The following is a 72,089-nucleotide window of genomic DNA, read 5'->3' as shown; positions in this document are numbered from 1 at the left end:
GCGTGAAAGTCATTACAACGTTGGCACTTAACCTTTGACACCTCAAGCACATGCCCCTAGACCCCGGCCTCGAGCCCCCCCCCCTCTTCCACCACCTCCCCCCCCCATACCACCTCCCCACATCCCATCCGCAACTCAGAGAGGTTGCATTCAGCCTGCGGCCGGACACAATGCGAACAGCTCCCAACGCAGTTTAAACGCGTGGGCTTCGAAACGTAGCTTCTCGGACACGTCCCGAGAAGCCGCTGCTGCTGCTGCTGCTACTGCTGCCGGGCCAGTGGCTGTCGCGCGTGCGCCAGCCGACGTGGTCACGCTGCGTGTCCACGGGCCGGCCACGTTGAGCCGCAGCCCGCTGACTTCCTGAAGGCGACCGCGATGTCTCGGCTCCGAGTCGCAGTGGCGGCGGCGGCGGTGGCAATAGCGTAGCGGTTACACAGAGAGTCATAGAGTTACATAGAGACACGTAGCGGTTACACAGAGACACATAGAGTTACATAGAGACACGTACAGAGTTACATTGAGACACATAGAGTTACATAGAGACACGTAGCGGTTACACAGAGACACATAGAGTTACATAGAGACACGTAGCGGTTACACAGAGAGTCATAGAGTTACATAGAGACACGTAGCGGTTACACGGAGACACATAGAGTTACATAGAGACACGTAGCGGTTACACAGAGACACATAGAGTTACATAGAGACACGTACAGAGTTACATAGAGACACATAGAGACACGTACAGAACTACATAGAGACACGTACAGAGTTACATTGAGACGCATAGAGTTACATAGAGACACGTACAGAACTGCATAGAGACACGTGCAGAGTTACATAGAGACACGTACAGAGTTACACAGAGACGCATGGAGTTACACAGAGACGCGCGGAGTTGTACAGAGACACGCAGAGTTGCACAGAGACACATAGAGTTACATAGAGACACGTACAGAGTTACATAGAGACACATAGAGACACAGAGTTACATAGAGACACATAGAGACACGTACAGAGTTACATAGAGATACATAGAGTTACATAGAGATACATAGAGTTACATAGAGATGCATAGAGACACAGAGTTACATAGAGATACATAGAGATACATAGAGACACATAGAGACACAGAGTTACATAGAGACGCATAGATTTACATAGAGACACATAGAGACAGAGTTACATAGAGACACATAGAGACACGTATAGAGTTACATATAGATACATAGAGTTACATAGAGATACATAGAGACACAGAGTTACATAGAGATACGTAGAGTTACATAGAGACACGTAGATAAACATAGAGACGCAGAGTTACATAGAGATACATAGAGTTACATAGAGATACATAAAGACAGAGTTACATAGAGACACATAGAGTTACATAGAGACACGTACAGAGTTACATAGAGACGCATAGAGTTACATAGAGACACATAGAGTTACATAGAGACACATAGAGTTACATAGATACACATAGAGTTACATAGAGACACATAGAGTTACATAGAGACACATAGAGTTACATAGATACACATAGAGTTACATAGAGACACGTACAGAACTACATAGAGGCACGTACAGAGTTACATAGAGACACGTACAGAGTTACATAGAGACACATAGAGTTACATAGATACCCACAGAGTTACATAGAGATCCGTCGAGATGCATAGAGACTCGTAGATTCATATTTACATACAGACGCATCGAGTTAAATAGAGTTTCACTGAGTTACAGAGATCCGTAGAGATTGATAGATTCATAGAGTTAAACAGAGACTCAAAGACCACATCCTAAGGTGGTCGTCAGCTTCAGGACATCTTAGTTGCAGGTCATCTCAGTGCTGAGCCGGTGATGGATATTCCACATTCCCATGGCGCGCGACGGACAAGGTCTATCTGTTGATATCCCCCCCACCACAAAGTGGTACCAATTTTACGCGATGGTGATGATGATGACGACGACGACGACAACGGGCTAAACCCGTGACCCCACCGCCCCCAACCAGGGTGTGAACTCGGACTCCTTCCCGTTGGGAGCCGCTCGCTCCACCGCTGACCCTGTTAGTCAATCCAGTGCTGGATGAAGACGCCGGCATCAACCACTTCAGGGCCGTCTTGTGAGCTGAGCGAACGTATTAATAATGATTTGCAATAAGTATATTGTTTGGGTCTTTCGGTTCAAAGGAAAGAACAAAAACAAAATAACAAATTCTCTTACGTGACTTTACCGAAAGGCCCGAAGAATATTAATTCCTGCAGTCACGAAAGCTTTTAAGTCATCACTTAAATATGCATCTATCTTTCTGGGGGGAGGGGTTACCGTACACCACCTCGTGTGGCGTGCCGGCCTTCGTAGGTGCTGCTACTCGCTAACAGCACTTGCCCCAACAGTCTGTTAAAGGCTATACGGTGGTGATATTTATCTTTGTCTTTTTATTTTACATATGTGCGTGATGTGTGGGCGTTATGTAACGTAATTGTGTTTTTGTCTAGCGCGGATAACGATGCCCGTTTGTAATGAACGAGAGTGTGTGTGTGTGTGTTTGTGTAGCTGATTTGTGCATCGGTGTCGCTAATGTAATAACCCCTTAATTCCGTGAATAATTCGATCGTTACATCGGCCTGCAAACAAACAGGCAAGGCTCGTAGCGCGTCAAGTGCGTGTCGTGAGTGTGAGTGTCCGCGTGTGTGTGTGTGTGTGTTGGGGGGGGGGAGCGGTGGCGCAGCGGTTAGCGCTACGCTAAGAAACTGGCGTCCCGAGTTCGATTCCCGCTCACGGGCACCAACACCGGTGACGATTATCTGAACCGATCCTGGGCCTCCCCTAGGTCGACGCATCTTTTAAACGAGTACCTGGTTCGGTGCGTAAAAAAACATCGGCCCTTATTCAGAGGGAGAGAGAGGGGGGGGCAGAGCTACCTCCACCGCGTGTGGGAAGCCCACGCGGTCCAGGGATTGCTCGTCACGGATTTACAGGAACGGGGGGAGGAGGAGGGGAGATGCCTGGCCTAGTTACCGTCAGATCACGGTGGAGTAATCCCCACTCGCCCCGTCTCTGGCAATGAACGTTCGCGCGCGACGTTTTATATGTGTCGGAGGACGTCAACTCAACCTTCCGCTGATTGTCATCATCATCATCATAATCGTCATCATCATCATCATCGTCAAAGGCTCTCACTCTCGCGTGCGCGCGTAGATCGCGACGATGGAACGCGCTTCGAAGTTGCTGAGCAACGTGGTCGTGCCAGGCTCGTTAATGAACGAATCAATAGATGCCGACACAGTTGGACGTTTCAGCTCCGCGGCCTTTCTCAGGCCGCTTGTGAACTCACTTCGCAGCGCAAAGTGTGCCTTGTCTGAAACGCGAAGCACAATCATCTACACACGTGAACACACACACACACGTGAACACTCACACCGTCACACGTGAACACACACGTTCACGCCTGAAGACACAGACACGTGGACACTCATGTACACGTGGACACGCAAGTGAACACTAACACACACGTAAACACACACACATGTAAATACTCATACAAGTTAAAATTAACACGTGAACACACGTGAACACTCACACACAAAGACTGTTCTCCGGATTATAAGACTCAGATGTGTGTGTGTGTGTTTGTATGGGATCGGTGACGCAGTGTTTAGCACGCGGCGCTACGAGCCACGGTGAAACATTAACAATGGAGAGACAAAGGCGGCCGGGAGTGGTGTTGCCCAACACCCAACCCCATTGCTGGCTTCGTCGGTGCTGCGACTCGCCAACAGCACTTGCCCCGACGGGCTGTGTGGGCTACACGGGTGTGAGGAGATCTTTGTCTTTGTGTCTTATTGTAAACGTTGTGTGTGTGCATAGAAGGGAGTGGTAGATGGAGGAGGTGGGTAGAGTAGGAGCAGGAGGAGTGGATGTACGAGGAAGAGGTTGAACGAGGTTCCAACTCCTTCTCCCATTTGGGACGTCAGCCTCCTCTTCACCGCTGGCCGCTTGCGTGCCGTGGGGAGCGGTGGCGCAGCGGTTAGCGCGCTCCGCTGCATCCCGGTTCGGCTCCCCGTTCACGGGCCACCAACACGGGCGACGATTTTCTTGAATCAGCCCTGGGTCGAGTCAGCCTCACGAGTGCCTGGCGCGATGTGTAATTATCGACACAAGGAAGACAAAGACGGCCGAGGGTGGTGCTGCCCACACACATGCTCACTCACTCTCGTGTGCCGTGGTAACCTTCATAGGCGCTCGCTAACAGCACTTGCCCCAAGAGTGTGTGAAGGCTAACGGGGGGATCTTTGTCTTTGTGCTGCTCCGTGGCTTGTAACAGCGATCAGAGAATACAAGTCACTCGCTCCGTCACGGATTGCGCTCTAAATCCGTGACTGCCCGTGACCGATCAATGTGTACGTAGGGGGGGAGAGATACAAAGACGGGAAGAGGTATTTTATTTATTTATTTTGTTCTTAACATTCTTCACAGTGGCGCATTGTGTTTGTGTGTGAGCCTGTGGGTCTCTGTGTGAGTCTGTAGGTTTCTGTGTGAGGCTGTGGGTCTCCGTGTGAGTCTGTGGGTCTCTGCGTGAGTCTGTGGGTCTCTGTGTGAGTCTGTGGGTCGCCGTGCGAGTCTGTGGGTCTCTGTGTGAGTCTGTGCGTCTCTGTGTGAGTCTGTGGGTCTCTGTGTGAGTCTGTGGGTCTCTGTGTGAGTCTGTGGGTCTCTGTGTGAGTCTGTGGGTCTCTGTGTGAGCCTGTGGGTCTCTGTTTGAGTATGTGAGTCTCTGTGTGAGTCTGTGCGGCTCCCTGTGAGACTGTAGGTCTCTGTGTGAGGCTGTGGGTCTCTGTGTGAGGCTGTGGGTCTCTGTGTGAGGCTGTGGGTCTCTGTGTGAGCCTGTGGGTCTCTGTGTGAGCCTGTTGGGTCTCTGTGTGAGGCTGTGGGTCTCTGTTTGAGTCTGTGGGTCTCAGTGTGAGTCTGTGGGTCTCTGTGTGAGCCTGTGGGTCTCTGTTTGAGTCTGCCGGTCTCTGTGTGGGTCTGTGCGTCTCTGTGTGAGGCTGTGGGTCTCTGTGTGAGTCTGTGGGTCTCTGTGTGAGGCTGTGGGTCTCTGTTTGAGTCTGCCGGTCTCTGTGTGGGTCTGTGCGTCTCTGTGTGAGTCTGTGGGTCTCTGTGTGAGTCTGTGGTTCTCTGTGTGAGGCTGTGGGTCTCTGTGTGAGGCTGTGGGTCTCTGTGTGAGTCTGTGGGTCTCTGTGTGAGGCTGTGGGTCTCTGTGTGAGTCTGTGGGACTCCGTGTGTGTCTGTGGTTCTCTGTGTGAGTCTGTGGGTCTCCTTGTGAGTCTGTGGGTCTCCTTGTGAGTCTGTGGGTCTCCTTGTGCGACTGTGAGGAGTCTATGCTTATTCCGAAAGAGTTTCATGTCCAACTAGAGAACCCGCGTCTAAAAGAGATGACCCTTGCTTGCAAACATCTGGCGGTTCAGCAGCATTGATTCAGGCAAAGCCTGACCCTGCTGATGAGACGCCGAATGTCGAAACAGGTTCGGAACGTTGCTTGCGTTATACTGAACTCAGTGCTTTCTGCTTAGACCCCCCCCCCCCGCCAGCCCCCCTTAAGAAATCACGCGTGGCTGGTGGGATGGGTAAAAATGCGCGACTTTTATTCTACAATGCGGAGGGACAAATACGGGAAGGATGCATTCTTCGATTGTACGTAGAGACCGCCGTCTCTGGGGTATGGACGAATTTGGGCGACGCGCCCCGGGCCCCGTCCTTTGGGGGGGGGGTGGTGGCGCGCTTCAACGTCACGGCATCAGATGTCAAACTTCCCGTTTAGTTTGAGGGGGGGGGGGTGTCCACACGGAGGGTGAGCTGCCCCGGGTCCCGCAACCACCACCCCCCCCCCCTACGAACGGAGGGGTGGGGGGAGATGCGGGGGTGGGGGGTTGACAATTGAGGGGGGTGGGGGGAGAAGGAGCGGGGAGGTTGCAGTGGGGGGGTGGAGAGATTTCCATAACCGGTTCGACCTCCAATTTGGAGTTCGCGTGGGGAGTTTCGATTGCGCGGTCGTGCAAGCGGCGAGCGCGCTCCTCGGTCAACCCGGCGGCCCGAGCTCGATTCGGGCTCAAGGCCACGACCGGTGACGATTATCTCCGATTATTATCACGATTATCTCCGATTATTATCACGATTATCTCCGATTATTATCACGATTATCTCCGATTATTATTACGGTCGGCTGCGTACGGCGCGAAAGAAGATCAACGTGCGTGTTTGAACCCAGCCTTCGACTCCCCTAGGTCGACTCAGCCTCGAATGAGTAGCCTGGTGCCGTGTGCAAACATAGCGACTCGGGAGAAAAAGGCGGTCGGGCGTGGTGCTGGCCACCCACTCCCTCGTGTGCCGAAGTGTCGGCCTTCATAGGCGCTGCTCGTTAACAGCACTTGCCCCAACACTCTGCTAAAGCTATACGATGGATCTTTGGCTTTGTTTGGTCTTCTTATTGTTATTGGAATTCGTTCTTGTTATCGTCCTTGACTCTCTGCTCACAATCATTAAAGGGCCTTCATGATGATGGGCAGGCCTGGGTAAATCTGCGTGGCTGGGAGTCGGAGCCATTCCCTGTTCACCTAAGGGTTGCGACAGGGACGTCCTCTGGCTCCTACACTAGTTCACATAATCTTCGACCACGTAGTTCGAGAAAACTTCACATGGCTGTACCGGAGGAATTTTCATCTGGCACAGATACAATGGGAGGCTGATCGATGCCAGGGTGCGGTCAAGAGATGGGCTCCCCATTGGTCAACCGTGTTACGTATGGAGACGATCTGGTAACGTCACAGTGAAACGTGGAGCGTACTACTAAGAGATGAGGCCTTACTGTTTAAATAACAAAACATATATTTTTTTACGATTTAACCTATACTATGAACTATTTTAACTTGACCAGGTAAGGCCCACTGAGCTCTACGACACTTTTTCAGAAGCGACCTGGCTATCACGAATGATAGCCTAATGAAGTGACGTAATTAATGTGGACATTCATTGCAGCCAAATGCATGGAACCGCGTGTCGAGGAGGAGGGGGGGGGGTGGAAACCCGTGGAGAACTTGCAAACACCAAATATAACAGGCGTTAGGGTCGGGATCGAACCCATAACCTTCCCTGTATACCAGGCGAGGCAGCTAACATCTCGCCTGACACACTCAACATTAGCCCCACCATCAGCCCCGTCAACACTTAGCATCTGCCAAGATATTTTGTGTCATCACAAACCCCACTCCCCGAATTGCCCATCAGTGATGGGGCAGTCCTGTGTTTTTATCTCTCTCTTAAATTTAGCAAATCTTTGGAAGAACGTAATCAACCAGGTAGGGTGTTGACTGTTGTGTTAGCCGACTACCTGTGCTGTATTGCATTGTATTTCTAAGTTTACTATAGGCTTGTTTTCGCTTTTATTTGTACCTGATGATGAGTGCTTGTGTTGCAATCGAAACGTCGTACGCTATTATTTAATTTATTATTATTTTATCTTTCTACGTGACTTTACCGAAAGAACAAAAGAGTAATTCCTGCAGTCACAGAAATCGCCAAATCAAGTTTGAGAATAGAGAAGTCTCCGTGTATGGACGGTGCGCTTATGACCGGCACCAATTTGGCAGCAGAGGTCCCATTGGGAATCAAATCGAGCGGCATTATCTTTCCATCAGCTGCATAACGCTGTGTGGAAGCTACCTGGCATATGGCTCCACACGAAGCTTCGAATTTTCTCGGGCGCCGTTATGCCCTCCTTTCTCTTTGCTTGCGAAACGCGGAGCCCTTTAAAGGAACATCTCCGCCGGTGTGAAACATTAAACCTGGCCTGCCTACGAACCACCATGGGTTTATCCACGCTGGATTGTGTGAGGAGCTCCCACGAATCATTGAAAGATCTGGAGAGTGTCCCGCGGGCAAGGGTGCGGTGGTTGAGGCACGCAGGACACACGACTCATACCACCGCATGCCCGGACAGCTTTTGTTCGGCCAGATAGAGGGGGCTAAACGGGCGCGGCACGTGCTGCTGAAGAGATGGAGCGACGTGGTCGAGGAGGACGTGGAGCTGAGTGGACTTTCCGATGACCCGTGAACCGGCGGTGTCAAGATCGGCCTCTGTGGAGTAGGAGGCTCGTGAAGGACGCTGCTGCTGGGCAGTTGGAGACAGTCGCCGCCCTCCAGCAAACAGCGGTGGGCACAAGAGGAGCGACCCTCACAACAACGAGCGGAGCGTCGGGCCTCGCGAACGCAGACAGTTGGCAACAAGTAGGGAGCGCATGTGGCACATGTGGCGCATGTGCCAGTGGCCTCAGTCGGTCAACCCATGTTACATGTGCGCGTGTGCGCGCGCGCGTGCGATTTAACGGAAAGTGTGTGCAATTAGTTGTATTTGTGTGTGTGTAATTGTGGGGAGCGGCGGGGTAGTTGTTAGCGCACTGCTCTACGAACACGATGAGCCGAGTTCGATTTCCAGTCAAGAACAATAACAGTAATAGCGAATATTTGAACTCATCCCGGGCCTCCCCTAGGTCTATTCAGCCGAAAATGAGTACCTGGTGCAGTGTGTAAACATCGCCACTAGGGAGACAAAGGCGGCCGGGCGTGGTGCTGGCCACCCACCCCCTCGTGTGCCGTGCCGGCATTCATAGGTGCTGCTCGCTAATAGCACTTGCCCCTACAGTCTGTCAAGGCTATACCGGGGACCTTTGTCTTTGTTATGTATCTGTGTACGTGTATCTGTGCGTAGGTGTGTGTGTGTGTTAGCGTGTGTGTAAGTGTATCATTAGGTCGGTTCAGCCTTCAATAAATACCTGGTGCTGTGCATAAACATCAGTACTGGGGATACAAAGACGGTCGGGTATGGTGATGCCCCCCTCCCGTATCGGCCTTCATAGGTGATCGCTAACAGCACTTGCCCCAGCAGTCTAAGGAGACTACACGGGAGAGGATATTTGTCTTTGTGTTAGTGTATTTGTGTGCCAATGCATTACATAGTATATATGTATTTACGTTCATGTAATTTACGTATATAGGTCTGTTTGTAAAATGTTAATGTGTAAATGAAAATTAGCACATTATTATTATTATTAAGTGAATGCAATGTGTGTGTGCTGAGTAGTATTGTGAGTTGTGCGTGTATGTATGTGTGTGTGTATACGTGTGCATGTTTGTGTCTTGTGTACATGTATGATATGGACGCATTTAATGTGTATAAATGTTTTATTGTTACGCGTTAATGTGGTTTTTAAAATATATATTTGTTTAATTATATTTGGCGTCTATCTAAAGTAAATATATGAAGTCTGTATAACGGTGTCTGTGTGTGTAGCGGTTAGCGCCCTGCGCTATGAACCTGGCGACCCGAGTTCGATTCCCGCTCACGGCCAACACCAGTGACGATTATCTGAACCGGTCCCGGGCCTCCCCTAGATCGACTCAGTCTTAAATGAGTACCTGGTGCGATGTGTAAACATCGTCACTAGGGAGACAAAGGCGGCCGGGCGTGGTGTTGGCCACTCACCCCCTCGTGTGCCGTACCGGTCTTTAGAGGTGCTCGCTAACAGCACTTGCCCCAACAGTCTGTCAAGGCTAAATGGGGAGGATCTTTGTCTTTTTGTCCATCAAATTGTTTTTGTTTTCGTGTGCGCGTTGCGTAAGCCAGCATGCACTTGGCCCTCCAGTCTGCGAAACAAGGCCACGCGGGAGACCTTTGCCTTTGTTTGGGGAGCGGTGGCGCGTGTGGTTAGCGCGCTGCGCTTTGACGAACCCGAGGAACATCGGACCCGACCCCCCCCCCCTCCAACCATCCACGCTCGACTCAACTTCAAACGAAAGCACTTGGAGCCGCGTGTGAAAGCGTCAGCCAGCCTGGGAAGACAAAGGCGGCCGCGCGAGTCGCCTCGGAGGCACAAGGCGCGAGCGACGCTTGCCCCTAGCAGCCTGTGGCGGCTCCCACGTCGGCGGGGTTGGTGGTCGTGGTGGCGGTGATGGGCGTGGATGGGGATTCGTCTACGTCTACGTAAACGTTTCGTCCGTTGCTCGTGACCACGCGGCCGCTTTTTATCGGCTTGAACGTCTCACTCGGCTGGAGGCGAGTTACTCGGTTCACTCACCTTGAACCCTGTGGGTGGTGGGTAGTGGGGTGGGTGGGGGAGTTTTGGAGCGCTCGCGCGTCTGTGCGAGTCTTTAACGAGAGGTGGTTTCACTCCGGGTTCGTTGCGTAACCGGTAACCGCGTTGAACATCGGTCAACGGTTCGAAATGTGCGTCAATTAACGTGCCGGGAGCCTTAGGCCGCCGTGCGGTTTGCACCGTCCGCGCGTGCCGATCGGCGCGTGCATTAAGAACGTTTCAACTTGAAACGGTTACCGGTTCGCGACCACGTTGCGGAACGGGTAAAATCGCATCGTAGAACGGTTACCGGTTTTTTTGTGAATTTGTTTTTCTTTTACCGGTTATCGCTCGACGATCCCTGCGTGCAACCGTGAAGTTGAGAACGTGGGTTCGATCCCGACCCTGACGATGCCTGCTGTACATTTGGAGTTTGCGGTGTCTCTCTCTCTCCGTGGCGAGATGTTAACTACCTCGCCTGGTATGCAGGAGGTCGTGGGTTCGATCCCGACGATGCCTGCTGTATATGTGGAGTTTGCGGTGTCTCTCTCTCTCCATGGCGAGATGTTAACTACCTCGCCTGGTATGCAGAAGGTCGTGGGTTCGATCCCGACCCTGACGATGCCTGCTGTATATTTGGAGTTTGCGGTGTCTCTCTCTCTCTTCGTGGTGAGATGTTCACCACCTCGCCTGGTATGCAGGAGGTCGTGGGTTCGATCCCGAACCTGACGATGCCTGCTGTATATGTGGAGTTTGCGGTGTCTCTCTCTCTCTCTTCGTGGTGAGATGTTAACCACCTCGCCTGGTATGCAGGAGGTCGTGGGTTCGATCCCGAACCTGACGATGCCTGCTGTATATTTGGAGTTTGCGTGTCTCTCTCTCCGTGGTGAGATGTTAACTACCTCGCCAGGTATACACGAGGTCGTGGGTTCGATCCCGACCCTGACGCCTGCTGCTGTATATTTGAAGTTTGCGTGTCTCTCTCTCGGTGGTCGCGTTGATTTTCTCCGGGTTCCCCCCGCCCCCCCCCCCCACCCTCCACATTTAGACTCAACATCACGCGTTTAGATAATTTGGCTGCTCTGAATTTCTACGTGATGACACCCGCCACTTATTTGAGCTGCTGTTGTTCGTGAGAGCCAGGTCTCGAGAGCTGTGCAGCTCAGTGGCCTTAACCCCTCGAAAACAAAAAATAGTTTACAGTTTTATAGTTTAATTAAAGTATGATCCCAATTAAGTAATATGCGGTGTGACATTTTCAAACCGTGTCGCCGACACACATTGGCTTACACTTGCAAACGAGCACCACGAGATTTGTGGGCGCCCGCTGTCAAGCGAAGCAGTCGGAACAAACAGCAGTATTAACCGGGGCTGCCGCTGGAACTCGAACCGCGAACCTCTACAACGTAGGCGCGAAGGCGCTGCCGCTGGAACCGACCACGTCTGCGTTTGTGCCAAATTTCACCTCGCTAGCCCTTCTTGACCATCGTTTAAATCCAAGCATTGCGTGCAAGTTCATACATACGCACGTACAAGTACATGCGAATGCAAACGCGCGTGCACGTCTGAACGTATTATGTTGTGCGCACTATCAGCACTTGTCCCACACGTCTGTGTAAGGCTATACTGGGGGATCTTTGTCTTTTTGTTGTGAGTGCGGTGTGGTGAGCGGTAGTGTCGCGGTTTTGCACGCTATGCTACGAACCCTGCGATCCGAGTTCTAGTCCCGCTCACGGCCACCAACACTCGTGACGGTTATTGGAATCGATTCTGGGCCCTCTACCTGAAACGACTCAACCTCAAATGAGTATACCTGGAGCGGTGTGTAGTAAACATCGCCACTCGGGAGACAAAGGCGGCCGGGCCTGGTGCTGGCCACAACACCCGCTCGTGTGCCGTACCGGCCGTCGCAGGTGCTACTCGCTAACAGCACTTGCCCCAAAAATCTCTTAAGGCTATGCTGGGGATCTTTTGCCATTGTATGAGTATGTTGACGTCCTGAAGATGCTTGACGCAATTTCAAGAGAAACGTCTGGCTGTGAGGATTGTTCTTTAAATCACCGAGTGAGTGGTTGAGCGAGTGGGTGAGTGAGTGGTTGAGCTCAGACAATCATCACAATGGACGCAAAGTTATAACGCTCGTATACCACGTGACAACTTAAGTTGTTTGGCTACGTCGGGTGGTGGAGGGTTTTTTGGCACAACGTTGGCCAGATCGTAACGTGGTGTATGTATGTTTATTTATGTATGGCATGCGAGTGTTGAAACGCTACATAGCGCATATTCTAGATGAGTTTGAATTGCAATTTTCTGATTTCGGAAGTTCGCATTGTTTCTAAGGTCAATTTCGGAACTTATTCGGATTTTGTCCAAACGTTTACATTACGCACTAAATTAGCCTGGTCTCCCTGCTCTGAAGAAGGATTATTTCGCGAAACGTCGCCTTTTATAGACAGTGAGGTCTCGGAGTACACGGTGGGGGTGGGGGGTTAGGTTCCGTGTACCCATGCGTAAGCGCGAATTCGCGTCAATTGTGGTTTGCCTCTACGAGTGTAGATATACATTATATGTACATTACTATATATTACTATATTCTACTATATTACTATTTACTACTACATTACTATACACTACTTTATACTACTACATTACTATACACTACTATATATTATATTACTATACGAGTGCAGTATATACAATGTAAGAGTGGATATAAATGTACATAAATGTTTAACAAAGTACAGTATATTATTGGTTCTTTCGGTAAAGTCACGTAGAAGGGAAACAATAAAAATTAGAAAAATATAAAAAATAAAATTCTCACGACGTTTCGACTGCAACACAAGCAATCATCATCAGGTGTGAAACCCACAGCAAGAACATTTTAAAAAGTGACGGTTTTTCAAATTTTCTTGCTGTGGTTTTCACACCTGATGATGATTGCTTGTGTTACCGTCGAAACGTCGTGAGAATTGTATTGTTTTATACTTTTATAATTTTTATTGTTTCCCTTCTACGTGACTTTACCTTAAGAACCAAGAATATGAATCCCTGCAGTCACGAAAGCTTTAAATAAAAAAGTACAGTATTGCACGATAAACGATTAACTAATCATCTGCTGCATCCGGGTCAGCTAAAACACTAGATCATTATGAACACTATATATTATTAACACTAGATTATTAACACTAAATATTATGAACACTACATTAGAACGCGAGAGATTGTTTCGGACTCGCTACTTGCGCGTGCGATAGAGTTACACGCCGCCAAATCCGTCGCTCTCGTGATTACGGGGGGGAGGGGGGGGCGGTGATTTTATTTGTCACTTCCCGCCCCGTGCATGGAGCGAAAGTACGAGCCGCACAAAGTGCGAGGACGAATCGGGGGTCGGTCGGTCTGTCGCGTGCGAGCGGGTCCGCGTACTCTGAGCCCGCCGCCTACTCCGATACCTCACTGTGTAGATTTTGTTTCCGTTGAAGCCCACACACACACGCGCACACACGCGCGCACGGTGCTGTTATTGACCAATGGTTCGAGGTAAAACATTTGCTGCGCTAAACGGTGTTCCTGCGAACGAAAGTGACGTCATCCGAAGCCACGTGATACCACCGTTTGACTTTTTTGGGGGCGGCGAAAAAAGGCACGCGCACGACGCCATTTTAAGTCAGGTGACTTCCTGTGACGTCATCTTTCGTATAAAATCCGAACGGCGGGAGATATTTTCGGGAGGGGGGTGGGAATCGATTACGGGTTTACAGACTTCGTACATTTAGATCGACACAGTGAATAATTTGGCCACAGTATTGGGCAACGTGGGGAGCACGTTGCCCAATATATATATCTCGATCACGTGTAATATTTATCACGTGTAATATTTATCACGTGTAATATTTATATATCTCGATCACGTGTAATATTTGTGTGTGCGTGTGTGTTTTGCGTGAGCACTCTGCTCCGACCCCGGCCATGCAACTTCAATTCTCCGCTCACGGCCACCAACACCGGTGACGATTATCTGAACCGGTACCGGGCCTGCCCCTTAGGTCCACTCAGCCTCAAATGAGTACCTGGTGCGATTGTGTAGATATCTGCACAGGGGGAGTCAAATGCGTCCGGGCGTGGTTTTGGCAACCCACCCCCTTCGTGTGCCATGCCGGACTTCACAGGTGCTACTCGCTAACAGCACTTGCCCCCGCAGTCCCTTGAATGCTATACGTGGCATCTTTGTCTTTATATAAGGCCGTGCGCCGATCCACTGCTGGATGAAGGCGTCTCCACGCCGTGTGTCGGTGACATGCGGGGTTGTCCGAACGTACTGCGCCGTGTGCGTCTTATAATCCGGAGAATATGGCGATTTGGCCAATGGGAGGCAGGCCGTGAGCCTCAGATATACAAAAGCAAAGTTCCCCCAGTATAGCCCACGTGGGCTCTGGGGTCAAGTGCTGTTGGAAGGATTGGGTGGCCAGCACCACTCCCGGGCCGCATTCGTCTCCGCAGGGCTGTGCGTTAAACACACGCCGCGTCAGGTGATCATTTGAGGCCGAGACGACCTAGGGGAGGCCTATAAACCGGTTCAGATGTTCGTCACCGATGTTGGCCTGCGGGCGGGAATCCAACTCGGATTCGTGAGCCTCAGTGCGCTCACCGCGACGCAGCTGCTCCACACACAACAACAAAGGCAAAGATCCCCCGTATAGCCTTCAACGGACTTTTGGGGCAGGTGCTGTCTGCGAGTGCCTATCGCGGCGATCACGGCACACGATGGGGGGGTGGGTGGCTAACACCACGCCCGGCCACCATTGTCTCCCCAATGCTCATATTTACACGCCACACCACCAGGTACACTTTTAAGGCTGAGGCGACCTAGGGGAAGCCCTGCAGATACACCACACACACACAGGCAGGTAGGCGCACACACACACAGGCACACACATATATATGCGTGCACATGACAAACGCTTTAACAGCAAAACAGCGGGTACCACTCACCGAACGGTTCCGGGCATGGGAACGTGGAGTGGGCACGCATGATGGGGAGGCAGCGCCGACTCCCGCCGATCTCTCCTCTCTCCGCACGCGCGTGTGTGTGCGTGAGTGTGTGTGCCCGAGTCTGTGTGTTGGTGAGTGTGTGTTTGTGAGGTGTACGTGAGTGTGTGTGAGTGTATGTGTTAGTGCGTGCGTGAGTGTGCGTGTGGTGTGTCCGTGAGCGATTGGGGGTACGTATACGCGACCCGGCCCCGGTATTGAACCCGGAGAAGCTGCCTCAGACACCCCAAACCGCACCCATCCGCCCAGCTCAGCCCGTCGGGGTTGGGTCAAATCAAATAAATGTTTTGTCTTTGTTCGGAATTTTCCCCTGCCAAGGGGAGATGGAGCGAAACAATTGGACCGAGTTCCAAAGACGGAGAAAGGGGCGCGCGCGCGAGATAGAGATGGGGAGAGAGAGGGAGCGAGAGAATGTTGAAAACTGTTATAAACCAGAGATCCCCGTGGTAAAACAGTGCTTCTATCTTGATAAACACGTTGTTTGTTGCAACAACAACAACAACAAAAAGTTGATTAAAGAAACCTTTAAGTGTTAAAAACTTGAAACCAGAAAATAAAAATGTACATTAAAAAGAGAGAGAGAGAGAGGGATGGAGAGAGATAGAGCGAGATAGAGCTGACGGAGAGGGAGGAGAGGGTGAGGGAGATAACGTTTGAGAGATAAAGAGAGAGGGGGGGGGGGTGGCACAAGAGAAGGGAGGGAGAGGCGGCAGTGCAAAGAAGAGGGGAAGGAACCCCCCCCTCCCTAGCAAAAAGGGGGCCGCGGGCCGAACGCGCGCGGCGACCACGTGTCACGCCACATCGGAGATGGATATGGAGCGCGCGAGAGAGAGCGAACGAGAGAGATTAGTGGATAGAGAGACGGCGAGAGAGAGAGAGAGTGGAGGAAGAGAAAGAGAGAGAGAAAGGAGATAAATAAAAAAAACGAACGGGAGGAGAGGAGCGGAGAGAGACAGATTTGTCGTTGCTAAAGTTCGAATCGTGACTTTTTTTTAATCTCTCTGTGTCTCTCGCCTTCTTTGAAGTCTGTCCGACGGGGTCACGGCACCTCCCCCCCCACCCCACGCAGGCACCCACGACCTCTCTCCTCCATCCAGACGAGTCCGCCGGACCGGTGACTCCAACCCCCCGCTATGGCGTCTGCTGTGGCGCCAAACACCGCGAGTTCAGGTGCTTAACGGCCCTTGTGCGCACGTGTGTGTGTGTCTGTGTGTGTGTCTGTGTATGTGTCTGTGTGTATGTGTGTGCATGTGGGAGTCTGTGTGTATGTGTGTGCATGTGGGGGTCTGTGTGTGTGTCTCTGTGTGTGTGTATGTGGGGGTTTGTGTGTGTGTGTATGTGGGGGTCTGTGTGTGTGTCTGTGTGTGTGTGTCTATGTGTCTGTGAGTGTCTGTATGTGTGTGTGTCTATGTGTCTGTGAGTGTCTGTGTGTGTATGTGGGTGTGTGTGTGTGTATGTGGAGGTCTGTGTGTGTGTCTCTGTGTGTCTGTGTGTGTGTCTGTGTGTATGTGTGTGCATGTGGGAGTCTGTGTGTGTGTGTATGTGTGTGCATGTGGGGGTCTGTGTGTGTGTCTCTGTGTGTGTGTATGTGGGGGTCTGTGTGTGTGTATGTGGGGGTCTGTGTGTGTGTCAGTGTGTGTCTATGTGTCTGTGAGTGTCTGTATGTGTGTGTGTCTATATGTCTGTGAGTGTCTGTGTGTGTATGTGGGGGTGTGTGTGTGTATGTGGGGGTCTGTGTGTGTCTGTGTGTGTGTGTGTGTAGGTCGACTCAGCTTCAAATGAGTACCTGGTGTGATGTGTAAACATCGTCACTAGAGAGACAAAGGCGGCCGGCCGTGGTGTTGGCCACCCACCCCCTCGTATGCCGTGCCGGCTTTCATAGGTGCTCGCTAACAGCACTTGCCCCTACAGTCTATTAAGGCTAAATGGGGGATCTTTGTCTTTATTGTCTCTGTGTGTCTGTGTGTGTCTCTGTGTGTGTAGCGGTCGTGTATCGTTCCGGCCTTCACAGGTGCTCGCTAACAGCACTTGCCCCAACAGTCTGTTCAGGCTATATGGGGGATGTTTGTCTTTGTATGTGGGGAGCGGTAGTGTAGCGGTTAGCGCGATCCGGATTCGATTCCCGCTCACGGCCAACACCAGTGACAATTATTTAAACCGGTTCCGGGCCTCCCCTAGGTCCACTCAGCCTCAAATGGTGCGGTGTATCGTAATCATCGGGCCTGTTGCTTGCCACCCCCTCGTCTGCCGGTGCGGGCCTTCACAGGCGCTGCTCGTGAACAGCACTTGACCCAAAAGCCTGGGCAGGCTGCGCGGGGCACATTTGTCTTTAATATACATTTGCTGGTGATTAGATACATATTTGTATCCGTCGATTCAACCACGTACAAAGACCCCCCCCCCCCCCCGTATAGCCTCTGACACCTATGAAGGCCGGAACGTCACACGAGGGGGTGGTGGGTGTGGTCAGACAAACACGTGGCCGCCTTTGTCTCCCCAGCTGATAGTCTTTCTTTTTTAAGGCTGAGTCGAACTAGGTGAGGCCGGTTCAGAAATGATCATCAGCGAAAGCTTAAGAGCAGTGGCCGGGTTCGTTGCACGGTGTGTGCGCTAACCGTTGTGCCACCGCATTCACGCATTTGCCCCTACAGTCTGTTAAGATCCCCCGTGTAACGTTCGCAGACTTTTGGGGCAAGTGCTGTTAGCGAGCAGCACCATACGGCACATGAACGGGAGTTGCCAGGACCACGCCCGACCGCCTTTGTCTCCCCAGTGGAGATGTTTGGGGCCGAGTCGACCTAGGAGAGGTCCCAGGATCAGCTGGTGTTGGTTGGTGGCCGTGAGCTGGAATCTGGAATCGAACTCGGGTGGCCGTGTTCGCACAGGGCGCTAACCGCTGCACCACCGCTCCCCTCACTCAGAAATGCATACACACACGCATACATATATGTACACTCACACACCAATCAATTTCATACAGACACACTCACACGCATATACATACAAACAAACACACTTACACCTCACACGTGCATATATATTGAAACGTTTAAACACACGAACACACACGTACACTCACGCGAGAACCATCTCACTCACACAAACACTCGCTCACACAAATACACTCACTCACATATATACACATATATACACACAAAGCCAAAGATCCCCCGTGTAGCCTTAACAGACTGTTGGGGCAAGTGCCGTTAGCGAGCACCTATGAAGGCCGGAACGGTACACGAGGAGGTGGGTGGCCAGGACCACGCCCGACTGACTTTGTCTCCCCAGTGGCGATGTTTACACATCGCACCAGGTACTCATTTGAGGCTGAGTCGATCTAGGCGACGCCCAGGACCGGTTCAGATAATCGTCACTGGTGTTGGCTGTGAGCGGGAATCGAACCCGGGACGCCAGGTTCGTAGCGCAGCGCGCTAACCGCCACACCACCTACAAACACAAAATACTCACACACACACACAAACCGTACACACACACCGTACACACACACTCACCGTAAATACACACACACCGTACACACACACACCGTACACACACACTCACCGTATATACACACACACACCGTACACACACAAACCGTACACACACACACACCGTACACACACACACTCACCGTACACTAACACACACACACCGTACACACACACTCACCGTACACACACTTACTCACCGCACACACACACCGTACACACACACTCACCACACACACACACCGTACACACACTCACTCACCGTACACACACACTCACTTACCGCACACACACAAACTCACCGCACACACACACACTAACCGTACACACACACACACCGTACACACACATACTCACCGCACACACACACACTCACCGTACACACACACACTCACGCACACACACACACTTACCGTACACTAACACATACACACCGTACACTAACACACACACTCACCGCACACACACACACCGTACACTAACACACACACCGTACACAGACACTCACCGCACACACACACCGTACACACACACACACTCACCGTACACACACACATACTCACCGTACACACACACACTCACCGTACACACACACATACTCACCGTACACACACACTCACCGTACACACACACACTCACCGCACACACACTCACCGTACACACACACACACCGCACACACACACACCGCACACACACACACACTCACCGCACACACACACATACTCACCGCACACACACACACACCGCACACACACACTCACCTTACACACACTCACCGTACACACACATACTCAACGTACACACACACACCGCACACACACACTCACCGTACACACACAATCACCGTACACACACACATACTCACAGCACACACACACACACCATACACACACACATACTCACCGCACACACACACTCACCGCACACACACACACTCACCGTACACACACACACACCGTACACACACACATACTCACCGCACACACACACATACTCACCGCACACACACACATACTCACCGCACACACACTCAATCTCACAACAAGATGAACGCTCAGGCCGGAATAAAAACAACCACGTGTGTATTTAATCAGAATACTGTAACAAGAACATCGACCACCATTACCAAAGTCCTGTAGTAATAATAATGATGTCATAATAATAATTATGACCGTCACGAAACACACCCGCGACAGTGACGTACACCCCCCCCGGCCCCCCCCCTCCCACCCCGTCCGTCAATCATCACGTCCGTTATATAATTAATTTAAATGGCGATAAATAAAGACGGTAATAATGATAATATATACAAGAAATAAACGGCAACAACTGTGTGTATGTACAATTACAAAGAGAGAGAGAGAGAGATGATGCTGGTATAGATATAGTATAAAGTGGGTATAAGATTAATCATCATTAACCACCATTATTACAATAATCATCATCATCATCACGATATTATCAGTTAATAATGCTCAACTATCAGCATATTAGACGCGCGCGCGCTGTGAGTCGCCTCACCATCCCTCCCTTTTTTGAGTTCCACGTGGCTCACAAAGTGTTTTACAAAGCGTGGCAATAACAGCCACCAGACACGGATCCTTTCAGAGCCACCCCCCCCCCCCCCCAAAGTTGCTCCCCCCCCCTTTCGCCCCCCAACACCGACAAAGAGAGCCGCACATGAGATGGTGATCGACGCGATATGAAGCGGAGTTTTTTTTTTGTTTAGCCGCGGAGGAGAAACTCGAAGTCGTCGAAGTCGCCCCGTTTACATCCGCGAGTGGAGCTCCGACGTCGCTTAGAATCATCGATTGTTGAAGATCACCGGGGGGGGTTCCAACGTTTCGCACCCACCCTCGCCCCCACACCGCCCCGGTTACCCTTCAATCACGAAGGCGGCCACGACACCCACATGGGTTCTGCTAAGTAACAGCAAAACAAACGCAGCCAAAAGACGCGCGATACGGTCAGCGAAAATTTCGGCCATGAATTCATCTGAAGCGTGTGTACTACGATAATGCCTCCTGTTGCTTTTACACCTATGTATATATGCGCGCGTGTGTGTGTGTGTTGTGTGTAGACATATATGTGTGTGCGCGCGCACGTGGATATATGTGTACAACGTAGATCGCTCTTTGCACGTGGTCTTGAACCAATGCTTCTTGATGAGACGTAGAAGGACGTGTGGCTGATGGGATGAGTCAAAAATAAAAATAAAACAATACTTGGAAAAATAATACTTTTCATATATATGGAGAGACACAGTGAGAGGATGCATTAATGAATTTTCCTATCATAGCGAGCCTGACACTGCTGATGAGACACTGAAGATCAAAACCGTTCCATGCCCTTAAACATCCGGCAGTTCAGCATTGGTTTCAAGCGAGCCCGACGCTGCTGATGAGACACTGAAAGACGAAATCGGTCCAGAGGTTGCATACATTAAAGCAATGCTGCTGTTATGGTATTTACAGGAGGAAAGGCCGAGACTATGTGTGGGTGTAACAAAACAAAAATACTTTTTTATATATATGAGTAGAGACAAATAATGGGAGACGTTATTTATTTTATGAATTATGTCCTCTCTCGCACGACACTTAAAATAAAACGACGATTATCGTTATTATCATTTACCAATCAGCGATAATAATTCATGTTTCCACGCGCGTGTCCTACGTCCCGTAATCCGCGAAATGAACGCCGTTTCGTTCTCAGCGCGGTGCCTAAAAGTCTCCCCTCCCCGCCCCGCCCCTCCCCACATCTTTATTTCATTGAGAATGGGTTACGATAAAATATAGCAACAACATAAGACAACGCCGTGGTGGTGGTGGGTGGTTGGTGGTTGGTGGTGGTTCACGCGGTGGTCACAGACACCCTCCCGCATTGAGAGTCCGTAATCCAAGACGCTTGTAGAGGAGGACGCCTATCAATGAGCGCCCGGCTGGTGAAGTTAAACCTCGTCTACAAACCCCCGCCCCCCTCCCCCCCCCGAGTGATTAGCAGTCAACCAGCCGTCACAATAAGTCAGTCGGTGGGCAAGGGACATCGTGATGAAATCGGATGGCATTATGATACACGTCCAACAATCGTCAGCATCACCATCATCATCATCATCGTCGTCATCGCAATAATTATCATCGGCTGCTGCCGATGCTATTATAATGAAACGGCGCGTGACAATGGAACTTCACCATTGACTGTAAACCTATAAATCGGGAGCGTCGTCTCTGCCCTCACCCGCCAATGGACATTAAAGACCCCCCCCCATCACTCCCACCACCACCACCACTCCCCCCCCCCCCCCCCCGTGACGTCTAGCTGTAGAGAGAGCATTCCGCTCAATATACACGTGCTATCCCTTGGAGGTTTTACGACGAAAACGAGACGAGCAACACAAAATCGTGGACAATTAATAAATGTGCCTTCGTGACTTATAGAAAATGCCTGCCACTAGGAGTGCCCCTTAGGCCAGATCATCACAACAACAACAACAGCAGCAGCAACAGCAGCTTTTGCTCCGAGATGATTTCGATGGAACCTAGCTAGCAACGCTGCGAGGAACGATAACTCCAAACGCGACTGGTGCTCAATCGTTTATCGCAGATGAGCAACTATGATTAGGAGTCAGAGAATAGTGATTTGGACGAGATTGTGTGATAATAGCAATTATTTTATTATGATTAAATGCGTAAACTTTTAATATTCGATGGAGTGTTTCTGTTAACAAAGCGACATAGGTAACGATTATAAAACCACGGGCCCCTTATAATTTATATATCTACATAGAGCACCTCCATACATTGATACCGATATCAAACCTTACGTACACACGTGCTCCGTGCGAATACTACAAATCACACGTGCTCGTATACATAGAGTGTGTACGTGCGTGTGTGTGGGGGGAGCGGTAGTGTAGCGGTTAGCGCCCTGCGTTATGAACCCGGCGATCCGGGTTAGATTCCCACTCACGGCCAACACCAGTGACGATTGTCTGAACCGGTCCTGGGCCTCCCCTAGGTCGACTCAGCCTCAAATGAGTACCTGGTGCGGTGTGTAAACATCGCCACTGAGGAGACAAAGACGGTCGGGCGTGGTGCTGGCCACCCACCCCCTCGTGTGCCGTACCGGCGTTCATAGGTGCTCGCTAACAGCACTTGCCACTACAGTCTGTCAAGGCTATACGGGGGATCTTTGTCTTGTGGGGGGAGTGGTGGCGCAGTGGTTAGCGCACCGCGCTACGAACCGATTCTCCGCTCACGGACACCACCAACAAACACCGGTTATGATCACCTGAACCGCTCGTGGGCCTCTCCTAGGTCGACTCAGCCTCAAATGAGTACTTGGGGCGACGTGTGAATGTAGCTGGTAGGGAGACAAAGGCGGCCGGGCGTGGTTCTGCCCACACATCACCCCCGTCGTATTCTGTGCCGGGCCTTCATAGGCGCTGCTCGCTAACAGCACTTGCCCCAACAGTCTGTTAAGGCTATATGGGTTGGGGGGGGGGTGTCTTTGTATTTGTATGCGTGTATACACGTGTCCATATATAATAAGAGAGATATATATTCTTAAAAAAAAACATTTTCCTAAACATAAAAGCAACAACATTTAATTTGGAGGGATATAATCAGTATATATATAAAAAAAAATAACAGTTTTAAAAATTCACAGTTATTACCGCGATTTGTAGTAATAAAAAAAGAGATACTCCCCGCACATCCCTCGATAGACAAGAGAAAGACAAAGACGCGTGCGTGATAGTAAAAGAAGAGACGACCCCCCATAACACCCCCCCCTCCCCGTGTGTCTATAAACAAGCCCCCCCTTCGACCCCCCCCCCCCCGTTCTCCCGCTATCTCATCACGGGCTGCTGCTACGTGAACCGACGAACCACCCCCCCCCCCGACATCGAGAGAACCCCCCCTAACCCCCCCTAACCCCCCCTAACCCACCCTAACCCCCCCCCTAACCCCCCCTAACCCCCCCCACACCCCCCCGCCAGAAGAGTTGTGGCTCACCCGTGCAGGGTGGTGGGGGTAAGAAGAAGGGTGGCACGGGAGGGTGCCACGTGGTTGGGGTGGTGTGTGTGGTGGGGCGGTGTGTTGGGGCTGGGGGTGTGTTGGGGCTGGGGTGTGTTGGGGCTGGGGGTGTGGTGGGGCTGGGGGGGTGTGTTGGGGCTGGGGGTGTGTTGGGGCTGGGGGTGTGTTGGGGCTGGGGGGGTGTGTTGGGGCTGGGGGTGTGTGTTGGGGCTGAGGGTGTGTTGGGGCTGGGGGGGTGTGTTGGGGTGGGGGTGTGTTGGGGCTGGGGGGGTGTGTTGGGGCTGGGGGTGTGTTGGGGCTGGGGGGGTGTTGGGGCTGGGGGTGTGTTGGAGCTGGGGGGGTGTTGGGGCTGGGGGGGTGTTGGGGCTGGGGGATGGTGTGTTGGGGCTAGGGGTGTGTTGGGGCTGGGGGGTGTGTTTCAGTGGATGTGTGAGTGGGGAGCGGTGGTGTAGTGGTCAGCGCTACGCTGCGCTACGAACCCGGCCACCCGAGTTCGATTCCCGCTCGCGGCCAACACCAGTGACGATTATCTGAACCGATCCCGGACCTCCCCTAGGTCGACTCAGCCTCAAATGAGTATCTAGTGCGGTGTGTAGTAAACATCGCCACTGGGGAGACAAAGGCGGTCGGGCGTGGTGCTGGCCACCCACCCCCTCGTGTGCCGTGCCGGCCTTCATAGGTGCCCCTATAGTCTGTTGAGGCTGTACGGGGGATCTTTGTCTTTGATGTTTGTTTTTGTGTGTGCGTGTTTGTCTGTGTGTTCGTGCGCCGTGTCGGTGTGTATGTATGTGCACAAGAACAAAAAGGATGTGTCGGTCAAAATAATAAATGCTTGCCCCTCTGCTGGAGGTTGGCCATTCTCTACTGCTGGATGACTCCCCCCCCCCTCTCTCCTGGTGCCCCACCTGCCCGCCCCCAGCCGCCCGTGTTCACGTCACGGCGCTCAAAACTATTCCGTGATTAACCCTCTGCCTCGCTCTGTCTCTCTATCTATCTCTCTCGCTCTCTCCTCTCCCCGTCTCCATCTCTCTCTCTCCCTCTCTCGCTTCGTTCTACACCACAAAAACAACAACAACAACAGACAGCCGCCATTCGCCACGAAGCGTCGGTGACGTCAGCACGGCGCTTGTACCAGGCCACGTGCACTTCCGAGGCTATCACGTGAAATGTCGAAGGCTCGCTGGCAATCGGTCACGTGACAGACCCTGCAGGTGGGTTCACCGACTTGAGATGACTGACAGATTGCACCACCTGTACCCCCCCCCCCCCCCAACTGTGCCGATTTGCTTCATTTTATCTGCCCGGCGCTCCGCTCGTTGTTGTGAGTGTTGCTCCTCTGCCCTCCGTTGTTGCTGTAGGGCGACTGCCTCCAACTGCCCAGTAGCAGCAGTGTCCTTCACGAGTCACCTCCATACAGGCCGATCTTGACACCGCTGGTACCAGTCTTTGGCAAGTCCACTCAGCTGCACATCCTCCTGAACTGCATGAGTCCATATCTTTTCCAGCCTGTGTCGCGCCCGTTTAGCCCCTTTTATCCAACCAAACATAACATGCTTGGACAGGAGGTGGCTGGCTACACAACCCAGCCAATGCAGCGTTGCCTGCCAGAAGAGCTCACCGATGGGAATGTTTCAGATATTTAAAGGATTTGTGAGCTCCTCACACTGTAATCCAACCTGGTTAAAGCCAGGATGAATCGTGGGCAGGCCAGCCTGGATGTTTCTAAACGGCGCGGATGTTCCATTACATGGGCCAACGTTTCACAAGCATAGAGGGAAGGCATAACTGTGGGCGAGAAGACCCGAAGCTTCGTGTGGAGCAACAGACTAGGTTAGCTTCCACACAGCATTACTCAGCTGGTGACAATATAATGCCGTCCGACTGATTTCGGAGTGAGACCTCTGCTGTCAAACCGGAGCTGGTTATGTGCCAGCAGCTTAGTTATACACGGACCCATCGAGTCAAACAGAGACCCATAGACTGACATAGAGACCCATAGGTGGCCACATAAGACGGTCACATACTCGTATCGAGATCGAGTATCAGACTCACACATAGATCCATGACTGCATCTATGTATAGTACAATGCCCACTGTTCAAATTGTATTCTATGCACGCAGATATATATTGACACTCACGTGCAGACGTGTAGACTCACAGATTTGCAGAGACCCAAGAGACTCAGATACAGATCAATACCCACACAGCCAGTCTCGTACAGAGACCCATAGACTCACAAAGAGACCCATAGAGTTCACAAAGACCCAATGACTCTCAGCCATAGACTCCCATTGATACCCAGAGTTCACATAGAGACCCATAGACTCCGATAGAGACGCATAGAGTTCCCACAGAGACCCACTGACTCACTCAGCCATAGACTCCCAGAGACCTACAGAGTCTCATTGAGCTCACATGGAGACCGCCTGACTCACTCAGCCATAGACTCTCACAGAGACCCACAGAGTTCACACAGAAACCCGTAGACTGACACGGAGGCTCATGACTGGTCACGTGAGAGACGCCATGTATCGAGAGAGACCCACAATGCAACGTGCCAGCAACGTGTCATCATCTTAGCATTCACACAAAGCGATTTGCTTCGTAGCAATATGTTTCTGACTAACGAATGGGCCAGTCTGGTAGCCCGCACCTCCGATTAGTACGGTTGACTACGCACGATGCGAAAGAAGTTCAACCTACACGCGATAGTTACTCATACTGTAACTAATTCATGAGTCAAATTTACATAACTGATCATCAGAATGCATCTGTGAATATAATCATCATCATCATCAGATCGCACGGTGTGAGCAAGTCTCCAGCCCTACCATCCACTGTGTCTCCCTACTGTCCTCTCTGTTCGTGTGCCATGAATAAGGGTTGTTGCCTGAAACGTTGCCGATCATATGTGTTTGCCTCCGAAGGCCACATACACACAGTGTATTGTTGTTGCCGTGTGTGCTGAGTTGGTTTTGTATTGAATAACGCAGATGTGTACACACAAATAAAACACAGACTCGCAGTGACCCATGGACTCACACGGAGACCCATGGACTCACGCAACCATTTTACAGACTCTGATCAACATTGACACTCACGCGTAGACTGACAACAGACCGATAGACTCACATAGACACATTGACTCTCACAGCCATAGACTCCCATCTCGACCCATAGACTAGCATGGGGACGTCATAGCTTCACACTGATACCCATGGACTACCACTGAGACCCACAGACTCCCACTGAGACCCACAGACTCCCACTGAGACCCACAGACTCCCACTGAGACCCACAGACTCGCACAGAGACGCGCGACACCACACACGCGGTGATGTAGGATCACCGTCGGTCGTGTGGCTGTGGTGGCCACGGTGGTTATCGAGAGGCACGAGTGGCGTCATCGCCTAGGGGTCATCCCCTAGGGGTCGTCCCTTGGGGGTCATCCACTTGGGGTCATCCACTTGGGGTCATCCACTTGGGGTCGTCCCTTCTTCTTCGTCCCGAGCGCCGCACGTCAACCCGCGATCACCCACGACCCTTAGCACCTCTCCCTCCGCCAACCCCCCTCCCCCCCCACCCGCTCCTCACACGTACCACTCACACGTACCACTCACACGTACCACTCGCTGTAGTTGGCGGGCAGTGGCGGAATGAGCGACGCGCCGATCATCTCGGCGTGGACGCGGCGCGCCGGCTCGCTCAGCTCCATGAGCGAGTGGGCGAGCGACACGGACGGACTCGCCATGCCACCCCCTCCTCCTCCTAACACTCCTCCTCCTAACACTCCTCCTCCTCCTAACACTCCTCCTCCTCCTAACACTCCTCCTCCTCCTAACACTCCTCCTCCTCCTAACACTCCTCCTCCTAATCCACCACCACCTCCTCCCAATCCACCACCAAGGCCGTTGCTGTGCATCTTGCCCGGCGCGAGGTTGGTCGCGTGCGTCGTGACGGACGCGCCCGACGATGCAGAGGATGATGATGATGATGATGATGTCGAGGACGACGACGAGTGGGAAGAGGAGGAGGTGGTGGTGGGGGCTGCGGGGGTAGCCGAGGGTTCCCCCGCAGCGGAGGGGGGTTGCTGAGCCCCCAAGGCGGGGGGAGTCGCCGATTCGTAGCCCGAGCTTGCGGCGGGCGACGGCTGTGAGCCCTGGGCGCTCGACTCGTGCACCTAGACGGGCACCGTCCGCATCATCAGCATCATCAACATCATCATAAACATCATCAGCACAAGCAGTAGAAGAAGCAATATCATCATCAGAAGAAGAATCAGTAGATTATGAATCAGCAGCAGTAGTAGAATCGTTATCAGCAGCAGAAGAATAATTATCATCATCATCAGAAACATCATCATCGGCGGCTGAAGGATCAGCAGTGAAAGCAATAAACATCATCTATCCACTGCTAGTCGTCTCCTCTCTATCATCAGCAGTAGTTTTGCCATCGTCATCATCAGCAGCCCCAGCTATAGGGCTCCTCCTCCCAACGTGGTCGCCAGCTCTGCCGGTCTCGCGAACGACGCGCGCTGGTCACGACCACTGATAGGGTCTCATTGATCAACGATCGATCAATGATCGATCAATGAGATCACCAATAACTATTGCACCACTGATGCTGCTGTGAAGCCTGTGTCGTCAGCGTCATGTGTGCGTTGTGTGTGTGCGTGCATTGTGTGGGTGCGTTGTGTTTCTGTGTGTGCATTGTGTGTGTGTGCGTTGTGTATGTGGGGAGTGGTAGTGTAGCGGTTTGCGCGCCCTTCTACGAACCTGGCTACCCGGGTTCGATTCCCGCTCATGGCCAACACCAGTGACAGAGATTATCTGAACCGGTCCTGGGCCTCCCCTAGGTCGACTCAGCCTCAAATGGTTCGGTGTGTAAAAAAGCATCGCCACTAGGGAGACAAAGGCGGCCGAGAGTGATTCTGGCCACCCACCCCCTCGTGTGTCGTGCCGGCCTTCATAGGTGTTCGCTAACAGCACTTGTCCCAACAGTCTGTTACAGGCTATACGGGTGAGCTTTGTCTTTTGTGTGTGTGTGTGCGTGTGATTAGTGTACTAGTCCTGCCCAGCATACTCACTCGTTTACCCACTCACCTACCCACTCACCTTCCCACTCACCTATTCAACCACCCACCCACTAACTTACTTAGTCACGCATTCAGTTGCCCCTCATACTCACCCACTCACTCGTCCACCCACCCAGAATGCCTGCTATGGCTTGGGATTTGCTCTTCAGCGCCTGGCATAGGAGCTCGCGAAGGAGGGAGGGCAGTCCCCACCCTGGATGTTAGCGACTTCTAGGAACCATCAACTCGTCAACTCAGCATGCACAGTTCCCCGTCAACGTATGCAATTTCACTTCACAACAACTCATTGACACACCCGTTCACTTACCTACGAACCCACACACACACACAGACGCTCACTCGCCTACCCCACTCACTCACGCACACATCCACTCACCTACCCACTCACTCACGCACACATCCACTCACCTACGAACTCACTCACACACACAGACGCTCACTCACCTACCCACTCACTCACACATCCACTCATCTACGAACCCACTCACCCACACACACACAGACGCTCACTCGCCTACCCACTCACGCACGAACAAACACACACACCTACCCACTATTAGGTAGATTCAGCCTTGAATGAACTCGCATACCTGATGCGCGTTGTGCATTCAACCTCGGTACTGATGGGGAGACAAAGGCGGCTAGGCGTTGGTCGCTGTAACACCAATCCCACGCCCACTCCCTCCGATGTGCCGAACCGGCCTTTGTAGGCGCTCGCTAACCGCACTTGCCCCAGCGGTCTATGAAAGGCTACACGGGGGATCTTTGTCTTTGTGTTGTACTGAGTCAGAATGGGTGACTGCAGAACGAGTCACTGACAATTACACAATTCAACCACTGGTTATAGTATATATACTATTATATATACACATATATATTGTAAAGTCAGTATATATATAAAACATATACGGTACACGTGTAGACTGTTAAGACATTATATAGACACAAAATATAGACATAACGTTATATAAATATACTATTTTATATATACGCGTGTGTATACTGCTAAAAAAGTATATATAGACAGCGTCTAGTCATAACAATATATGTGTTATTATAGATTTGTGTATACCCTCAAACAGCGTGCATATGTAAACAGTGCATGTCGTGATATCAATGAATGCAAGTTTATATATATATACACATGTATTTATTTAAAGACGATATTGGCAGTATAGTTATACAATTATATACGGTTTAATATAAACACGTGTACGCAGTACTTTCAAAGGCAGTCTATAAACAGTATATGTCATTATAAAACTATAGACTGCTTTATATACTGTATACAAATGTGCATGATGTGAACACAGTATAAATAGGTTATAGACGGAATATATAAAAGCATAACACTATATAAATAACCCACCCGTTCCTTTATACATAAAATACGTTCGAGCGAAGATCATGATAAGTGTTTATCACTGTTGTGTGTATTGTGGCGCGTGTGTGGTGTGTTAACGTGTGTACGAGGCAGTGTGTTAATGTGTGTGGTGCGTTAATGTGTGCGGTGTGTTGCGTTAATGGATATGTTGCGTTATTGTGTGTGGCGTGTGTATGTTGTGTTAGTGTGTGTATGTGCATCGCGTGTATAATGTTAATGTGCGCGGTGTGTGTGCTGTGTTAATGGGTATGCTGCGTTAATGTGTGTGTGTGTTGTGTTAGTGTGTATGTGCATCGCGTGTATAGTGTTCATGTGTGTCGTGTGTGCATTGTGTTAATGTGTGTGGTGTGTTAATGTGTGCGGTGTATTGCGTTAATTTGTGTGGTGTGTGTGTGTTGTGTTAATGCGTGGATGTGCATCGCGTGTATAGTGTTCATGTGTGTCGTGTGTGCATTGTGTTAATGTGTGTGGTGTGTTAATGTGTGGGGTGTGTTGCGTTAATTTGTGTGGTGCGTGTGTGTGTGTTGTGTTAATGCGTGGATGTGCATCGTGTGTATAGTGTTCATGTGTGCGTACTGCGCGCGCGCGGGTGCATTTAAAATCGTGCGCGTGCGGGGAGCGGTGGCGCAACAGTTAGCGCAGTGGAAATAATTTGAAAGAGTCGGTGGGGCCGCCCGTATTGTCTTTGTCCGCGTGTGTCTGCGTAGCGGTTAGCGCTACGCTGCACTATGAAGCCCGCGACCCGAGTTCGAGTCTCGCTCACGGTCAACCACCGTTGACGATTATCTAAACCGGTACTGGGCCTCCCCTAGGTCGACTAAGCCTCAAACGAGTACCTGGTGCGGTGTGAGAACATCGCCACTGGGGAGACAAATGCGGCCGGGCGCGGTGATGGCCACCCACCCCCTCGTGTGCCGTGCCGGCCTTCATAGGTGCTTGATAACGGCACTTCCCCCAACAGTCTGTTACAGGCTATACGGGGGATCTTTGTCTTTTCCTATCGTGTAAGTCGAGTGTGTGTGTTTGTGTACGAGTGTTTGTGTGAACCCGATGCGTACGGTATTCGATTCGGAACAAAAAAAATATTCCATCGTTGAAGCGAGATGTGGAAGGAGGACAATTATGTTTTGCTGATGACGACATAAACAATGATGGTGATGTCAATAATTATGATGCTGACGATGTTGCTTCTAATGATGATGATGTGGTGCTCACATTGACCCGATCCTCTCAACCTTCATGTGCCGGCGCAGCGAGCTGGGTTGCGTGAACGACTTGTCGCACACTCACACACTACACTACACTACACACTACACTACACACTACACTACACACTACACTACACACTACACTACACACTACACTACACACTACACTACACACTACACTACACACTACACTACACACTACACTACACTCTCACCTTCATGTGCTTGCGCAGGGAGCTGGGGTGCGTGTAGGACTTGTCGCACAGCTTGCACAGGTAGGGCTTGTCTGACGTGTGCACGTGCATGTGCTTCTTGCGGTCGCTGCTGTTCGCGAAACGTCGGTCGCAGCCCACGAACTCGCAGCGGAACGGTTTCTCTCCTGGGTGGGGGGCCGAGGGGGGGGGTGGGGAGAGGGACAGAGAGGGCGGTGAGCGACGCCTTCTTGTATAGAAATCGATCCGCAGTGTGTCATGGAGAAGGGACGTTGCCCGAAACGTCGCCAATGATGCTTATATGTTTTAACGGCCACACACACGGCGGCGGTGTTGTTGTTGTTGTTGTCGACACGGGCCGTGTTGTTGTTGTAGTTGGCTGTGTTTGTGTACCACTGCCACCGCAGCACGACAATTTTTGCGTACAGTTTTGCCTGTAGAAAATCAAACCCTGGGGATACAAAGGCGGCCGGGCGTGGCTTCAGAACACAACCCCCCACCCACCCTCACCCACCACCACACCCCCATATAGGTGCCACTCGCTGACAGCGCTTGCCCCAACAGCCCGCGCAGGCTACACGGGGGATCTTTATCTTTGTGTGGTTGTATCCAGCACGCGTGTGTCCCTGTGTGTGGGTAGTGTCGCGGTTAGCGCTACGAACCCGGCGACCCGAGTTCCAATTCCTGCTCACGGTGAAAATCAGTTACGATTATCTGAACCGGTCCTTGGGCCTCCCCTAGGTCGACTCAGCCTCAAATGCGTACCTGGTGCGGTGTGTAAACATCGCCACTGGGGAGACAAAGGCGGCCGGGCATGGTGCTGACAACCCACCCCGTTCGTGTGTCATTCTTGCCTTCATAGGCGCTCGCTAACAGCACTTGCCCCAACGGTCTGTCACAGGCTATACGGGGGATCTTTGTCTTTGTTTCGTATAAGAAAACGACTGCTGCTGATGAGAACACCGAACGTGGAAACCAGACCCATGGCTCTGCCTGCGTGGAATCGATGCTGCTGATATTCTGCAAAAAGCCGGTAGGAAGTCCACGTGGATGATGGGATGTGTGAATGTGTTCTTCGTACACAAGGGCGGCCCCGAAACGTCGGGACATCAAGGTTTTAAATTTCGATTTAAAGCTTTCGTGACTGCAGGGATTCATCTTCTTGGTTCTTTCGGTAAAGTCACGTAGAAGGGAAACAATAAAATATTATGTTTTATTTTTATTATTTATCTTCTACGTGACTTTACCGTAAGGACCAAGAAGATACAGGTTTTATTAAATTTATTTTAACACCGCTATTAAAGCATATTATTCAAGCAGATATGTATTTTTTTATTTTATCGTTATTAATAATAGATTATTTTCGACTTCTTCCCTTGTCAGATGGCACGTACCAAAACTCGACCGAGTAAGAACCCTGAATACACGAACAGTCCTAAATACATTTCAAAATATAATTCGTTGCATCGTGTGCGTTACTGTTAACAGTGGAAGTCAGTTTAAACATTTGTTAAAATAAATTGAATAATCCTACGTGAATTATTAAAATAAATCTGATGATCCTATGTGTCCAGACTTTTGGGCCACTCCTTTAGATATGCGTTCTACATATTTTTTCGTAAAAATAAAACCCCTATAATTTTTTTCTTGACTCGAGTGATTTTATTGCGTTTGTGTTATATCGGTGTCTACGTAGCGCAGTACGCTAACCACTGCGCCACCGCTCCCTCCACCCCACACACACTCGCTATACACGGACACTACAAACAGCACGTTCGGGCAACAACAGCTTAAACCACACACACTCGCACAACACGCGCGAGCCTTATGATAGCACAGAAAAAACCCGCGCACGTGGGTCATGGACATAGCTAACAGATCATCGCCAATGCGTATAGCTAAAAAGGCGCAGTCAACGTACGTTGAGCTAACAGACGCGGCTAACATCGCCAACAGACAGAAAAAAAGTGTCTGTGTGTGTGCGCGCGTGCGTGCGTGCGTCTGTGCGCGCGTGCGTCTGAGCGCGCGTGCGTCTGTGCGCGCGTGTGTGTTTATGAGTGTGTGTGTGTTTGTGCAGGTGTGTTTGTCTGCGTGTGTATGTATGTGAGCGCGTATATATGTGTGCGCACGAGTGTGTTTATGTATCGCTAACAGCACTTGCCCCAACAGTCTGTTAAAGGCTATAGGTGGAAACTGTTTATGTGTGTGGGGATCGGTGGCGCGGTGGTCAGCACGCTGCGCTATGAACCCTGTGACCCGAGTTCCATTCGTGCTCACGGATTGCAGCAGTGACGCTTATCTCCACAAGTCCTGGGTCTCCCCTAGGTCGATTCGGCCTCAAATAGGTACCTGGTATGGTGTGTGAACATCGCCACTACGGAGACAAAGGCGGTCGAGCGTGGTGCTGGCTACCCACCCCCTCGTGTGCCGTTCTGGTGTTGTCCACCCACCCCCCTCGTGTGCCGTTCTGGTATTAATTGGTGCTCGCTAGCAGCCCTTACCCAAAGAGTCTGTTAGAGATATACAGAGGGGATCGCTGCCTTTGTATGTTATGAACATTCGTATGTTGATGACATTGTTATTCGAATAAAAAAAAGAACATCCGTGAAAATAAATGACACAAAGTTACGTGGTTATTGAACACCATTACCATCATCAACATCATCAACATCACCACCATCCTAACCTCTCCAAACTCACTCCCTGCACGCAAAATCACGTACCATTGTTCTCGCGCTCGTGATGCTGCTGCTGATGATGATGGACGTTGATGATAAAGATGCTGATGATGTCGATGGTGATGTTCGTTGTGAAGGTTATGATGTTGATGGGAGTGATGATGATGTTGATGGTGGAGGAGTCTGGATCTCGGTTCAGACGCGACGCTCAGTGAGAGCCACGGAGATCGTGTGAAGCTACCCCAACAACAACAACTACAGCAACTACAACAACCAGATTCTACAACAACAACAACCAAATTCCGCAACTATAACAATCACAACACCAAGCACAACAACCAGATTCTATTACAACACCAACAACCACAACAACTGCAACACCTATTATTACGACTGCAACTACGATAACTACAACTACTTCAACAACAACAACTAAAACTGCCATAACTACGATAACTACACTAACTACTATAACTGTATGAATGCATTCCCTTAATATTTAATTTCGCGCGCACACACACTGCATATAAAGTCACACGAGCTAATGAATCAATTAAGATAATTAATTGCAATTGTATATTTCACTGTTTAATATGAAATGCTATTTGTCCATTGCAGAAGGGGAGTTTAATCGAAATTTATCGTTTTGTATACACACAATGCATATAAATTAATTATACAGCAGTGGATGAAGGCTAAGCCAATTTAATTACGTTTTATATAGTATATGTATATATTGTAAAATAATCTTGTCACTCATCTGCTCGATGGATGATCTCATCACACACGGGGGAGGGTTGTTTGACCATACTTCACCATTCTGGTCAATGGGGATTTGGTGTGATTATTTATACGTGTAGTGTGCGTATGTACCAACACAAAACGTATGAATTAACTTTGCTTAAACTTGGCTTAGGTTGTACAAATAGAATTGAAATAGCGAAATAGATAATTGCAATTAATTATCTGAATAGGCTAATTAAGTTATATTTAAACCGTAAAACACTGATGAAAGCGAACGCAATTATGCATTAGAATGGAAGCTCATTTGCATATGTGCATTTACATATTCGCATTGATAATGAGTTGCAATTGTTTTTCCTAAGACAAAAGACAAAGTTCCCCTGGATAGCCTTAACATACTTTTGGGGCAAGTGCTATCAGTATAAACACACACATATATACATACATACAAAACACAAGGGTCCCCCGTATAGCCTTAACAGACTGTTGGGGCAAGTGCTGTTAGCGAGCAGCACCTATGAAGGCCGGCACGGCACACGAGGGGGTGGGGTGGCCTGCATCACGCCCGGCCGCCTTTGTCTCGCGAGTGGCGATGTTTACACACCGCACCAGCTACTCAATTGAGGCCGAGTCGACCTAGGGGAGGCCCAGGACCGCTTATAACACTCGTCACCGATGTGGGGCCATGAGCGGGAATAGAACTCGGTCCGCCGGGTTAGTTCGCGTAGTGCTCTAACTGCTGCGCCACCGCTCCCGACACACGCACACACACAACACGCACACAACACACACACACAACACGCACACAACACACACACACAACACGATATACACAACAGAGACAAAAGCTCATCCACGCAGACTCTCAACAGAGAGTCGGGACTAGTGCAACGTATTCACAAACATTAATCGATTACACATTCATACACACACCGATATGTATATACATATGCACATATACACGCGTAAAGACACATATATACAATGGCAAAGACAAAGATCCCCCGAATAGCCTTAACAGACTGTAGGGACAAGTGCTGCTAGCGAGCACCTAAAAAGGCCGAGACGGCACACGAGGGGGTGGGTGGCCAGCGCCACGCCCGGCCGCCTTTGTCTCCCTAGTGGCGATGTTTACACACCGCACCAGATACTGATTTTGAGGCTGAGTCGACCTAGCGGAGGCCCAGGACCGGTTCAGATAATCGTCACCGGGTGTTGGCCGTGAGCGGCAATCGAAGCCGGGTCGCCAGGTTCCTATCGCAGCGAGCTAACCGCTACACTACCACTCCCCCCACACACATATATATGTATACATACAAACAATACGCAGATATGCACATAGTAATTACGTTATTTTTCATTAACTAATTCTTCCACCTCTCCTCCCCTTCTCATTTACACCCTCCCCCATCACCACCCACCATCACCACCCCCCCCCCCCCCCCATCTCTCATTTACCCCCGGTGCTCCTCGACGTGCTCTTCGGCGTCTCTTGGTGATGCTAATGTGGTTGGCAAGAGATGAGGGATCCAGTCCCGGGTTTTGTGTTGGCGAAAGTAGTCGCGCTGAGTACCATTAGCATGAGAAGCGAGGAGCTGGGGTGGAGGAGGAGGGAGGGTGACGAGAGGGAGGAGGAGGGGGAGGGGAGAGGCGGAAAGCCCCCGCGAATACCTCGTCTCGATGGGATCCATCCTTCATCCACACACAGCGATCACATCGCTACAACAGCAGCAGCAACAACAACAACCACCACCACAACTCACAGCAACAACAGGCACGGTCTGTGAAACAACAACAGCAGCAACAACAACGACAGCGGCGTGGCTATGCCTGGCGATAGCGATCGCTTAGCGTTGCTTACGGAACGATCGCTCCCTTGCCAAATCTGAGAATCAGAATATTTATTTTATATCGGAGGAGGTATCCGATGAGCTATGAAGCATTTTTTTTTCCCACGGATATCGCAGTCGTTTCAAACATGTCCTCAACTATACGTCCCCCACCCGTCTGTCTCTGTGACGAGAACCATGTACCGAAACGTCGACTAGAACGCACTTCCACTCGCGCACCACCACGCACACGAGCGGGGCTGCAGGTTGAGCGGTGTTTGTGCAGCAGCTCTCAAACGATGTCATTATTGAAACATTAAATATAACGCAGCGCAACGGAAGTTGTATCAGCCGTGGCGACAGCAGCCTCAGCAGCAGCACATTACAACCATAATTATTTATAACAATAAAAACAATTGTATCAGCAACACCAAAGACAAAGACCCCTCCGTGTAGCCTTAACAGACTGTTGGGGCAAGTGCTGTTAGCGAGCACCTATGAAGGCCGGCACGGCACACGAGGGAGTGGGTGGCCAGCACCATGCCCGACCGCCTTCGTCTCCCTAGTGGCGATGTTTTTACGCACTGCACCAGGTACTCATTTGAGGCCGAGTCGATCTAGGGGAGGCCCAGGACCGGTTCAGATAATCGTCACCGGTGTTGGCCGTTGAGCGGGAATCGAACTCGGGTCGCCGGGTTCGCAACGCAGCGCTAACCACTACACCACCGCTCCCCACCACCACAACACCACAACCACCACCAGCAGCAGCAACGGATCAAATAGCATCATCATCAGTAGCAGTGGCAGCCGCTTAGACTCGAACTCAGGCAATCGTGGGGGTAGCGGGCGACTCGGGGTTGGCGCTAGCTGTTTGTAATCGACGAGCAAATGCGACGTTGCGGCGTTTTGCTCATGAAAGCGCGCGATTAATCAGTTCACTCCGAAATAAAATCAACTATCGCGTGCATTTTATTGGCGCATTCATTAATGGCGCAACCGTCTCGGGTTCTAACGAGGCGTGCGAATAGAGGGGGGAGGCAGTGTGCGTGTGTACATTTGTGTACGCGTGTGGCCATGTCCATGCTTGTGTATGTGCGTGCGTGTGTGCGCGCGCATGCGTGTGTGTGTGTGTGTGTACCTGGTGCGGTATGTAATAAGGGAGACAAAGGCGGCCGGGCGTGGTGCTGGCCACCCACCTAACCACCCTCGTGTGTGCCACAGTGCCGCTTTTCACGAGATACTGCGACTCGCTGACAGCACATTGCCCCAACAGTCTGTTAAGGCAACACGCTTCTGAACGATATTTAAACTAAAACAAGAGTAATGGTGGACACCCCACGTTCCACTTATTAACAAAAAAGTTAGAGATTTAAAAAATGTGGGCATTGTACCGCTACTATGTACGGAGGGAAAGTCTGAGCAAAGTGAACGGAATCTATATACCAATTAAATGGCACGATTATCCGCGTGAAATATATTTAACAATTGAACCTCATGGCCGTTCCCCGGGGTCCCACAGCACTCCCGACTCTCGCGTGATGTCCGTGATGCAGTCATTCTTAGTCTGCTGACGGTCGGCGATGCGGAAATCGACTCATCTCGACGAGCTGTACACGATGCATCGCCACGCACTGCGGTGCGTGCCGCGAGCGTTTCAGGTTTTCGGAGCGATCGCCCTCGCTGCGTTTCGACATCGCGGAGTGTGGCACCGATTTCTGATTCATTGGTTACACCGAAAACAACAGTGTCCCAGAAATAAAATATTTAATTGCCTCGGCCATTTGGTATTATTTGGTAACCCCGGGGTGCCGCCATGAGGATCAAATTATTACTTTTCAAATAGTATATATTAAAACACAAACTATAAAGTTGCCCCGTATAGCCTCAGCAGACTATTGGGGCAAATTCTTCATGAGGTGGGGGGAGGGGGGGGGGATGGGCAACACCACGCCCGGCCGCCTTTGTCTCCTTCCCAGTGGCGATGTTTACAAGTCGCAACAGGTACAGGTACTAATTTGAGGCCGAGTCGACCTGGGGGTGGGGGGTCGAAGAGGGCCAAGAACCGGTTCAGATAATCGCCCACGTGGTGTTGGTGGTGGTGGCCGTGAGCTGGAATCGAGCTAGGGCCGTGGCGCAGCGCGCTGACCGCTACACTACCGCTACCCACATATGTATATCGATCATATATAGACATACTTGAGCGACCCTGATATACATATATACACACGACTCTACGGATCGTGAGTGTTGTTGTTGCTGCAATGAGTGTTACATTTTTATTTGTGTGTGTGTGTGTTCCACGACTAAAATCAACGCGACAAATATGCTTGTAAAACATTTGTTCGATCCACTGCTGGATGAAGTCTGCCCATCCCCTCCCTGTGGGTCATGGAGGGAGGGGGGGAGTGGGAGGTCTTAACCATTCTTAACCAACCCCGCTCATTGTTTTTTGCGCCAATTTGTTGCTGTTGAACGATTTGCCAGGCATCAACTTGCGGGTTGCTATTTTCCCGATGTGGCCACTGATGTAAGCCGGGAATTTGAAACAACTCAGGTGGGTGAGGCGGGGGGGGGGGGGGGTGACCAGATGTTAACGACCTCGCCTGGTATACAGGAGGACGTGGGTTCAATCCCGACCCTGGCCCCTGCTGCTGTATATTTTAAGTTTGCGTGTCTCTCTCTCTCTCTCCCCGTGATCGCGTGGATTTTTCTCCAAGTTCTCCAGTTTTTTTACCCCTCCGCATTTAGAAACGCGCCTTAAAAAGTATTTGAGCTGCTACTATAAATGTCACCGCGATGATAAGCCCACTTCGTTGAGCCATCATTACTGATAGCAGGTCGCTTCAGAAAAAGAGCTCTTTCGAGCTCGGTAGGCTTTTCCTGTTGAAATAAAAGCAGTTGTTTCGTTTTTAGTTTTAATTGGCCAACTTCTCCACGCCTTACGAACTATATATATTTATAAATCATCGTAATTATAATCAATCACGATTATCGATCACGCGATCATCATCATTACCACGATCCATGGTGCAGATTGCCCCGGAATTGTCCACTGCGCATTTTCGTGAATTGTTGTTTCCACGTTCTTCCTCCTCCTCCTCCTCGCGTCTCGTGCCAACATAGCGACGTTTCGAGTGTTCAGCAGTTGTGATTAAAGTTAGCGCTCCCCTGTAACTACATCAAGAATTCGTCTCATTTGTTAATTCCATTATTATTATTAATCACGCGAACTTATTTGACGCCGACTACTACGGCTGCTGCGACTCGTGCACGTGTTCACAAAACCAACCACTCCACCCACCTGAAAAAAATAACACAATCTGAATTGTGTTCGTATGTGCCCCGTGTGTGTGTGCGTGCTTTACTGTGCGTTCGATTCCCGCTCACGGCCACCAGCACCGCTGACGATTATCTAAAGCGGTCCTGGACCTCCCCTAGGTCGACTGAACCTCAAAATGAGTTACCTCGTGCGGTGTGTATAAACATGGTCACTGGGGGGGGGGGAGGGGAGACAAAGGCGGCCGGGGGTGGTGCTGGCCAGCCACCCCCTCGTGTGCCGTGCCAGGCCGTCATTTGGTGCTACTCGCTAGCACCACTTTCCCCCCGCAAACAAATCAGTTGGGGCTATACGGGGGATCTTTGTCTTTGTTATGTGCGTCGATTCGTGTACACGAGGACGCTGACTGCTATTGCGACGTAGCGGGTGGACATTTGAACCACATTCTGTCCACGTGGAGTACACGGAATCATCACCATCTTCTTCTTCTTCATCATCATCATCACCACCATCACCAGTAGCGGCAGTAGTCGTGGTAGCCATGGTCAATCCACTGATGGATGAAGCTCTCCCCTCCTCCCTTCCTCCCCCAGACACCCACCTCCCCATCCGCCACAACACATTCCGCAACAACACAACACTGTGTCCTTAAAAACAATCAAATAAAACATATATATGATCGGCGACGTTTCGGGCAATATATCACTCTCTTGATAGCACGTGATATCATCATAAACGCCGTAACAAGAACGCACGTGATACAATGTTGTCTTTCACGCGAATATAACTCTACATTTGGTTTAGGATGTGTAAGATAATTTGAAAAAGCACACAAAGATCCCCCCGTATAGCCTTAACAGACTGTTGGGGCAAGTGCTGTTAGCGAGTAGCACCTATGAAGGCCGGCACGGCGTGCTGATGGTGGCCAGCGGCATGCCCGGCCGCCTTTGTCTCCCCGGTGACGATGTTTACTACCCACCGCACCAGGTAACTCATTTGAGGCCGAGTCGACCTAGGGGAGGGCCCAGGACCGGTTCAGATAATCGTTACCGTTGATGGTGGCCGTGAGGGGGAATCGAACTCGGGGTCGCCATGTTCGTAGCGCGGCGTGCTAACCGCTGCACCACCGCTCCCCATATATTTACGTAAAAAAATGCAAAGATCCCCCGTATAGCCTTAACAAACTGTAGAGGCGAGTGCTGCTCGCGAGCACCTTTGTACGTACACACGTACACACACACAAACTGTAAATATATATTCATGCTGTATATTTCGGGAAATCCCGTGCAACTTTGTACGATACTTTCTGTACCAATCCCCCCAAAAAATAGCCTTAAAGGCGGCGACCGATAATGTCATTCGATAGCGTCGTTAACTCACGTGGCACAAACCACAACTGCCACCAACAATAACAGTGACGACAACAACAACAACGCTGCCGGATTACGCGGCCAAATGGAAGTTGAATTCCACCACTTTGGGGTTGTTCACAGGTTTCACGTTTCTCATCGATTCGCCTGGCGACCACAGCGAGAAAGATCAAGTTCAGCTGGGATGTTGAGGTTTGGGAATACTCGACAGAGAGGGTCCTCCCCCCCCCAACCCCCCCAAATAGCAACTCTGAACGTCCGAGGAACGTTATATCCCGTCTCTCTCTCCCCGAGTCCGCCCTGAACGAGAGCCACTCTCGTTCACGCTCTCATTCACACACGAATGAATTCATCTCGTTCATTCACGCATGTATTCACCCACTTATTCATTCACTCAGTCGCTCACCGATTCACACGGTCAACTCGCTCGCTCACGTCACCCACTCACTTATCAACTCGTTCATTCATTCACTCGCTAATTCACTCACTCACCAAAGCATCCACTCACTAATGAACCCATTCGTTAATTTAATTAAGACCCTCTTTCACACACGTGCATTGCTTAACATCCAATTCACTCACGCATCGATTCGGTCAATAACTCACACGCGTACACACCTGAACAGCTCGTTCACTTACTCACGCATTCACTCACTCACGCATTCACTCACTCACGCATTCACTCACTCACGCATTCACTCACTCACTCATTGAACTCGTTCACACAAAACATCACACCGGCGAGCGCGTGGTGTTCGCAAACCCACGAGGGTTAGGAATGATGTGTCGAACCAAAAGTAATCGCTCATTCGTTCAATGATTCAATCATTCACTCTCGCTCACCCATTCACTCGCTCGCACACCCATTCACTCGCTCGCTCACCCATTCACTCGCGCATCAATTCACTCGCTATTAATTCACTCGCTGACCCAATCTCTTACCCATATCCTCAGATTGGACGCGGGATTTCTCGTTGACGAGGGTCGCCAAGAAGACGCCCAGAGGTTCGAGTACACGGCGAAAATTTCATCATCCTCGTCGTCGTCTGCCATAGTCAATCTACCGCTGGATGATGCCCCCCCCCCATTGCCGCTTCAAACCGTCGCGGTATAATGCAATGAACGCGCATCTTTAATTTAATTTTAGGCTCTAATGCATTACATTTTAATTCCGTTCTGCCTCTATTAGGGGCTTTCACGCTCTGTGTCGATTAAAGGCGAGGAGCGATTAATCTGACCATACTTCACCACAGTGGTCGACGCGGAGATGGGAAGAGTTCAGATGGTATTAATATTATTATTATATATCGTGTCGGCTCGCTACAGGGTCACACTGCCGTGGTGCCCTAACCACTGCGCCACCGCTCCTCCACCGATATCGTAACGCGGCGAGATGGTGTCCATAGCCTTAGCCGAATGTTTCATTGCCTGGTGTTTGTACATCTGATATCGATGCATTATCTGATATTATCTGTACATCATCTGATATCTGTACATCTGATACGATGCCAATTCACGACTTTTGCAAGCGCATACATTACACGTTTGTGTGTTTATATATGTACACCTACAAAAAAACAAAGATCCCCCGTATAGCTTTAACAGACTGTAGGGGCAAGTGCTGTTAGCGAGCACTTATGATGGCCGGAGCGGTACACGAGTGAGTGGTGACCAGCACCACGCCCGACCGCCTTTGTCTCACTAGTATACACCTACGTACATGTATACACACGGTTGTGTATATATGAACGTTCCTCATCACAGTAAACAGTGGTGTATCCACTGCTGTACCATTGCTACCCCCTTCCCCGTGAATTTTACACCCCCCTAAAATAGTTAATCAATCTCACCCCCCCCCCCCCCCCACCACCACCATCACCCAGCCCCCCAATCTCACAAACCCGTCCTCGCCTCTGATCATCATCACCCCCACGACGGTCAGAAACCGTGTTCTATCCACTGCTTTGCTATCCAACTCCGCGAATCGCAGTCGTCAATAGCTCTGCGGCCGAAGACGACGCGAACGTTACCACCGGCGACGTTTCGGGTTGGGGGGGGGGGGCTCCTGCATAGCACGCGAGGTTGGTTACTGTTGGGGTGGGGGTCGCTGGACTTAGACCCCTACCCTCTACAAAATGTAGTCTCCCCCCCCCCACACCTTTCCCAGCCCCCCCTCTCCACCCACAACAAACCTCACGACCCCCCCCCACTCGCACCGCCAGCCCCGCCCCCCGCTCCTTCACCCGTGCGAGTCCGCTGGTGGATGTGGAGGTTCTCGGAGCGAGCGAAGACCGCCCACTCTTCACCCGCCCGCTCACCAACTCACTCACTCACTCACCCACTCACTCACCCACTCCTCACCCGCCCAATCACCAACTCACTCACTCACTCACCCACCCACTCACTCTTCACCCGCCCGCTCACCAATTCACTCACCCACTCCTCACCCGCCCAATCACCAACTCACGAAGACATTCGTTCACTCACTCACCCATCCACCAACGTTCACTCACTCACCCACCGACTCGTTCACTCACTCACCCACCCACTCGTTCACTCACTCACACGCCCACTCGTTCACTCACTCACTCGCAAACTCGTTCACTCACTCACCCACCCACTCGTTCACTCACTCACCCACCCACTCGTTCACTCACTCACCCACCCACTCGTTCACTCACTCACCGACCCACTCGTTCACTCACTCACCGACCCACTCGTTCACTCACTCACCCACCCACTCGTTCACTCACTCACCCACCCACTCGTTCACTCGACCTCACCCACCACTCGTTCACTCACTCACCCACCCACTCGTTCACTCACTCACCCACCCACTCGTTCACTCACTCACCAGACCCACTCGTTCACTCACTCACCGACCCACTCGTGCACTCACTCACCCAATCGTTCACTCACTCACCGATCCACTCGTTCACTCACTCACTCACCCACTCACCCACCCACCCACCCACTTACCCACTCGTTCACCCACTCGTTCACTCACTCACCCACCCACTCGTTCACTCACTCACCCACCCACTCGTTCACTCACTCACCGACCCATTCGTTTACTCACTCACCGATCCACTCGTTCACTCACTCACCCACCCACTCGTTCACTCACTCACCCACCCACTCGTTCACTCACTCACCAACCCACTCGTTCACTCACTCACCGACCCACTCGTGCACTCACTCACCCAATCGTTCACCACTCACCGATCCACTCGTTCACTCACTCACTCACCCACTCACCCACCCACCCACTTACCCACTCGTTCACCCACTCGTTCACTCACTCACCCACCCACTCGTTCACCCACCGACCCACTCGTTCACTCAGCCACCCACCCGTCTCTCACCTGTGTGCGTCCTCTTGTGTATCTTGAGGTTCTCGGAGCGAGCGAACACCTTGCCGCAGGCGGGGAAGGGGCACGGGAAGGGCTTCTCGCCCGTGTGCACCCTGATGTGGTTCACCAGCTTGTACTTGGCCTTGAAGGGCTTCCCCTCGCGGGGACACTCGTCCAGTGACACACGTGGTGGGCCGCCTCGGGCCCTCCAATGTGCTCCACGCTCACGTGGGTCACCAGCTCGTGCATGGTGCTGAACGTCTTGGAGCAAGGCTTCGCTGGCTGCCCGCCCACGCCACAAACCACCACCTCCTCCGGGCTCCGGTTCAATCCACTTGCACACGAGCTCTTCCTTGATGGGCTGCCGCATGTATCGGGAAGAAGGCCCTGCGCCGCCCGAGGTGGGCCATCATGTTGAGCGGCCCGTAGCCGTGGTGGTGGCGGGTGGTGGTGGCGGGTGGTGGTGCGGATGGTGGTGGTGCGGGTGGTGGTGGTGCGGGTGGTGTGGTGCGGGTGCACCGCCTCGCCACGCGCTCCGTACGCGTCGGAGCGCGGCTCGCCGCGCCGCTCTGGTGATGGTGAGCGTGGTGAGGGTGGTGGTGAGCGTGGTGGTGAGCGTGGTGGTGAGCGTGGTGGTGAGGGTACTGGTGGTGAGGTTCCGGCCGCACGTACAGCTCCCCCTCCCGGGATGCTCAGCCGCATTTGTCCGGCAGCTGCCGCAGCCGCCACGGCCGCCGATTGATCGTGAAGTCCCGGAAAGATGATGCCACCACCCCCAGCTCCTCCACCACCACCACCAACACCACCAACACCACCTCCTCCTCCACCCCCTCCGACGTCCGCGTGGCCGTGGTGGTGAGGGTGGTGGTGAGCGTACGGCGGCGGGTGATGGTGACTGCTGTGCGGGTTGAGGCCACCACCACCACCACCACCGCCGCCACCACCACCACCACCGCCGCCGCCGATGGACGCCTGTAGGATGCTGCCCCCGTGCTGGGACGCTGCGCCGGCAGCGGCGGCGGCGGCGGCGGCCGCGGCGGCGGCGGCGGCGACGTCTCCCAGGCCGCGGTTGCGGAACAGAAAGTCCCGCGTCGAGTTGAACGCCACCGCCGCCGCGGCCGCGGCTCCGTAGGACCCCACGTGCGGGGAGCCGTGCCCGCCCAGCGGCGTGCCGGAGGGGTGCGCGTAGGCGCCCGTGGACTGCGACGAGAAGGCACCCTGCGATCCTCCACCACCACCAACAACTCCACCACCACCTCCTCCTACTCCTCCTCCTACTCCGCTCCCTCCGACGCCGTTCCCCGTAGCCGCAGCCGCGGCCGCGGCTGCCGCGGCTGCGATGTCGTGATGGGAATGGTGGTGGTGGTGGTGCGACGCCGCAGACGACGACGCAGACGACGACCCCAGCTTGAAGGCGGCGCCCAGGTGATGGTGGTGATGGTGGTGATGGGGGTCCCCGAAGACGCCCCCGAGTCCCATTCCTGCGCCGCAGTCGCCGCGGTCCCCGCCGCCGCCTCCGTCGCCCCCTGCCTGGAGTCGCGCGGTAGGGGGTGGATACCCGCTGAGCGGGGACGGGTACTGCGCTCCGCTCTCCAGCAACATGGCCATCGGCGATGCTGCGCGAGCGAGCGCGCTCTCTCTTCCTCTCTCTCTCTCTCTCTTCGCTCTCTCTCGATCGTTCGCTCGCTGCGAGATTGCGTGTGGCGCTCTCTCTCTCTCTCTCTTCCCCACTCTCTCTCTTCCACTCTCTTAGCTCTCTCTCTCTCTCTCTGTGTGTGTGTCGGCCTCTCGCTCTGTTCTTGCACTCGCGCGCGAGACTCTGAAGCCCGTGGATGAATGTTCGAGTCTCTGTTTGTTGCGGCGCTTGCTCTCGTTCGGTTTTTCGTCGTCGTCGTCGTTGTTTGTTGTTTGTTGTTGTTGTTGAGAACGACAAGTCCGGAAGAACGATGAACAAATGAAGTGTGTTCAACAACTGGAGGCGGGAGGTCGCTAAAATCTCGCTCGCTGAAACTCTCCCCCCCGCCCGCCCGCCTTAAGAACACCACTCGCCCTGCGCGCTCGCTCGCTCGCTCGCTCTCTCTCTCTAGTGGCGATTTATCCTTCAGATAAACGAAAAAAAAGCCGCAGTTTTTTTTTTACTTTCACTCGACGACTCGTCTCGTCGTTTGCTCGAACGCAGCAGCAGCAGCAGCGAGCGAGCGAACGAAAACCGAACCAAAAACACGAAACCCCAACACCCCCCCCCCCCCACCCTCGTCTCTTTCCAAAAAAATTACTCCCCCCCCACCACCACCACCACCAACTAAATTGTATTTTTATAACTTTAAAAAAAAAACAGAACCCGCGGATAAACTTTTCGGGTCTCGCGATAGAACACAAAACAATCAAATCCACCACCACCACCACGCGACGTGGTGGGTGAGTGGGGGGGGGGGTCTCTCACGCAGTAGCCTCGCTCACGAAACCGCTCTCACGCACGCACAGCCATCGCCTTACCCCCCCACCACGCACCGCACCGCACGGACACCGCACGCCACCCACCCGCTGGATTGTAACAAAAAAATAATAATGAGTCGGGAGGACAACGGCCCTACCACCACCCCACCCCCCCCCCCTCTCTCTCGCTCGCCTCCACCGCGAGCAAAATTGCGTGGTGTTGTCACGCAGCGCAGCACAGGCGCCGTTTCGGACTCAGCAAGCGGCAGCGGCGACTCGCGGTGATTATGGCAGAGACCCCTCCCAGACTCCCGCAGATAAATGAATTGAGGCTGCGTGCGGGACATCCACAAGCCTCCCCCCCCCCACCACCACCACCATCACCCACCCCACCACCTCTACCTCACTACCCCAACCCTCTTCCTCCTCCTCCTCCTCTGCTCCTCCTCGTCAGTGGGCTCCGCCTGCTCCGCTTTGCTTCGCCCACCACCCAGTCGCGTGACGTGGGGCACGAGGCAGCCGAGCGCGATTGGACGGGGTCGCTAAATCATCCATTGTTTGAAGAAGCGGCGCGCTGGAGGAGCCGCTATTGGATGAGTCGCAGCGAGATGCCCCCCCCCCTCCATCTCTCCCCCCCCCTCGGTTCCCTCCCTCCCCCCCTACCTCCCCACCCTCTTCATTTCAAACCAAACCCACTCATCACACTCCCTCCTCATCGTCTCTTCTCCTCGCTCGCTCCAAACGCTCTCTGCTTTGCTCGCGAGCTCCTTCCCCACCTTAACCCCCCTTCTCCACTAGCCCCCCTCCCCCCACTCTTCTCGCTCATCAATAAGTAATATGGTACACAAACTCATTACGCGTTGCGATAGAGCTATGCTCCACGTACAATTGATCCATCAACCTCGCCGACTCTCTCTCTCTCCACCCCTCTCGATATAGTGTCTATAAATATCAATGAAAATGTGTTGTATAATATCGTGTGAAATATGACTAATAATATAGACGGCACAAAACGCACACGGGCGTACGTACACACACTCGCACAAAGATCGCCCGTGTAGCCTTAACAGACTGTTGGGGCAAGTGCTGTTCGTGAGTAGCACCTGTGAAGGGCGGCACGGCGCACGAGGGGGTGGGTGGCCAGCACCACGCCGGGCCGCCTTTGTCTCTCCCCTGGCGATGTTTTACTACACCGCTCCTAGTACTCGTTCGAAACCGAGACGTCCACCTAACACACGCGCGTGGTGCAACTACGCCTGCTAAAACTGTAACCCTTAATCCGTTTTCACAATTTACAACATAAAAACCGCGTGCCTAATAAATATCGCGAACCGCGAGCCGATGCCGGGCGGAACTTCATGTAAATGAACGGTTGGAACGCTCTAGACCGGTAATTGCACGTGCGAAAAACCGATATTAACCGGTTAGACCCAGCTGAACCCCGGTCTAAAAATGATCACCGAGGTGTTAAACCGAGTTTGAAACCAATCTCGTATCGCTTCTTTCGCCTTGCAAATGATCCGTTCACGCGCTCTAAAACGACCGTGGAACGCTCGCCATGCGTAAAACGGCTCGCCAATTATGAATGCCGTTGCGCTCGGCCACTGAAGACGAACCAAACAACAACCAAACAACACACAAACAACACACAAACAACAAACAACACACAAACAACACACAAACAACAAACAAGCAAACGACTGCGCCGTCCGTCGGCCAATCGCGAGTTCCAGTTCGACTTTGCCGTGGGGCGCCTTGTGGCTGCATCCGACGCCCCGCGCGCGGGATAGAGAGGAGCCACACGGAGCGTTGGCGATTGGCTGCCGAGTGGGGGGGGGGGGGGGGTGGTGGTGGTGGTGATACAAAGGTGGAGGTTTGTAAATGACTTGGGCAATTGAAATGTGTGTATGCAAAAACAAGTAGAATCGGTAACGCGCGCCCGTCATTGTATGTCTCTCCCTCCCCCCCCCCACCTCTAGCGCCAACGTTTAGGGTAGACAGAGCAGTGAGTAACCTACTAATTTTGAGGCTGAGTCGACCTAGGGGAGGTAACGAAATTGAGAGAGAGAGAGAGATTCGGACAGTCGCTGCCGAATTTTTATATCGGTCGGGCGTGATCGAGAATCGAACTCGGGTCTACTGAGGTCGTAAGCGCAGTGCGCTAACCGCTGCGCCACCGCTCCTCGCACACACACACAAACGAGCGCTTAGCATAAAAAACCGCGCATTCACAAATGCATACACACGGAGATACAAAGAATCACACACTCGCACACACACGCGCGCGATACACACGCATACGCGCACACAAACGTATACATATATACGCACGTGTTCACAATGAAGGTCATACCCGCACACACGACATAGACAAAGACCCTCCGTGTAGCCTTAACAAGCTGTTGGGGTAAGTGCTGCTGTTAGCGAGTAGCAGCACCTATGAAGGCCGGCACGGCACACGAGGCGGTGAGTGGTCAGCGCCACGACCGGCCGCCTTTGTCTCCCGAGCGACGGCGCTTACACATCACACGTGGCTACACTCATTTGAGGCTGAGTCGACCTCGGTGAGGCCCGGGACCGGTTCAGAGAATCATCATTGGTGTTGGACGTGAGCGCCAATCGAACTCCGGTCGCTGTATTGGTATACTACTGATCCCTCCATATACACACAACATGTGTGTACATGTATACACACAACATATGTGTGTATATATATACACACAAACACACATATACGTAATCACACGCACGATGTATGCACGTCGATACACACAGACACGCAAACACTTGACAATCACGCACACGACATGAATAAACACGGACACGCACACACAATATGCACGCATAAATAAATAAATAAAACACACATATTTATACAAAGACAAAGATCCCCCGTATAGCCTTAACAGACTGTTGGGGCAAGCGCCGTTAGCGAGCAGCACCTATGAAGGCGGGCACGGCGCACGAGGGGGTGGGTGGCCAGCACCACGCCCGGCCGCCTTTGTCTCCCCAGGTACTCGTTTGAGGCTGAGTCGAGCTAGGGGAGGCCCAGCACGGATTCTAATATTGGCCACTGATGTTGACGGTGAACCTGAATTCATTGTGAACCTGAATTCAGGTTCAAGGCGGTTCGTCGCACGGTGCGCAAACCACTGCACCACCGCTCCCCAAACGTACACACACAAACACAATACACACGCATGCACATAAATATAAATACGTATATATATACACACACACGTTGAGACACAACACACGGACACGCAGACTCGCACAAATATCCCCCCGTGTAGCCTGCACAGACTGCTGGGGCACCAGTAAAGGTTTACACACCGCATTGGGAACTCGTTTAAGGCTGAGTCGACCTAGGGCAGGCCCCGGGACTGCTTCAGAGATAATCTTCAGCGGCGTCACTGCCGTGAGCCGAAATGGAACTCGTGTAGTCCGGTTCGCAGCGCAGTGCCCTGACCGCTGTCCCACCGCTCCCAACTCACACAGACGACTCACACAGACGACACACACAGACGACTCACACAGACGACACAGACGACACACACAGACGACTCACACAGACGACTCACACAGGCGACACACACAGACGACTCACACAGACGACTCACACAGACGACTCACACAGGCGACACACATAGACGACTCACACAGACGACTCACACAGACGACTCACACAGACGACTCACACAGACGACTCACACAGGCGACACACACAGACGACTCACACAGACGACTCACACAGACGACTCACACAGGCGACACACATAGACGACTCACACAGGCGAAACAGACGACTCACACAGACGACTTACACAGACGACTCACACAGGCGACTCACACAGGCGAAACAGACGACTCACACAGGCGACACACATAGACGACTCACACAGACGACTCACAAAGACGACTCACACAGACGACTCACACAAACGACTCACACAGGCGACTCACACAGACGACTCACACAGACGACTCACACAGACGACTCACACTGACGACTCACACAGACGACTCACACAGGCGACACACATAGACGACTCACACAGACGACTCACACGAGAGTGAACACGATTTGCAGGGATGCGAGGCGAGTCGGTGGTGATGTCAGAAGCCACTTCTGGGGGTGGTGGTCGCGTTGTGCCTCGGTCTTTGTTGGGTGGTAGGTGATAGGTAGGTGGTAGGTGGGTGGTAGGTAGTAGGTGGTAGGTGGATGGTAGGTAGGTGTTTGGTGGTAGGTGAGTGTTTGGTGGTAGGTGGTAGGTGAGTGTTTGGTGGTAGGTGAGTGTTTGGTGGTAGGTGGTAGGTGACTGTTTGGTGGTAGGTGAGTGGTGGTAGGTGAGTATTTGGTGGTAGGTGAGTGGTGGTAGGTGGTAGGTGAGTGGTGGTAGGTGAGTGGTGGTAGGTGGTAGGTGAGTGGTGATAGGTGAGTATTTGGTGGTAGGTGAGTGGTGGTAGGTGAGTGGTGGTAGGTGAGCATTTGGTGGTAGGTGAGTGGTGGTAGGTGAGTGGTGGTAGGTTAGTGGTGGTAGGTGAGTGGTGGTAGGTGAGTATTTGGTGGTAGGTGAGTGGTGGTAGGTGAGTGGTGGTAGGTGAGTGGTGGTAGTTGTTTGGTGGTAGGTGAGTGGTGGTAGGTGAGTGGTGGTAGGTGAGTGGTGGTAGGTGAGTATTTGGTGGTAGGTGAGTGGTGGTAGGTGAGTGGTGGTAGTTGTTTGGTGGTAGGTGAGTGGTGGTAGGTGAGTGGTGGTAGGTGAGTGTTTGGTTGTAGGTGAGTGATGGTAGGTGTTTGGTGGTAGGTGAGTGGTGGTAGGTGAGTGGTGGTAGGTGAGTGGTGATAGGTGAGTGGTGGTAGGTGAGTGGTGGTAGTTGTTTGGTGGTAGGTGAGTGGTGGTAGGTGAGTGGTGGTAGGTGAGTGGTGGTAGGTGAGTGGTGGTAGGTGTTTGGTGGTAGGTGAGTGGTGGTAGGTGAGTGGTGGTAGGTGAGTGGTGGTAGGTGAGTGGTGGTAGGTGAGTATTTGGTGGTAGGTGAGTGGTGGTAGGTGAGTATTTGGTGGTAGGTGAGTGGTGGTAGGTGAGTGGTGGTAGGTGAGTGGTGGTAGGTGAGTGGTGGTAGGTGAGTGGTGGTAGGTGAGTGGTGGTAGGTGAGTGGTGGTAGGTGAGTGGTGGTAGGCGCTACTCGTTCGCGGCAATTTTCCCCAGCAGTGTGTTCAGGCCATACGGGGGGTGGATCTTTGTGATTGTGGCAGTGTTGGGGGCAGGGGGGCGGGGTATATATGAGCTCCGGGGAAGACAAAGGCGGCCGGGCATGCTGATGCCCCCCTCCACCCACCCCTCGTGTCCCGCTGCCGGCCTTCATAGGCGCGTGAAGCGGTTAGTGGTTAGGGCGGGGGGGGGGGGGTGGAGGAGCCCCCCCCCCCCTGCCCCTCAACCTCTCTGCTACTCTCAGCCCCAACAGCCCCGCACCACACTGGGTTACAGCAGCGCGCATTCTCAGCACCGCGACTGAATTTTTGATGTAAGAATTCGGGGGGAAGGGGAACGCGAGAGAGAGAGTGGGGGGGGGGGGTATTTTTATTCGTCACGTGACCACCCCCCACCCCGTGTGTCCCCCCCCCCCCCTCGCTCTCTCTGCCCCCCGCCGCCGCCGCCCCCGAAACGAATTTCTCCGAAAGTTGAGACTCGATAGCGGAGCCGTCAGCAGAGGAGCTCCGCCGGACGGGAGCTGGTGGCTGCTGTTGCTTGCTGTGGTTCGTGTACAGGTTGTGTGAGTGTGTGTCTGCGTTTGTGTGTGTCTGCGTTTGTGTGTGTGTCTGTGTGTGTGTGTGTACTGGAGGGGGAGCGGTGGTGCAGCGGTTAGCGCGCTTGCGCTACGAACCTGGCGACCCGGGTTCGATTTCGGCTCACGGCCAACATCGGTACACGTTTACCTGGGCCTCCTCTAGGTCGACTCAGCCTCAAATGAGTAAATGGTGCGCTGTGTAAACATCGCCACTGGGAGAGACAAAGGCGGTTTGTCGGCGGTGTTGGCCACCCACCTTCTCGTGTACCGTGCCGGCCTTCATAGGTGCTTGCTAACAGCACTTGCCCCTACAGTCTGTTAGGGCTATACGGGGGATCTTTGTCTTTTTTGTGCTTGAGTGTGTGGGGAGCGGTCGTGTAGCGGTTAGCGCTACTAAAACGGCCTTCGACCCGCGGTCGATTCCCGCTTCACGGCCAACACCGGTGACGATTATCTGAACCGGTACCTGGGCCTCTCCTACGTCGACTCAGCCTCAAATGAGTACCAGGTGCGCTGTGTAAACATCGCCACTGGTGGAGACAAAGGCGGCCGGGCGAGATGCTGGCCGCCCACCGCCTCGCGTGCCGTGCCGGCCTTCATCGATGCTTCTCGCTAACAGCACTTGCCCCAACGGTCTGTTGAGGCTATTCGGGGGATCTTTGCCCGTGCGCTTGAGTGTCCGTGGAGAACGGTGGAGCAGCGCCTATCGCGCTGTGCTACGAGTCACATTCTCCGAGTGATGATGATTTGCACCGTAACCACGAGGTCGACTCAGCCTTGGACTCGTCGCCAGGACAAGAAACAAGTCAGCACCGGGAAGACAAAGGCGGCCGGGCTTGGTCTTTGTTTGTGCCACGTGCTTCCTCACAGCAACTGGCCCCAACAGTCTGTTGAAGCTACGGGGGCGGCGGGGGGGAGGGAGGGGATCTTAGTCCTTTGTGGCTGAGCGCCTGTGCACGTGTACGCATATGTGCATATGGAGAGCGGTAGCGTAGTGATCAGCGCGCTGCACGGCCCTACGAGCCCGGCCGCCCCGATAATCGATTCGTGCTCGAGCTCAATATCAGTGGCGAATTGTTTTAAGCGATCCTGGGGTAGTCCCCTCGGTCGACACGGCCTTGAACGAGTAGCGTTACGTGTGCCGCGATGTTACCGTACGTTAGCAGCGCATATAGCCGAGTTGGTTTTTCGTTGGGTTGCGGGAGCGTGTGCGTTCCCGTCATCGTCGCCACCGGGGAGACAAAGGCGGCCAGGCGTGGTGCTGGGCCACCCACTCCCTCGTGTGCCGCGCCGGCATGCATGTGTGCTCGCTAAGAGTACTCTCGCCCCAACAGTCTGTTAAAGGGCTATACGATTAGCACGATTAGCTGCTGAAGAAGTTCAACATATATGCATACATATGGGGGTGGGGGGGGGGTGGTGAATCTTTGTCTCTGTGGTTTTTTGTAAAATCATTTGCATGTGTGTGTGTGTAAGCACGTGGGTGTGCAATATGCGTGCGTGTGTGTGTGATATGCGGGGAGCAGGTGATGTAGCGGTTAGCGCTACGTTGCGCTACGAACCCGATTCCAGCTCACGGCCAACAAACACCGGTGACGATTATCCGAACCGGTTCTGGGCCTCCGCTACGTCGACTCGGCCTCAAATGTGTACCGGGTGCGGCGTGTAAACGTCGCCACTGGGGAGACAAAGGCGGTCGGGCGTGGTGCTGACCACCCACCCCATCGTGTGCCGTTCGGCCTTCATAGGTGCTCGCTGATAGCACTTGCCCCAACCGTCTGTTAAAGCTATACGGGGGATCTTTGTATTTGTATGGGCATATGTGTGTTTGTGCACGTGTGTTTGTGCACGTGTGTGTGTGTGAGAGAGAGAGAGACAGTCGTTAAGCGGCGGCCGGCTGGTTTTATCCAATGTAACATATATATATATTTGCAGAATCGAGTATGTTTGTGTACGCTTTAGAACGTGTGAGTTGTTATGTGTGTGTGTATATGTGTCTGTGTGTGTACATGCGTATATTTGCGTGTGAGAAAGAGTGTGTCTGGGCGCACACGTGGCGGTGAGCGCGCTACGCTACGAACCCGGCCACCCGAGTTCGATTCCCGCTCACGGCCACCAAACACCGGCGATGATTATCTAAACAGGTCCTGTGCCTCCCTTAGGTCGACTCGAACTCAAATGAGTACCTGATGCGGTTGTGTAGACCATCATCGCTGGTCGAGACAAAGGCGGCCGTAGACACACGCGCACCCACGTAACATCTTCGTAACCCAATGCGCGCCTGAATTAATCGCGCGCTCGCTCTCGCTCTCTGTGTGTCTTTCATCAGCTACTGATATAAGATTCCAAACGCACAAAAATAAACTTAATCTGATTTTATTTTAATTGGGTTTTGGGTGGTGGTTTTTGTGGTGTGGGGGGGGGGGGGTTAGAATTGGGGGTTGGGGGAGGGGTGAAGCATTATGAGGATTTTTGCTTTAAAAGCCAAATGAATATCATCAGCAGCAGCGGAAAGATCAGCCGTGGTCAATCCACTGCTGGATGAATGCCGCACCTCCCTCCCTCCCCACTCCCCGAAGCCGCCACCACTTGAACTATTTTTGTATTTTAATGTTGACCAGGTAAGCTATATAGAGCTCCTTTTCAAAAGCGACCTGAGCCACAAATAGTAGCAGCCTATAATGACACGGGCTTATCGCGTGCACAATGTATATCAACCAGGTGCCCTGAACGCGTTCGCGTTGATTCCAAATGTGGAGGGGGGTGTGGGATGGGAGGGGGGTGTGGGATGGGAGGGGGGTGTGGGATGGGAGGGGGGACCCGGAGGCCAAAGAGAAAAAATCCACGCGACCACGGGGAGAGAGACACCGCAAACTCCAAGTGGACATCCATAGTAGAGGTCTTTTTTTGGGTTACATCACGTAAATATATAAATGTGTCGTTTAAAACCCGCCACCACCCGACACAGCCAACTAGTAAGGGTTGTCACGTAAACAGAACGTGGCCAATTCGTCACTAGTACAGCACACCGGTGTGTTGGAGGGCCAAGCCACAACATTTACAGTCTGAGTACACTAGTGTGCTGTACTATAGTGACGAATTGTTCACGTTCTGTTTACGTGACAACCCTTACCAGTTGGCTGTGTCGGGTGGTGGCGGGTTTTAAACGACACATTTATATACTTACGCGATCTAACACAAAAAACCTCTATTATGGATGATATTGGTCGCGATAGCCTACGGCGTGTTAAACTCCAAATGCACAGCAGGCGTCAGCGTTCGGGATCGAACCCAGAGCCTCCTGCATACCAGGCGAGGGAGTTAACATCTCCTCGCCACCGCGGCACTTTGCATCACTACCCCCACGACTCCACAAACCGACCAGCAGCAGCCTCTCATTTTACAACGTCATTGGTCATTATCAAGAGCCGTGGTCTGTCCACTGCTAGATGCGGTGTTGGCTGGCCACCCACTCCCTCGTGTACCGCGCGGGCCTTCACAGGTGCTCGCTAACAGCACCTTGCCCCAAACAGGCTCTTTGTCCTCTTGTGGTGTGCTTGTGTGTGTTGACAGAGTGGGTCACTCCACTGCTGGATGAATGCCCCCCCCCCCCCACCGCCTCCCTCCCATGGTTCCGTCTCCCTGGTGGTGGTGGACGTCCTCCCGGGAGGCCGCGCGCCTTCCCTCGGCTGCCGCTCCATGCTGAGTCTCAACCATCGAAGGGCGCGGTACAGATCCGCGCGGACGCCCCGACAAACGCCCCGGGGGCAGACGGGGCGATGGAACTCGTCGAGGTGGATCGTGAGGATTGTCGCAACTTCGTGGAGGCGGCCAGGGGGGGGAGGGGGAGGAGGCCGTCATCCAGCAGTTGATCAAGACTGTCAATAGCATTACAGCGCACGTCACAGCGAAAATGGTGATGATGGTGATGATGATGGTTATGATGGTGATGATGGTGGTAATGATGATGTATTATTTGGGTCTTTCGGTAAAGTCACGTAGACAGGTTGAAAGAAAATAACAAAAACAAACTACGACGTTTTGATCACAAGCGATCGTCATCAGGAGGAAGAGTAAAGCGGCTGAGGCAGACTATTTTAAAGGTTTAGAATGGGTGTAGCTTTAGGGTCATAGGCAAAGTGGGCGAGGCTAGCGATGTTAATGTGAAAATTTAGCATGTTAATGTGAGATCGGAGGACGACGTCCACCACGGAAGGCGCGGAGGTGGCTGTGTTAGTGTGAGAGAGTAGCATGTTGATGGGAGATCGCAGAGCCTCTGCCGCATCGACGCGCGATTTGGCTGTGTCTGAGTGAGAAATGTAACCTGCTAATGTAAAATCAGAGCCGAAAATAACAACTGACATCGGAAGGTAGGGTGGAAACATCGCAGCCAGTTATGACTTGAACTGGTTAATAGCGTCCTTCAAATAATTGCTCAGTAGTTACATTGGGTAAACTAAGTGACGTGTCTCGGACCGTGTTCGTGAACATAAGGCAGATCTCTGAAACACGGCAGGACCAATTCCTCGGCCGTGGCTGATCATTGCTATAATGCGGTGGGCTCACACGAAATTTATTTCTCCAAGACGAAGGTGTTTTGCAAACCCGCTGGCTATCAACAAAGATTCGTTCATGAAGCCATCCAAATGTATAGACACAGGCACAATTTAAACCGAGAAGATGGATACAAACTGAGCAATCATTGGAATTATGTTATCAACCAGCCACCTCCACGCCCTCGTCATGGAGGCCGCTCTCCCATCTCCCATTAACATGCTAATCTCTCACATTAACATAGCCACCTCCACGCCCTCGTCATGGAGGCCGCTCTCCCGTCTCCCATTAACATGCTACTCACTCACATTAACACAGCCACCTCCATGCCCTCGTGGTGGAGGCCACTCTCCCATCTCCCATTAACATGCTACTCTCTCACACTAACACAGCCACCTCCGCACCCTCGTCGTGGACGTCGTCCTCCGATCTCACATTAACATTCTAATTTATCACATTAACATCACTAGCCCCGCCCACTTCGTTCACGACCCTAAGGCTACACCCATTTTAAACCTTCAAAATAGCCTGCGTTAGCAGCTTTTCTCTCGTCTCCTCCTGATGACGCTCGCTGGTGTTGCGATCGAAACGTCGTGGGTTTTTTTGTTGTGTTATTTTCGTTTGATAAACTATCTACGTGACTTTACCGAAAGACCCAAAGAAATATGAATTCCTGCACTCACGAAAACTTCAAGTGAAGATGATGACGGTTTTGTTTGGTGTGCGTAGAGGTGTCGACGTTGACTCGCTTCGCCCGCTTTCTATCGGCTTCATCGTCGCACTCGATGGGAGCCGAATTACTCGGTCCATTGGTTACGATTCAGGGTGGAATCGTGCGCGCGTCTGTCCGAAAGGGTTTAGCGCGAGATTCAGAGCAGCAGCAGCAGCAGCAGAATCAGCAGCGATGTCCAAACTCAGCCCTCTAGCCTTCTCAGAACACCACCATCACCACCACCATCATCATCATTGTTACATTAGAAAAGCCATCCACGATGAATTATTTCCTCCGTGTGTAACTGTGTGGGCACGCTCCCTGCCCGGTGAGCCGCTGCCGCAGGGCGAGGCTGCGTTGGCTGAGCCACGTGGCGCGCGTTGCTCAGCCGCAGCGTGGTCCCCCCAAAAGCGGCTTCTGTTTTGGCGGGATAGAGGTGGGCGCTCGACTGGATGCGGCACACGGGCTGGGGAAGAGACGGGAGCTGATGCGGTTACAGGAGGACGCGGAGGCTGAGTGGACTTGCCGATGACCGGTACCAGAGGTGTCAACGTCGGCCTCCGTGGAGGAGGAGACTCAATCTTGATTTGAAGCTTTCGTGACTGCAGGAATTCATTGGTTTTTTTTTCCGCTAAAGTCACGTAGGTAGAAAAATAAAATAAAATTACTAGGAGGAGGCTCGTGAAGGACGCTGCTGCTGCTGCTACTGGGCAGTTGGAGGCAGTCGCCCTCCAGCAATAGCGGAGGGCGAGATGGGCGACGCTCACAACATCGAGCGGAGCGCCGGGCAGGTAAAACGCGGCGAGTTTGCAAAGTGGGGGGCACAGCTGGTGTGCATCTGCCAGTCGTCTCAGTCAGTCGACCGATGCCAACTGGAACTGTCCCGTGTCCTCCTGCCAGCGAGCCTTCGACACTTCGCGTGGCCTCAACGTGCACCTAGCCTGGCACAGGCACCGCGACGTGACGTCTCCGCCACTTAGTGGCGAGTAGCGGCTGTGGTTGTTGTATTTATGTAAGGGGGGAGGCGGTGGTGTAGCGGTGAGAGCGCTGTTCAGCGAATCCGGCGACCCGAGTTCGATTCCCGCTCACGGCCAACACCAGCGACGATTATCTGAACCTATCCCCTAGGCCGACTTGGTCTCAAATGAGTACCAGGTGCGGTGTGTAAACATCGCCACTGGAGAGACAAAGGCGGTCGGGCGTGGTGCTGGCTACCCGCCTTAATGGGTGCTACTCGCTAACAACACTTGCCCCGACGATCTGTTCGGGGCACACGGGGAATGTTTACCTTCGAAGTCTGCTTGGCAGCTGCTAGTAATTCCTCGTACAAACACAACCTCATCGCAGACTCGCGACGGCTCATCACAATATCCTCCTCCCTTCATCATCATCGTCATCATCTCTTCATCACCTCCCATTTCGCTGGCCAGCTTCAAAATCACCTCTTCTTTTCATGATGATCGCCAACATCATCATCATCATCATCTCCTCTCGCCATCATCGCCTCCTGATCCTCTCGCCATCATCATCATCATCATCTCCTCCATTTCGACCTCCAACTCATCTCGCCATCATCACCTCTTCATCCTCTCGCCATCATCACCTCTTCATCCTATCACCATCATCACCTCTTCATCCTCTCGCCATCATCACCTCTTCATCCTCTCACCATCATCACCTCTTCATCCTCTCGCCATCATCACCTCTTCATCCTCTCACCATCATCACCTCTTCATCCTCTCGCCATCATCACCTCTTCATCCTCTCACCATCATCACCTCTTCATCCTCTCACCATCATCACCTCTTCATCCTGTCACCATCATCACCTCTTCATCCTCTCACCATCATCACCTCTTCATCCTCTCACCATCATCACCATCCCATTCCCCTCCCCTTGCCCCCTCTCGACGATGCTGCGCCATTGTTCACACCTGACCGAGTTAGCGGGCGGGTGCGAACCCCTCCCCCCTCCCCCATCCCCCCTCCCCCATCCCCCATCCACCCCTCCCCCATCCACCCATCCCCCCCTGCCCCCGCCTCCGCACCCCCCACCACACCTCGCGGGTCGAGGGGGAGGGGTTGTGGGGGGTGGGGGGGTCACAGCCCAGCAGCTGCCCAGCGAACCGTGTGGGGCGTGGTGGACGCGTGGTGTCATTTTGTGATGAGGTGGTTGGGTGATGAGGTGGTTGGGTGATGAGGTGGTTGGGTGATGAGGTGGTTGGGTTATGAGGTGGTTGGGTGATGAGGTGGTTGGGTGATGAGGTGGTTGGGTTATGAGGTGGTTGGGTGATGAGGTGGTTGGGTGATGAGGTGTTAGGGTGATGAGGCGGTTGGGTGATGAGGTGGTTGGGTGATGAGGTGTTAGGGTGATGAGGTGGTTGGGTGATGAGGTGGTTGGGTGATGAGGTGGTTGGGTGATGAGGTTTTTTGGGTGATGAGGTGTTAGGGTTATGAGGTGGTTGGGTGATGAGGTGGTTGGGTGATGAGGTGGTTTTTCGATGCGATGTTAGGGTTATGAGGTGGTTGGGTGATGAGGAGGTTTGGTGATGAGGTGGTTGGTCGATAAGGTGTTAGAGTTATGAGGTGGGTGAAGAGGTGGTTGGATGATGAGGTGGCTGGGTGATGACGTGTTAGGGTTATGAGGTGGTTGGGTGATGAGGTGGTTGGGTAATGAGGTGGTAGGGTGAAGAAGTGGTGAGGTGAAGAGGTGGTTGGGTGATGAGGTGGTAGGGCGATGAGGTGGTTGGACGATGAGGTGGTTGGGTCATAAGGTAGTTGAGTGATGAGGTGGTTCGGTCATGAGGTGGTTGGGTGATGAGGTGGTTGGGTGATGAGGTGGTAGGGTGAACAGGTGGTAGGGCGATGAGGTGGTAGGGTGATGAGGTGGTTGGGTCATAAGGTGGTAGGGCGATGAGGTGGCTGGGCGATGAGGTGGTTGGGCGATGAGGTGGTTGGATAATGAGGTAGTTGGGTGTTTGACTGGTGGTTGAGTTTTGAGGTGGTTGAGTGATGAGGTGGTTGACTGGTGGTTGACTGGTGGTTGGGTAATGAGGTAGATGTGCGATGAGGTGGTTGACTGGTGGTTGACTGGTGGTTGAGTGATGAGGTGGTTGAGTGATGAGGTGGTTGGGTGGTTGACTGGTGGTTGAGTGATGAGGTGGTTGAGTGATGAGGTGGTTGGGTAATGAGGTGGTTTGGTGGTTGACTGGTGGTTGAGTGATGAGGTGGTTGAGTGATGAGGTGGTTGAGTGATGAGGTGGTTGGCTAATGAGGTGGTTGGGTGGTTGATTGGTGGTTGAGTGGTTGCTGATTGGTGGTTGAGTGATGAGGTGGTTGAGTGATGAGGTGGTTGACTGGTGGTTGACTGGTGGTTGAGTGATGAGGTGGTTGAGTGATGAGGTGGTTGACTGATGGTTGAGTGATTAGGTGGTTGAGTGATGAGGTGGTTGACTGGTGGTTGAGTGATGAAGTGGTTGAGTGACGAGGTGGTTGACTGGTGGTTGACTGGTGGTTGAGTGATGAGGTGGTTGAGTGATGAGGTGGTTGACTGTTGGTTGACTGGTGGTTGAGTGATGAGGTGGTTGAGTGATGAGGTGCTTGACTGGTGGTTGACTGGTGGTTGAGTGATGAGGTGGTTGAGTGATGAGGTGGTTGACTGGTGGTTGACTGGTGGTTGAGTGATCAGGTAGATGTGCGATGAGGTGGTTGGGTGGTTGACTGGTGGTTGAGTGATGAGGTGATTGAGTGATGAGGTGGTTGGTTGGTTGACTGGTGGTTGAGTGATGAGGTGGTTGAGTGACGAGGTGGTTGACTGGTGGTTGACTGGTGGTTGAGTGATGAGGTGGTTGAGTAACGAGGTGGTTGACTGGTGGTTGACTGGTGGTTGTGATGAGGTGGTTGGGTGATTGACTGGTGGTTGTGATGAGGTGGTTGAGTGATGAGGTGGTTGGTTGGTTGGCTGGTGGTTGAGTGATGAGGTGGTTGAGTGACGAGGTGGTTGACTGGTGGTTGACTGGTGGTTGTGATGAGGTCGTTGGGTGATTGGCTGGTGGTTGAGTGATGAGGTGGTTGAGTGACGAGGTGGTTGACTGGTGGTTGACTGGTGGTTGAGTTTTGAGGTGGTTGAGTGATGAGGTGGTTGACTGGTGGTTGACTGGTGGTTGAGTGATGAGGTAGATGTGCGATGAGGTGGTTGGGTGGTTGACTGGTGGTTGAGTGATGAGGTGGTTGAGTGACGAGGTGGTTGACTGGTGGTTGGGGTCTGTGCGTTTCGTCTTCAACCCACGAGGGACTCCACTTTAGCGGCTGACCCGTGACCCTCCACCCCCCCATGTTTACAGACAAATTAAGTCGTTACACACTTCACGCGCCGGATGATTACTAAACACTCCCCGAGGGACACATATCCAAGACAAAGATCCCCCGTGCAACCTTTAACAGACTGTTGGGGCAAGTGCTGTTAGCGAGCAGCGCCTATGAAGGCCGGCTACTGTGAAATGGTGGGTGGCCAGCAATCACGCCCGGCCGCCTTTGTCTCCCTCGTGGCGATGTTTACACCCACCCTACCAAAGTACTAATTTGAGGCCGAGTCGACCTAGGGGAGGCACAGGACCGGTGAAAATAATCGTCACACGTGCACGTAAAATCGCACGCGCAGCCACTAAAGACAAAGATTCCTTCCCCCCCCCCCCCGGGATAGCCTGCACGGACTATTGGGACAAGTGCTGTTATCGAGAACCCATTAAGACCGGCACGGCACACGAGAAGGAGGAGGCGAGTTTGATGCTGCCAGGATGATGACAATGGGAATAAAGATGTCAATAATACGATGCATTACATGTGTGTGATTTAAGGTGGGTTTAGGCCACTCTATGGATTATTTCCAAATCTGTGTCGGGTGTCCATCGACCACCCGACAGAGAGCAACAGCTTAAATTGCCACGTGGTGTAGGAGCGTTTGTGACGTCGTGCCGATTGCGATGATGCTTGTTTCAGCAGGAGCCGCGTTGGCGAGATGTTGACTACCTCGCCCGGTATGCAAGATGTCGTGGGTTCCATCCCGACCCTGACGATGTCTGCTGTATATTTGGAGTCTGCGTGTCTCTCTCTCTCTCTCTCCGTGGTCGCGTGGATTTTTCTCCGGGTCCTCTGGTTTTTTTCCCCTCCACATTGAGAAAGAGCACGCGTTTAAAATGTTGGCTGCTATGAATCCCCACGTGATGATAAGCCACTTCGTTGAGCTATCATTCGTGGCCAGGTCGCTTCTGAAAAAAAGCTACATAGGTCAGTGGGCCTTAGCTGGAAAAATTAAAATAGTTAATAGTTATCTCATCATCATTAGACCTCCTTTGGCAGTACCAAAATATAATTATAGAGTTTTTCCCCCTTTTCTGGCAACAAAACTTAAATCTTTTTACAAGGATTCATGTCTGCATTAACCACAATACCTGCAGTCAAAATGCAAACAATATTTTGGTAATGGCAAAGGAGGTCTAATGATGTAGATCCTCACCCCGAGCCCTCAATACTTTGATAGTGCATTGTCTTTTAGCTGTACGCCTTCTGGCGTCATCTGGTCGAGCACCAATTGGGTCGAGGCTCAAAAGAAAGCCGTCCCTTGGTGTGGACCAATCAGTTTCAAGGAAATGCATATATTATCATAGTATGTTTTTTGTTTGCATTTTGACTGCAGGTATTGTGGTTAATGCAGACATGAATCATTGTAAAAAGGATTCAGTTTTGTTGCCAGAAAAAAGGGGAAAACCCCTATTATTATAGTTAATAGTTAGTTAGCTAGCAATTACTGTGAGCGAGTGGACGAGTGGGTGAGTGTGAGGCTGGGTGAGTGGGTTAGTGGCTGAGTAAGTGGATGAGTGAGTGAGTGTGTGAGTGGGTGGGTGAGTGAGTGGGTGGGTGAGTGGGTGAGTGAGTAGGTGAGTGAGTAGGTGGGTGAGTGAGTGGGTGGGTGAGTGGGTGAGTGAGTGGGTTAGTGAGTGGGTGAGTGAGTAGGTGGGTGAGTGAGTGGGTTAGTGAGTGGGTGGGTGGGTGAGTGACGGGGCGCTCAGTGACGGTTTCGTGACAATAGCTATCAGGATCACTCAATCATTGGGGTTCATCAACTTTATATATACTCATATAAGCGCACAACTTTATCTGTGATGAACCCTGCACTTTCCCTTGTTTTCATGCAGGGGGCGCTGCAAACTTACACGCTCCCTGCATGAACGACGGAGGCACAGGAACAGACGTTCGATCATGTTGGAATCGATCTGCAGACGGCGATCTTCTCGAACGGCCAGCAGATCTTTGTCGCCTTATCTCGATCCCGCAATCCTCAAACGGGTGAAAGTCCGCGTCGAACCGAACCCCCAAAGCAAGGCCATCTACTTAACGACGAGTGAAAATTCACAAAAAAATGGCCTTTTCAATGAAATCTTCAAGATGTAAAATGATATAAGCTTCGAATGAAGAAGTACAATTATCTAATTCAAAACATAATACAATTCAAAGATGTTTCATTGTAAAACTTCAAAACGGAGCATCGGATGCTTGCGTGAATGCGTCGTTCGTGTGTGCAACTTTTTTCGTGACGTTCCTGGCCGAAGGCCGTAAAATGGTTGTGAAGGGCGCCGCATCCACCCCCGAACAACGCCTAGTTATATGTATGTGTGTGTTTGGTTTAAGATCAAAACTGCATAATTTCCTGACACATCTGATGATGCTAGTTGTAATTATTGGCGAAACGTCGTACTCTATCAATCTTATGGGTTTACTCTCTAACACACTGGTGTGCTGTAATAGCAACGAATTGGCATATTGTGTTAACGTGACGAACCTTGATAATTAGCTGCGTCGGGTGGTGGAGGGCTTAACGACACCGCATTTATATAATCACGCGAACTAACCCCAAAAACTTTCGATTCGTGGATAATATCGGTCGCGAAAACCTTCTAACGTGTTACACTTTTGATTTAAATCTTTCGTGACTGCAGAAATTCCTATTCTTAGCTCTTTCGGTAAAGTCACGTTGAAGGGAAACAATAACATAATAAAATATATATAAAACAATAAAAATTCTCACGACATTTCGACCATAACGCAAACGGCGTTTCGACCATAACACAAACGGTTTGTGTTATGGTCGAAACGTCGTGAGAATTTTAATTGTTTTATATATATTATTATTTTATCATTTCCCTTCAACGTGACTTTACCGAAAAAGCTAAGTATACGTGTTACACTGTTTAGCATTTTTTTTTATAACCGAATGGAGTAAAACCGGTCACTGCTGGCCTTACGCCGCGTGCAAAGCAATGCCTAGCAATAGAACGGTGCCTGCTATTGATTTACTTTTGTTGTTGTTGTTTGTGTGTGTTTCTTGTTGTTGATTGTGTGTTTGTTGTTTAAACCGAACGGGGGCAGCTAACGTAGACACGCGGTGAGCTCCGGCTGTCTCCTTGCTGTTCGTGCGCTCGTCTCAGCGACGTCACACTTGAAACGGTTACCGGTTTTTGTGGGGGGGGTTTATTTTTTTTGCTCCTCCCAAAAATAAGTCACAGCCGTTATAATGATCCGGCCAAAATCTGTGTCGTGAGATCCTCCGCCACCCGACACGGCTTAAGAACACGCACTCATTTTGCCGCTTGGTGCGCACGCGATAAGCAACGACACGCTAACGGTGCTGGATTTCAGCAGCTGACCCACTCACTCACCGACTCGCTCACCCACCCACTCACTCACACTCACCCAATTCACCGACACGCTCACGAGCTCACTCACCCACTCATCCGCGCTTTCAACCACTCACTCACTCACTAACTCGCCCATTCCACATACACACTCACTAACTCACTCGCCCGCTCCCCCATTCATCTATACACTAACTCACTCGCCCATTCACCCACACACTCACTAACTCACTCGCCCGCTCGCCCATTCCACCTACACACTCACTCATTAACTCCCCCACTCATTCACACATTCACACATTCAACCGCTCACTCACACATTCACTCAGCAACTCACTGACATACTCAATCACACTCACCCACTCACACTCACCCACTCACACTCACCCACGCTCTGACGCGCCCACTCACTCATCCGGTTAGCCACTGACCTGCCCACTCACCCATCACCCACCCACCCACCTCCTCACCCACTCACCCATCAATCACTCACCCATCACCCACCCACCTCCTCACCCACTCACCCATCACCCACCCACCTCCTCACCCACTACCCTCACCCACTCACCCATCACCCACTCACCCATCACCCACTCACCCATCACCCACCCACCTCCTCACCCACTCACCCATCACCCACCCACCTCCTCACCCACTACCCTCACCCACTCGCCCATCACCCGCTCACCCATCACCTACGCACCTCCTCACCCACTCGCCCATCACCCACTCACCCATCACTCACCTACCTCCTCACCCACTCACCCATCACCCACTCACCCATCACCCACTACCCTCACCCACTCACCCATCACCCACTCACCCATCACCCACTACCCTCACCCACTCACCCATCACCCACTCACCCATCACCCACTACCCTCACCCACTCACCCATCACCCACTACCCTCACCCACTCACCCATCACCCACTCACCCATCACCTACGCACCTCCTCACCCACTCACCCACTCACCCATCACCCACTCACCCATCACCCACCTACCTCCTCACCCACTACCCTCACCCACTCACCCATCACCCACTACCCTCACCCACTCACCCATCACCCACTCACCCATCACCCACTACCCTCACCCACTCACCCATCACCCACTCACCCATCACCCACTACCCTCACCCACTCACCCATCACCCACTACCCTCACCCACTCACCCATCACCCACTCACCCATCACCTACGCACCTCCTCACCCACTCACCCACTCACCCATCACCCACTCACCCATCACCCACCTACCTCCTCACCCACTACCCTCACCCACTCACCCATCACCCACTACCCTCACCCACTCACCCATCACCCACTCACTCATCACCCACCACAACTCCCACCAATCCCACGTCCCTCCCACCGCAACTACAAGACCCCCCCCCCCTCTCCCCCCCCTCCTCCTCCCCTCCCCCACGCGGACCGACCGCACCCCGCTGGCAGCCTAAGCGACTCTGAGCGCAGTGCCACTGTGACTCCTTGCAGGAGTCGTTAGCATTTTGATTAAAAATGCGCTTCTCTCTCTCTCTGTGTGCACACACGCAGAGAGAGAGAGCCGTGTGCTTCCCACACCACACGCAACCCCTCTCACCTCACGCTCCTGCTCCGTCACCTCCTCATCCTCTTCTATTTCCTCCTTTTTCCTCCACCACCTCCTCTTCCAGCTCCTCCACTACCTCGTCCACCTCCTCCTCCATCACCACCGTCAATCTTCTCTTTGACCACGACCTTCTCTACATCACCTTCTCCAGCTCCACCACCTCCTCTATCATCACCACCACCTCCTCCACCACCTCCTCCTCTATCACCACCACCTCCTCCACCACCTCCTCTCTTTCATCCTCCTCCATCACCACCGTCAATCTTCTCTTTGACCACGACCTTCTCTACATCACCTTCTCCAGCTTTTTCACCATCTCGTACACCACCACCACCTCCTCCTCTACCACCTCCTCCTCCTCTATCACCACCACCTCCTCTACCACCACCTCCTCCACCACCTCCACCTCTTCCCCTTCATCCTCCTCCACCACCACCGCCACCACCACGCGCTCTGTGTGCACGCACCACGCGAGGTGCTCCTCGCTCACAGCACTTCTACAGGGGGGGGGGGACATTTGGCCACTGTATCTCCGCGTAGGGAGCGGTGGCGCAACGGTTAGCGCCCACAGCAGCATTGGGGGGAGACAAAGGCGGCCGGGCGCCGATCTTAACCACGCAAAAAAAAACCGTGATGGCCTTCAAGAGGTTCCTCGCAATCGGCACTTGCCCGTACAGCCTACGGCGGGCTACACGGGGGATCTTTGTCTGTGGCTTATTGTACATCCAACACACACACACACCCACTCGCTCACTCACTCCTCCCCGTGTCCTCCCTCGCACCACCACCACCACCAGCACGCAAGTCGTCCACGCCCCTAGCTTTTATGAGGGAGGCGACGCTCCGAGATGGAATGGCTCCGTCGTTTGTTTAGTGATCCCAAGAAAGTCATTAACACGTGTCTCGTAAAGCCGTTTAGAACGCCCCCTCCCACCACCACCACCACCACCCCCAACCCTCTCTCTCCATCTCCTCTCTCTCTCCCACCGCTCTCTCTCACTCTCTTCCCCCCCCTCCACTCCCTCCTCTCTCTCTCTCCTCCCTCCCTCTTCACCCACGTGGATTGCGAATTGATGGACCCATCCCACCAATCCCCCCTCCCCCCCGTCATCGCCGCACTCCCTCCCTCCATCCTCCCTCCCCCCCACAAGTCGCTTCCGCCCGATATACAAGGTGGGGGGTGGTGGGGGGGGTGGGAAGATTCGCGTGCTCCTGGCGAATTTTGATTTTATTTCGTCTGAAACACAGACACAGAGAGAGAGAGGAGCACACGGATTAGAGAACACGCGCCCGTTAAGGACATGGTGTTGATCTTCATCCAACAGTAGATGGACCATGGTGATGATGGTTACACAGAGAGAGAGGAGCACGCGGACGAGAGGACACACAGGCGGGGTAGAGGAGGCATCGTGCAGACCGTGAAGCGGAGTGAGTGGTGGGGCTTGGGCAGGAGGCGTCACGGCCAGAGGGGGGACGGCGGTGGCCGATGGTCGAGGCTCAGCACGGAGCGGCAGCCGAGGGAGGGGACGCGGCGTCCCGGGAGGACGTCCACCACCAGGGAGACGGAGACACGGGAGGGAGGGGGGAGGCATTCATCCAGCAGTGGAGTGACCCACTCCGCCAACACACACAAGCACACCACAAAATGACAAAAAGCCTTTAACCGACTGTTGGGGCAAGTGCTGTTAGCGAGCCCGGCCGCCTTTGTCTCCCCAGTGGCGATATTTACACACCGCACCAGGTAGTCATTTGAGGCTGAGTCGACCTAGGGGAGGCCCAGGACCGGTTCAGATAATCGTCACTGGGTGTTGACTGTGAGCGGGAATCGAATTCGGGTTGCCAGGTTCATAGGGCAGCGCGTTAACTGCTACGCTACCGCTCCCCCCCCCCTCCACACACACACAGACACACAGACACACACACACAGACCTACGTTCACACACCCAGAGGTTTACAGGTTAAACGCCTGACACTGGCCAAGTCTCGCGAGAGCTCTCACTCGGTCGAGAACTCCCAATATATTGACTCCGTCTCACGCCGGATGGAGCGTGAGACCGATTCAATACACTCGTCTGAGCTGGGACCCACGCCTTCCATCACCATCATCTCCATTATCATCAGCATGAGCCACGGTCTATCCACTGCTAGATTAAGTCCTCCCCAGGCCGCGTTGGTCATGGTCGTTTTGAGATCATATAACCCTAACGCTCTCCCATTCCTTTCTTTATTTTGCAATCACGTTGTTACTTTTACGAACCCCGTGACTCCACTCCCCTTCCCCGTGATACATACCGAGGGTACAAACCTAACAATTTCGACTCGAAATAATAATTGGCGTCCTTGTGTTCATTCTATCGAGCTACGTACTGCACTACTGCCCATCGTTTTGTCTCGACCCATAGCGTTGGTTCAAGCGAGCTGCGAAACTGCTGATGAGACATTGAATTTCGAAACGGGGTCAGAGATTTTGCTTAACTCGAACCAACGCTTCTGGAACAATGTAATCGCGGAATGATGGCTATGTGTGTGTGTGTGTTTTGTGGCTGATGGGATGAGTTATGGGGAGCGGTGGTGTAGCGGTTAGCGCTACGCTGCGCTACGAACCTGGCGACCCGAGTTCGATTCCTGCTCACAGCAAACACCGGTGATGATTATCTGAACCGGTCCTGGGCCTCCCTTAGGTCGACTCAGCCTCAAATGAGTACCTGGTGCGATGCGTAAACATCGCCGCTAGGGAGACAAAGGCGGCCGGGCGTGGTGTTGGCCACCCACCCCCTCGTGTGCCGTTCCGGCCTTCAAAGGTGCTCGCTAACAGCACTTGCCCCTACAGTCTGTTAAGGCTATACGGGGGATCTTTGTCTTTGGTGGGATGATTAAGAACTGCGGTAAGTCCTCGTTTAACGCGGCAGTAGACGATGTAGTTACGACGATGTTGAGGGAAATGCGATACACGATGACGCACCACGCGGTGAGATGGCATGTCGGGACAAATAACGGGGGGTACGCTGCCATCGCGTTATTGTATCACTCCACCAAGCCGCGCTACTCAAGAAAGTAGTTCGTCCTAAAGGCGTGCGCACCGCGCTATAACGGGCGTGTGCACCGCGCTATAACTATCGTGTGTATCGCGCTATAACTAGCGTGTGTATCGCGCTATAACGGGCGTGTGCACCGCGCTATAACTATCGTGTGCACCGCGCTATAACTATCGTGTGTATCGCGCTATAACTAGCGTGTGAAACGCGCCATAACGGGCGTGTGTATCGCGCTATAACGAGCGTGTGTATCGCGCTATAACGCGCGTGTGTATCGCGCTATAACGGGCGTGTGTATCGCGCTATAACGGGCGTGCGTATCGCGCTATAACGCGCGTGTGTATCGCGCTATAACGGGCGTGTGTATCGCGCTATAACGGGCGGGCGTGCTACGTTGTGTGCAACAACAAAAAACACCCCAAGTGTTCCCAAACAGAAGAACTGCGTCATCTCGAACGCGCTTTACAGGGTGAGCACCGCCACGCGTTAAGCGAGGAATTGCCGTGCTTGTATATCGTGTGTGTGTGTGTGTGGAGAGGCCTGCTGCACGGCTATTTTGATAGAAACTCACGCGAGTTTGTTGGTTTGTGCTTCTGCACCAGCTGACAACACCGAGTAGCAGCAGCAGCAGCGTTATAAAATAACTCACAATAATCATCTAATAACAACAATTGTGTCATTGTCATTATTTGAATAATATTGCTGCACGTTTAAATGAATGCGAGATGAATGTGGGTGCCATGTAACACATACAATATACAAAGATCCCCCGTATAGCCTTAACAGACTGTTGGGGCAAGTGCTGATAGCGAGCAGCTGTATTAACGCTCTTTCCGGCGACCCGAGTTCGATTCCCTCTTTACGGCCAACACCACGTGACGATTTTCTGAACCGGTCCCTGGCCTCCCCTAGGTCGACTCAACCTCAAATGAGTACCGAGGGCGATCTATAAACATTGCCACTGTGGAGACAAAGGCGTCCGGGCGTGGTGTTGGCCACCAATCCTCTCGTATGCCGTGCCGATCTTCATAGGTGCTCTCTAACATACACGTACAAAGACAAAGATCCCCCGTATAGCCTTAACAGACTGTTGGGGCAAGTGCTCATAGCGAGCACCTACGAAGGCCGGAACGGCACACGAGGGGGTGGGTGGCCAACACCACGCCCGGCCGCCTTTGTCTCTCCGGTGGCGAAGTTTACACAGCCACACCATTTACTCATCTGAGTCCAGTGTGAGTGTATGTCACTTACATACACTCACATACACTCACACTGCACTCACATACACTCACACTCACGCGCAATCACCGCCACTCTTCTAATGATAATTTGTTCTTCGTTCTCACAAAAACACTAAAAGTGTGGGGGGAGGGGGGTGGAGGAAGTGGTGGGGGGAGGGCGGGCGGG

The 72,089-nt window shown here is 52.4% G+C and overlaps 1 pseudogene; it reads right to left on the bottom strand.

Moving 5' to 3' along the window:
• Positions 1 to 25,210: 25,210 nt before the first annotated feature.
• LOC116954421 (uncharacterized) lies at positions 25,211 to 47,906 on the bottom strand (annotated as a pseudogene).
• Positions 47,907 to 72,089: the final 24,183 nt, after the last annotated feature.

The sequence above is a fragment of the Petromyzon marinus genome, chromosome 55, assembly GCF_048934315.1.
Source record: "Petromyzon marinus isolate PM22_M1 ecotype Great Lakes invasive population chromosome 55, UKy_Petmar_22M1.pri1.0, whole genome shotgun sequence".
Lineage (NCBI taxonomy): Eukaryota > Metazoa > Chordata > Hyperoartia > Petromyzontiformes > Petromyzontidae > Petromyzon > Petromyzon marinus.
Note: the sequence above shows the minus strand (reverse complement) of the source record. Positions and strands in the feature narration are given on the sequence as shown.